The sequence below is a fragment of the Cheilinus undulatus genome, linkage group 2 (genome assembly GCF_018320785.1).
Source record: "Cheilinus undulatus linkage group 2, ASM1832078v1, whole genome shotgun sequence".
Taxonomy (NCBI): domain Eukaryota; kingdom Metazoa; phylum Chordata; class Actinopteri; order Labriformes; family Labridae; genus Cheilinus; species Cheilinus undulatus.
The window spans coordinates 14,602,155-14,674,243 of NC_054866.1; the positions used below are offsets into that span (position 1 = coordinate 14,602,155).

A 72,089-nucleotide genomic window follows, 5' to 3' on the forward strand; every position below is an offset into this window, starting at 1 on the left:
CATTTCAGGCCTTTTGTTCTCCTCCTACCCTGTTAGTTCATGGTGTCTTCGTCTCTGCTGGGTGAGTTTTATGGCTTTGTGAACCCTCATGAGCATCTTGTCTTTTTCTGAGTGTATGTGCCTGGTGTCACTAAGTGCACCCCCGGGTATTGTGGGATGTTTTAATTAAAACGTTGGAGGCTAATGTGGGTTAGAACTCTCTCTGTAAGTATTATACTCTCTGTATTCAGCTCTGTCTGCAGTTCTCACTCTCTGTGTTGTTTTTGCAGGTTTTGTTGTAATAGTCACCACTGGGGTGGGGGTGGGGGGGAGGTGTGAGTGGCCCTTTATCTTAGTTTTAAAATAATAAGTAGGCCATAGGGTGACGAGGGCACCACCATCTCTTGAATATTCATACACCCCCCTGCCTTGACGCTGTCCGACAGATGTTTTGATGTCTTTTTATAGCGCCGGGTTCTCCCGCCACTATCACAGTGAGCGGGACAGAATCTGGAGCACTTCTCTCTGATAAGTGTCCAATGTCAGCGCTCGCCTGAAGCAACAAACCAAAAACGCGCTCGCACACCCACAAAAAGAGACGTGTTTCATTCGAAAGACATCTGTCCGACTCAAGGACAGCCGGCTGCTCTTCTGTTTTTGGAAATATTAATCACTTCCGAACAGAGAGGCAAGCAAAAACACTTCTTAGAGCCACATTGAGTTTTCTGGGACAGCTAACCTCAAAAGATGCTGCTTAGGAAACGCTTGAGGCTGTAAGGATGGGGAGGAGATTAAATAAAAGAAAAGGGGAGGGTGCAGATGGAGCGAAGGGGAAAATGACACGAGGGATCGAAAAAGACAGACAGGAGAGAGATATGCATCTCCTGTTCGTCAGGCCGTTTCATAATCGAGGGCTAATTGCCTGTTGGCCAAGGTAGCGCTCAGACGTCCTCCTGGTTATGTAATGAGCCCCCACTGTGGGAAAAAGAAGGGGGAGAGGGGGGTGGAGACAAAGAGCAGTTGGAGGAGAGGAGGGGGGACAGGAAATGACACGACAGAGACAGCAGGATGGAGAGGGGAGACATTCATCAGGCTGTCTGTATGTGTGTCGGTGGGAAATTTTCCCTTTTCTATCACAAGGACAAAATGTTCCCTCTAGATGAGGGGATCAAACATGATGCCACATCCACAAAGATTCAGGGTTAGTCTTACATTTACGATGAAGTTGAAAATGAATAGAAACAAAAGTTGTATTCCTTAAAAGCAGAGGTGGGCACAGTCATTTAGAAATGTAAATCTGTTACCAGAGAGGCTAGCTTCAGTAGGTCTTTGCACACTGAGTCTACTCCGGTTTGTTTTAGGGTTTGTGATCTGATAAAAATGCCACACACCTTGCACACATAGACTGATATATTCATTTTCCTATTCATTGCTAAAATTCTCAGTACAAGGTGAAATCCTCTTGTGAAAGAAAAAAGCAGTTTAAATGTTTATGTGGCTCTCACTACCTAAAAAAGAAAATCACTGGGTCCATCCATTCTGACCTTATGGGTATTTGCATAAGCTTGTGCAACACGGCGCTGTGACAAGTTGAAGAGAGTGCATCTTTTCAACTCAGCCCCCTTGTTACGTGGCTGTGAGTCCAAAATTGCCCTTATTTTCTCTCATGTTGGATGGTTGATATCCAAAGTATTCATGGGCAAAGCATGGTGTTTAAAGTGAGGTTTCAGTACTACAGAGAGAGAGAGAGAGAGGGAGCCGCAGCTGCAGCTCTGAAAAATACATCAATATGATTTACTTGGATTGATGCAGAAAGAAACAAAAAATAGAACCTGTTCTGAAAAAAAAGACGTATGAAAGTTTCAGCATCAGAGTGCAAATTTAAGATTGTAAGATTGTAGTCTTTTTTTAATGTGCTACAGTTCACACGAAAGAAACAGACTCAGATTGCTAAGGCCTTTAATCCATGGATGAAGGGTCAACTTTCACATTAATGTTAACGCCCTATGATTTGGCCATTATATTCCAAGAACTGATGAGCAACAAACCATAGAAAACATGCTGTAAATCCCATCCCTAGTCCAAATCTATGCATCTGTTAGACCATGGATTACCAATTTACACTCATTATGCCTAACCAATTGAAGCTCTGCTGTTTTCTGATCATAATACTTTAACATTTCATATAAATCTAGTAAAAGATTACACACATAATGACTCACAGCTTGCTCCAAATCTACAGATATTACATTTTTTATAAGGTACAAGTATGTAATCTAAATGAGCTCAGGAGCTACAGAACTTCATGTAGGTGAAGCAGCCTTTCACAATAAAACCCCTGAAGGCAGGCTTGTTTTCTTCAGTACAGGAGGCTCTATGCTCATGTTGAGAAAACTAGTGAAGAAGAAACGCAAGTAAACTGTTTTCAATCTGTTAAATGCATTTTTTTTTTTTTTAAATCAAAGATAATTAATGTTGGACAGATACGGATTAACAAGCCAAGTGCCCAGCTCTGCTCATATCTAAACTAAAAAATGTGAAAGTGAAAGAGATAAAACAGTCAAGTGAATGAAGAGCACATCACACCAAGGTGCCCGTTTCTTTCTCACAGGACAGGGACACTCAGAGACAGAGGATGCCCTGGATTGGACAGATAAAAAGGGGAGGGCGTTGAACAACGGCTCACTCATAACCGCACCAGGACAAAAGCGCAACCTCGTCTCGCCGGCATCGCCCAGCTTTTAATGTCAACCCAAAGGACGATGACGCAAACTGCCCGGCGTAACCTCCAGATTCTACTTGCAGCAGGAAAAAAAAAACGTGCAACAGGATGCTTTTTTGTTCCTTTGTTGGTGCATTTCACTTTACTTTTGATCATCTAAAAAGGGAAGGAGAGAAAGGAAGCCAAGATATGGCCTGAGTGACAGCACGGATGATGTGATGATGATGGCAGTGCATCGTGAGAGGTCAAAGATGACAAATGAAAGGCACAGCTTCAATGGTTCCCCCTGAGTTGTCTCCGTCTTTCCTGCCTGGGGCTGCTCATGTAGTTTTCATGTAGTTTCGACCCCATTTATCATCTCCTCTCTTCTTTTTGAATAATTTCTTTATGTTTGTACTGAATGCTTTTATCCCCTTCAGTTAAATTGGCAGCACCAGTAAACCTCCAACGAAAACTCAGCTACACCAGACACTGCATTAAAGGGAATCGCTGCGTTGGAGGGGTTTTGTAATGACTTTACAGTGCAAGCTTGAAAGGCTCGCTGACATCTTTACAATACAGCCACTCATACGTTTGCACAAAACTCACGGATTCACACATTGAGGCTTTTTTGACCGTTAAAATAACATTAAAAGAAGGATCTGGGGGCTGAATCTGTGCTTTAATTATTTGTAAAAAATAACCGCACACACCAGGCTTACTCTCTCTCACAAAAACGCACACAGTCACACTGAAGATGAGAGACAGAGGTGTGATGAGAGTGGTCGTGATGCACTGATGCTCTTGTCCAATGGAGTTTCCTGAGTTGTATGAATGACGATCCCTCTGGGAGAGCCTCAACGCAGCTCCTCACATCGACATGATGATGGGGGAGTTTCTGCATGTGCCACATTTAAACATGCCAAATATTTTAAAAAGTAAAAGTATACACTAAAAGGCAAAGATTCAGTATGAGAAGAAAGAAAGAAGAGCATCAAAATGAAGTAAAATAAGAGCTCTCCATGAGGATTATGACATATGGCAATAACAAACCGTATCACAGTATCCTCTTTTGAAAAACAAAATAAAAATTGTTCACATTTGTATTATTTTTTCCCAGTAAACTATATCACACAGTGATAACGAAGAAAAGGAGAAATCTACAGCCACGTTAGCTTCGTGCAAAAAACCACATACACTGGCACGCCGCATAGGCAAAGAGATCAAAGCAAGACAACGCATACAAAAATATAGAAAATCTTCGATGCAACTCTTCTCATCACAGAAAAATCTGTCTTTTCCACTTGCACCACAACCTTACTAAATCGCCAAAGGGTCACTTCAGGAACATTCTGTCAGTGTTTGTTGTTGTCGCTGCTGCTGCTGCTGCTGTTGTGTATTTTTTTTTTAGAAATGACCAAGGTTCACGTCTTCCACGCAGGAATCCACAGAACCTCTGAAAAAATCCAGTACCTATGGTAGATCATTATGGCAGATATCCATCATAATGATGTTTGAATAATGTGAACAACAACATGTCTGAGTGATAGAAAACTAGTACAATAAAAGCATATCATTTCTGTCATATAATCTGTAACAAGTCTTCTTTTACTTTGTTATTTTAAAATACATACTATGTCCTGTCACTTTGAAAACATTCCAGCATTTGCTCATAACTTGTAGTGACAGGGTTAAATAGTTTGGCATACTCAGCAAGCCATGCCCAAAAGGATGCTATTTGTCTCTTGCAAAGGACAGAGGAGAGAGGGAGAGAAAAGGGGGGAGTTTAGGGCAGGTCCCAGGATGCAGTGTCAACCCTCCCTTCCACAGGAGACACTAGGGGTGTGGGCAAAGAGGATGGGGGGGGTTATACAGAACAGCTGAGATTACAAACCGTGCTCAAGACCGGGTCAGCCCATTGATTTCAGCACTTGCAAAACATGCAAAGATAAGTCAGAGTTTAGGACTCTGGAGTCATTCTGTCTGCCTGTTGGTGGCGTCCATTTTTGCAGTCACTTCCCATGTCGGGACAGAGCCGAAAACTGTGAGCGTCATACCCACGAGGAAGTCCCTGGACTGCTGTAGCAAGTCCCACTCCTGCTGTCACACCGATAAAAAAGATTGTTTTGACGCCTCAAAAGAAAATACAGGGACAAAGCAGTTAGGGAGGAGTTGAAATGCTGCAAGTAAGGCATAGATGGATGCTTCAGTCCAAACACCACATGCGCGAATGTTCAAACTTTTCAGACACGATGAAGAGAAGACGAAACCCCTCCAAGGAGGGATCAAACACTGAGGTGAAATGAGACGAGTCATTGGTTGTTTGGCTCTGCTGCCCTCTCCTCTTCATCTTCATCCTCCTCATCCAGAGACACCACCCCAGAAGAGGCCACGTCAGACACCCTCCTGCGTGGGTCGTAGTCGGGTGGGTACTCCTCTCTGTTGCCCTCTGCCTCCACCTGGCACACCGTGCTCTCATAGTCCTTGCAGGGGGTGTCATCGTCCTCGCCAGGTGACAGGTACGTCTCAGAGTACGACATGGAGTAGCAAGGAGAGTCCTGACCCCTGCAGGGCCTGATGCCCCGCCCTCTCCCATTCGGGCCGTGGAAGGCACAGTCCCCCCCGCCAGGCACGCTCTGCCCCGCCCTCTGAAGTCGGGCCAGCAGAAGCTCCTCCCCTCCCTGCAGTGCTGACAGGATCTTGGCAGCAAGCTCTGCTGCATTGCTGTGGGAGTGGGTGCCACGGTGGCCACCCAGGTCCCGCAGCAGGGGGTGGTGCTCGTCCAGGCTGCAGAGACTTGAGCACAGGGTGTCCGGGGAGCCCGCTGTGGGGGAGGGCTCGCCACTGCCACCTCCCTCTCCTCCTCCGCCGTCGCAGCATGGTCCACGCAGGCCCAGGTGCTGGCAGAGCTGGCTGTGGATCAAGTCCTTCAAGTAGGGAGGATATGATGGCACATCTACAGGAAAAATAAAGAAAATATTGACTGTTACAATAAGAAATAACTAGAAAGACTAACTAGAAATCTTATAATGCAGCATCTAAGAAGAGAACAGGAAAGTGCAACAAAGAACACAAAGATTTAAAAAGATATTTGGAAAATATACACTCCCTGACCACTTTATTAGGTATACCGCTTTAACTTACTAATGCATCTAATCAGTCAGACACCTGTCAGCAACTAATGCATTTATGCATGTAGACATGCTAAAGACAGTCTGCTCATGTTCTAACTGAGCAACAGAATGGGGGAGGAAGGTGACTTAAGTGATTTTGAACATGCCAGGGTTTTCGTCATCCTTTCAACGCCTAGAACAGTGCCACTATACTCTGGCCTGAGACAGAAGGTCAAATTGAAAACATCAGTTTGATACTCCACTGCGAAAACTTAACTACAGATATAATATCAACCAAAGTCCCACTGTGTGATTGATACTCCCTGAAGTGCGCACAATCAGAAATGATTATCTATAATGAAAAGAAAACAGTGATCCCAGTGTTTTTGCTAAGTAACCATTGATATCAGTAGCCAGCATGCTAGATTGATGGGGGGGGGGGGGGATGACATGAGGAGCAGGAGGTTTATCTGGCATGCCAGATAGATTCATATATCCACTGAATGGATACATTTCAAAATTCATCTGGGAAAGCTCCCATAGAAAGCGTTTGGGAAGGGCAGGACTTTACAAAACAATTACAGAAGGTGACTGGCCAAACGTTCTGTCTGACACATTCAAAATGGTCCAATCAGAGCAACAAGACGAAATGAACTAGTCGGGCATGTGTCATTAAGGTTGAAACCGGAGCTGAGGTTGGTGCTGCCATATATGAACACAGGAGTGTCTTGGTGAAACTCAGAGCCAGAGAGGGTTTCTTGACAAAGCCGGCCGGGGGATGTGCGAAAACATCTTCTCTGCCAAGACATGCTTTCAATTTGTTTTAATTAAGAAAGTCATCCAGTTCTAAATAAACTGCCACTATACTATAGCTACATCCATGCTAATAGCTATAAAGCAGCAGTAATTGTAGCAAACCCTAGCTGTGACAATGGCAAACTCAAGCAGAAACAAACCAGGAGAAGCTCAAACACACCTTTTCAAAAATGAAGAGCACTCAGTTGTTTTTTTTTTTGTTTTTTTTTTTTGTTTTTTTTACACAGAAATGTGGTCCAGTTCTGATAAAACTGCAGTTTTACTTAGCTACATCCAAGCTAATTGCCACACTGTAGGCAGCCACTGCTAAGCCGTGGCTTTCCGTACAACTAAACCCCATACATAGCTACCGCCTCACTCTCCTCAAATGTTGCTAATTGGTCCAAATTGTTTTCTTTTTCCTCACAAACATTGTGGGTTGTAGATTTTTAACATGGATTTGGCCGATGACAGACTGAAAAATTAATCTGTTTTACAAGGTTAGCAGGAAGTGGGGGGCCGCAATTAGGAATGAATGGGAAAGTTAGTATTTTAAAGCTCTGTGGAAGTGTGCATTGAAATTATCATCAGAAAATCTCTGCATACATTGAATACGATTCCTGCTCTTTACAAAAAGTAACACTTTCTACAGATTAACAGATTTACCTGTCCTGGTGGCAATCAATACCCTAAATTACTCAGTGCTGCAGACCTTATACAGTCTACTGTCGTCTAGCCAGTTGAAATGAGCCAAGAGTCTAGAGGAGTCTTGAACTGAGCTAAGAGGCCAAGCTGAGGCCTTTTAACATATAAAAAAATCTTGATTTTGTCACAAACATTCATATAGCGGGTGGTATACTATCAACCAAATAAACCATGTGGGGTAAGCGACAGAGTGATGATGTGCTGTTCACAAATGAGCCTGTGCTACAAAACAGCTCTTCAATGTGTAGATAGCTCCCATCTGATTTTATCTAATATGAACACAGCAGAGAAATAAGATGTCACATCTGACAGAGAAAATAAAGTACTGGGAAGTCTGAAGTCTTTAATGGTGGGATGAGAAAATGAAACTCTGTTATGACAAGTATCTGGTTGTTTTTCATTGGCTCTGGTGTCCATACATAGAACTGACAAGTAACCTGACACGCCAGATGGATTTGTTTCACATATCCATCTGGAAAACCATTCATACACAGTGTTTGGGAAAGGGCAGAGCCTTTGAAAAAAAAAACTTGGAGGGTGATTGGATGATCTTTCTGTCTGTCACATTTTTACGGGCCAATCAGAGCAACAAAACACATGATGTCGTAGGTGTGTGCCACTACCAAGGAGCAAACTTCATAGAGCTCTGTATAACGTGAACCATGGAGTCTATAGACATGTCAGTACATGATTTTTGTCGGGTGAATCCATCTGTTTTGCAAGGTTAGCTGACAGGTCAAATTGAGGTTACAGATAATCCTCCATTTAGGTTGTAGCATTTTCTAAAGTTGAGAGAGGATTGTCTTTATCCTGGGTGGGTTTGGTTTTGGCATAAATATTGGAAACACCCACAGCATCCTAGAGCAGATATTACTGGCACAATTTCATGATTTTGGAATTTAACTTTATATACTTAGAGATTTTTTTTCATGACTGAAATTTGACAAGGTCATTAATAACACAGTCTTGCCATAAAACAAACCTAAAATACTTGGTTTATGCTTTACTGGGACTTTAAAGAATCATGGGTTTCATTCCTACAGCCTATGACACTTGTATCTCTGCCATATCATTTCTGATATTTTATAAGTGGGAGTATACAACTTAAACTAAGGAGATGGACAATTTATCAGAGGGAGCTGAGTTCTATCACGCCCCTCATGGTGCTAGGCCTGCAGTGAGCAAAAGAAAGCTTGAAGAAATAGAAATATATTATTTTGCAAAGCTGTATACACATGCACCATGTTACATTTCTCCATGAGGTGCCTTTAAGAAGGAAAATGTATCATTTTATACAAAAATCTGGATTTTTGCATGACAAAAAGGAGGGGAAATGCAAGTAAGTAAAGATTTAGGTAAGAAATCATAAAAGCATGCTAATAAAGTACTTAAAATGCCTGTATCACCTACTGGCTAGTACATGCAATGCTCCATTCACTAGAGGCCTGCATGCCTGACAGTCAGAGGCCATAGATGAATGTATAAAGATGGAGAAGAGACACTGAGCTGAATGTTATTAGCTGCAGGACGGGTTATTGGTGGTTCAGTGTAATCAAGATGAAAGCTCTGGCGTACACACAGACACAGCCTTGGTCAAATACAGTGTGTGTATTTATAACTCGCTCACACACAGACACCGTCTCTGCAGCAAAGGAAATGATATTAAACTTGCAGGAGGGATATCAAATTGCACCGAGGAACAAAAAAAATGTTGGGAGGGAAGAAAACTAGGGCACTGGGACAATGACTGAGAGGGACGACGTGAAACAGAGAAAGAGTGGAGGAGAGGGATGATTGGGTGATAGGAGGGACGGACCAGAACAATATGAAAGGAATAAATATGTAGGTGAAGAGGTACAATGTGTGTGTACCTGTGCTCTGTGTGGCGGGCTCGTTGGCAGGCAGAAAATCCTCATCATATGAGTCATCGTTGGATTCGTCACCGTCAACAGAGGACCAGGCCCTCAGCTTAGCCTCTGCTATGGCAAACTGCTCCGCGACTCCTGTACACACATAATCACATATTCTCATAAGTTCCACATGCACAAATATATATGGTTGGCATAGCAACAAGAAGGCAGCAGGCCATTGTATCTCCATGTCATGTAACGGTTTTTGATTGGCAGGTCAGAGTGAGCAACAAAGTGCACAGCAGTCCCATACATCTGGTGTTCCTCAGCGGTCATCTGGCTGCTGGTGCATTTTGTCTGGCTGTCATTGAGTGGTGGAGTGTTATTTAGGTTGCATGCCTGCCACTGCAATGAGGAGAAACACACAAAAGATTCTTAAGAAAGCAATGATGAAACCTTTACGTCACTGGAAGTGAAAGGAGAGGAGTGTTTGTGTCATCAGAGCAGACCATATTCCCAAGGTGACCGTGTTCCTGTGATGTCACACTCAGGATGGGAAGCTCAAATGTAGTTGTCATGTAGTAGTGTTACATTCCAGGTCATTTGTCACATGAAAGTAGAGATTCAAATAAAGGGAGCGATGCATACAAGCTAGTTAAGGCAGACCTCTTGAGCAGCACTGATTGATGATACATCACGCCTGAAATGTATCATTGTCCAATCACCTGACTGGTATACTTGCAGTTTGGCAGTCTAAGCTGCAAGATTTCCGGTTTCTCCTTCTGCTTTATCATTGCCAACTTTGCCTCAGAGGGTGAATTGAGGAATGTTCTGGCTGCTACATTCATTATGGGCCAATCAGAGTGACAAAACATATGATATAGTAGGCGTGTGCTGCCCCATTGAATAATCACTAAAAATGAGCATGACAGACAGCCATTGTCAGTGGAACCAGATCAAACTCTAAGCGAAGCTGCAGGAGAAGAGCAAAAAATCGTCTCCACCCAGAAAAGCTTTCAATCTGGTTCTTTGCTCCTCCTAAAACAAAATGTGGTCCAGTTCTGATCAAAACTGTTATTACTGCTACATCTGAGCTACTCACTTCTCTGGAGGCTTGAGGCACAACTAAACAGCTGTAGCTACTGCCTTATTCTCCTTAAATGATGCTGACAGGTTGAAGTCATTCTCTGACTGGGAAAAACTTTCCAGAGAGAAGCTTTTCAAGATAGATCTGCAGGCAGGGAATCTGACTAGTCCATTGGTTTTGAAAGGTTAAAATAACAGGCGTCATACCTTTTTAGCAGAACAGGTGGTGTAATCTTTCTCTGGATTTTAGAATCTGTTGTTTTTGTGGTCACATTGCTATCAAGAAGTGATCAAACAAAATCAGTGAATAGTACTGAGACGGGACTGGCTGCAGACAGTAGATCTCAGACACACCACTTGCAGACCTGGGGTACTGCATACAAACGAACTTAAAGCATTTGTAGCACTTACACATGTTGTTTCCTCTTTTCTAGATCTTGCTTATCTTGTTCTTACTCTCACATGTACATCACTGTGGACAAAAGCCTCCGCTAAATGACACTGTAACATCGAGATGCCACCATGTCAGGATGGAAGTGACGTAATTTGCCAGAACGACGTATTTCTCATTGTCGAGGTAGTTACGTGAACTTGGCTTGTGCAGCTATGTAGCTAAAGCTAATGTTGCTATGCTAGTGGCACGTTAATGTAGCTACATTAGCTTTGGATTTAGCAACATTATCTTTACAAATGTTGCTAAAGTTAACATAGCTTTGACAGCTTTCACTTTGTAAGCTAGCATAGCTAGCTTTAGCAAACATAACTTAAGCTAACATTGCCTCATTAGCCTTCGCTACATTAGCTGCGTTAGAGTGTTTTCATGGGGGACAAGCTTTTTTCGGTAGACTGTTTAATTGGCTGTATTGATGGTTTTGTAATTAGGTTTTGCTTTTAGCTACTAACTTTTGGTGTCCAAACCCCCACCCTAACCCTAAACAGAAATTTAATCATGTTTTGTTTGGAAAGTTTTTGCTTGTTTTTCCATCCTGACAGTGGTGGTGTCTGACAGCAAGGCTCTGAGAGAGGCAGTGTACAGCCAGACTGTCTTGACAGAACCTCAATTTGGCAACGTGGAGAGTAACAGTAGGACATGATGACATGACTTGTGTTTTCACCTATTTTTGACGTCACAGCAATTCGGATGCTGTTGGAATATGGTGTATTTGTAAGCCATGTTTTTTCCGTTTTTCAACAACAACAAAAAAATATTTAAACTTCCCTGTCTTTGCAATCCAAATCATGTGTTTCATTTCCAGTTTTAAACATTGATTCCAAACTCACATGGATGTGTATGTAAATGGAAAATACATGTTAGCCCACCAGTGTCTGTGTGCACAGCAGAGGTGACTCAGCATGTGCCAGAACTTGTAAGAGCCACAAGGTCTGAGAGACCAATCACCTCCAATCATCATCAGGAGCTGTCCAATCACAGAATAAGACTCCCTTTTCTCCCCTTCCCTTTATCTCTCTGTCCAGCCTCGTCCTCGTCTTCCTCCCCATCTGTCTGTTTTGTATTCCTCCGCGTTCATCCACTCCCTCCTCCATGTCACGCCTTTTTTCCAACTGTCTCTCCCAATGAAACGCTCTATCGACTCACCTGACTCTACCCATCCCCACCAATTCCTTTTCTTCCACCGTGCAATCTTTCAACCACGTCCCTCGCTTCTTTTTGATTTCTATCGGTCTCCCAGCCTGTGTCTCTCTCGTTCTCCCTTTTTCTGGTCGATGCTCAGTATTCATGCATTGTCTCCCACAGAGAGTGAGATCGATGCTCTCATTCATCTCTGACTGTAGCTGGGCCTTAGACTCTCCTCACAAACACTGACACACCCTCGAACACATGCACAAGCACAGGAAACTCTTCAATGCTCTTTTGGAAATCTTTATTTTTTTTTTTCTTGGTAACCATTCTCCCAAGGAAGAAAGAGAGTTTTCAGATGCATATATACATTTGTATTTCTGGTATATCAGACAAAAGAAGGGAAGACAGTGTTACTTCATAAAAATGTGTAAAAATCTAGAACTATAGCCTGTTTTTTAGACACCTCTCTGAGTACACATCCGTCAGCCATTGAAAGTTTGATGGTGGTTTAAGACGAAGGGCTGAAGTGGTTAGTGTGATTGGAAGAAATGTATTTATTAAATGGTGTAGGTAAATGTTTTGCAATAAACCTTGAAGTACAGAGCTAGTAAAATGCTGGGTCAAACTGATGCATAAATCAATGACCTTAACCACTGAAATCTAATGAGTTTGCCCTGAAGTACGTGTAGCCGTGTGCCAAATATTGTGCTCACAAAATTAGAGGTCACAGAGCTCTAACCTCCAAAATCTAATCACACTATCCTCCAGTCAGAGTGGAAATTTTTGTAAGGCCTAAAGGCAATGCGTTGTAGTATTCTTATTTATATTCAGCATTCACAATAATTGCCTGGACGAATGGTAAGCCAACAACCTGAAAAAATGCCTCCTGTCTTGGCCATAGCTAAACTCCATTCCCAGTGCTATAAGACATTAGTTTCCAACCTGGGGTCCAGGCAGCCCTGGGGGGGCACCAAATATCGGGGGGGGGGGGGCACGGGACCCTCTTTGCTCTGAGGTTGTCAATGTTAGATGTACACATACTTGAAAAAATAATCATAATCAAAAACAAAAAAGTATTAGGGCACATAAAAGATTTTCAAAAATGAAGAGAATCTGTTAACCTTGTAACAAAAACGCTGACTATTTTAGGGTAAAAAAAAATCTTTATTTTTGAGATTTTAAGTTGCTTATTTACAAAAAACAAACATAGTCTTTCTGATTTAAAGAAGTCCTAAATTTTGACGATAAAAACTAAAAGTATTAAGTTTTAAAAATCCTACATTCACAACAGTGTTAAGCCAAAAATGTACAAGAAACCAAACTGAAAATAACGGTTGGAATTTTGACTTTTCAGCTTTATAATCTCAAAAATACTACATTGGTTAACTTACATTTAAGACTTGTAAATTCAAAATTAAAAAAAAAGGAAAGTCTCCTAAATTAACAACTTTGTAAACCTGATAATTTTGATGGTTTTCTTAAAAATTAACAGTCCCTCTTTATTATTTGTATTTTTTAAAGAGTGGCCTTTACAAAGAGCTTTTGTCAAGAACAAGTGCCTGTAGACATATTATGCTGGTGTTTTCTCACAGGAAATGTGCAAGCATTTGCACTTTTTGGGATTTCTTTTTTAGCTTCTTCCTCTGTGTAAGATACTCAGTAAGGTTAACACAAAGCTAAAAACAAACAGATCTTTGTTCTACTTTCCCTGTATTATTTGTACTGTCTAGGAGTATCTTCCTTCCTGTTTGGACAACAACTTGTTTAAATTTTGAATAAATGAAAATATTTCAAGCAAATGGGACAAGGTGAAACTTTAAGTGCCACTTTTGACTTGTCCAATGAGATGTCTGCAAGCCTTTAAAAATGTAATGAGACAATCAAAGGAGCAGCGAGAAACGCTATCCAGCTACTGCCATGCTATGGTAGATTACTATTATTGCACCCGAAACAAGGAAATACCATGCAATTATGATTATAAAAATGAAGTGCAATTATTTCAGATCTTAAGCTCATCTCAACAAACAAATCAACCCTGAAAAACCTTCTTAATATCATTAGTTTAAAGAACAGAGAGTTTTAAATTGTCTCTTTCCTCTCTCTATCTTTCTATAGCAAAAAAAGACACAGTTTTCAAAATGCCAGTTCCTAGATTAAGATTATCTAACAGGTTTGTTTGCTACTGGTGTCGTGTAAACTTGGTGTGCTCTAATCACATACACCTCCGCTACACTACAGTGTACTAGAAACTGGACGACAGCCACTCACATCCACACACTTCACACATCCACACGTGTGCTTCAACAATTTTTCTCTCTTACGCTCTGTTCCACCTAAATTCACACACACAGTGCAATAAGCCTCTCTGCGTCGGTCAAGCCTGACAGCCAGTTTCACGCGCTACAGAGAGACACTGCAGGATTAACTTCAAAGAAAGTGAGCGTGTGTGCCGCTAGAAGTCATTCTGCCAATAGGACGAGCAAACCTACATTCCCATTCTCCTCCTCACATACACATGGGGCTGTGTTCCTTTGTAGAAGGTACCAAACACTGACTTCACACATTAGCATGTGCTGCCTTTGTGTACTAACATGCTCAGTGACATTCACGCTGAGTGTCCAGTCACCTGCTGTAGCTCCATCACTACGAGAGCTTCAAGGAGAGAGGAGTCAGCACAACTTGCCGCTCCCTGATGGTACGGCTACACAATGATGATGTAACAGATAAGACATCTAGAAACAAGACCTCAACCAAGACCCAGATTCAAGTACAATACCAAGTCCAAAAAAGTTGGGACACTGTGTAAAATGTACATTAACAGAATGCAATGATTTTCAAATCTCAGAAACCCATAGTTTGTTCACAATAGAACATAAAAAACGTATCAGATGTTGAAACTGAGACCTTTTACCACTTCATGGAAAATACAATCTCATTTTGAATTTTAAGGCAGCAACACATCTCAAAAAGTAGGGACAGGTCCATGTTTACTGTCATGTAGCACCCCCTCTACTTTTAACAACAGCCTGGAAACGTCTGCAAAGTGAGGAGACCAGTTGCTGGATTTTGGGGGGAAGAATGTTGTTCCGTTCTTCTCTGGTATAGAATTATAGCTTCTCAACACTCCTGGGTCTTCTTTGCTGGATTTTTCATTTTATGATGTTCTAAATGTTTTCTATTGATGAAAGGTCTGGACTGCAGGTGGGCAAGTTCAGCACCTGGACTCTTCTACTGTGAAGCCATGCTGTTGTGAAGGAAGCGGTATGTGGGTAAGTATTCTTTGAAGCTGAAATATGCGAGGCCTTCCTTGAAAGAGATGATGTCTGGATGAGAGCATATATAGTCCTAAAACCTCTGTCTAAGAATTGATCGTGCCTTTCCAGATGTGTAAGCTGCCAATGCCATAGGCACTAACACAACCCCACACCATCAGAGATGCACGCTGTTGGACAATGTGCTTATAACAAGCTGGATGGTCCCTCTCCTCATTTGTCTGCATGACACTGCACCCATAGTTTCCAAAATAACTTAAATTTGGATCAGTTTGACCACACAACAATTTTCCATTTTGCCTCAGTCCATTTTTAATGAGCTTTTGCCCCAAGTAGTTGGTGGCATTTCTGGATTTTATTCACATATGGCCTCTTTTTTTGCATGATGCAGCTTAAACTTGCATTTGTGGATGTCATAGCAAACTGTGTTGTCAGACAATGATTTCTTGAAGTGTTACTGGGCCCATGCAGTAATTTACAGTACAGAATCATGTTTGTTTTTAATGCAGTTCCACCTAAAGGCCTGAAGGCCACCAGGATCTAATACTGACCTTTGGCCTTGTTAGGAACTGACAGAAATTTCTCCAGATTCTCTGAATCATTTGCTGATATTATTTACAGTAGATGGTGGGTGATTCGAAGTCTTTGCAATTTTGTGTTTTTCTGAAATTGTTTCACATGTTTGAGTTTTTTTTTTTTCAGATTGTTAACTTACTTTTGACAGAATCTCTAAGATGCTCTTTTTATACCCAGTCATGCTTCTGACCTGTTGCCAATTAACCATATTAGTTATAAAAAGGCTCCTCCAGCTGTTTTTCATTAGAAGCACTTACTTTAGCAGGCTTTTGTTACCTTATCCCTACTTTTCTGAGATGTGTTGCAGCCATCAAATTCAAAATGAGCTAATATTTTCATGAAATTGTAAAATGTCTCAGTTTCAACATCTGATATGTTGTTTATGTTCTTTTGTAATTAAAAAATGGGTTTATGAGATTTGAAAACCATTGCATTCAGTTTTTTTTATATAGATTTTAGACAGTTCCCCAACTTCTTTGGAACAGAGTTTGTAGATTTGATCCCATTTTTTTCCAAGGCACACAGTCACAAACCACTTTTGGGTCTCCACCTACCTCTTGAGGCATACTTAAAAACATCTGATATAAACTAATGTCACCCTGTTGATGTCATGGCTGCTTCTTCTTGGTGGATTTGCACACCAACTTCACATATAACCTAACGATAGTAATGTGAAAGGAGACCAACAGGGAAGAGGGATGAGTAAGCAATCATGACAAATATAAATACTATTTTAATCATAATGAAGACCACCTCTTCACTTGTGTTCACATTGTTTAAATGAACCAGACTTTGTGGTCAAGTGTACTTGGAACCAGGCCGAGGTCCCTTATGTGAAACCACCCTAATTAAACCAATGTACTCTATGCAATGGATGGCCAGGTTCAAACAGTACAAAAAGGTCATCTGGAGATGCTTCAGCTTCTTAAAGAGTATGAGGTAATTAACTTTAATAACTGGACAACCGGTTTGAGGAATTTTAACAAATTAGTTGGTGTGAATTGTCGTTAGTTTAGTCGATAGTTTCCAATCAAACATTCTGACCAGTGATTTTTAAAAGTGATCCTCTACTGTGATGCATCACAAAGATAGAGGCATGAGAAGAGAACAGAAATCATGTAAATAGTAAGAAATAAAAGAGGAAAGATAAAACAGGGAGGTGAACAGAGGAGGCACAGAGGAAAATCGCTCAGTCACGGTGGCACTAGCCAGGAGCAAAACCTTACTGTGCAAATTAACCTTGAGAGTCTGCATTGCAGGGAGCAAGCGAGGAATGGAGGGAGAGGAGGCGAGAGGGACGGGGTGAGAAAGACAGAGAAAAGAGGAGATAAAGAGGCAGAGGGCAGAGAGGAAATCTAACAGAAGGAATAGTGTGAGTAGGAGGTGGAAGGAGTGAGAGATTGGAAAGTAAAAGTTAGAGAAGACAGATGAGCTGGACTGTTAAAAGAACAAACCATTAGTATCTGCAGAGTCAAACACTATTTACTACTCGGAATTAAGACGTCTGACTGCAGTCCCTTGAGCTTAAACTCCATCTAAATGAGTGAAATGCTTACCGTGACTCTACCCACATTAGGTCCTGTGAACTCATGTTGCTTCATTGACTACTTCTTCTGTCTTGTTAAAGAATATCTCTCTTAACATGTTGTTTTAGGTGTTTCAAGTCAACTTTTCTTGACTTAGCTACTATAATGAAGCAGGAGAAACACTACAACATATGCAGTTATCATCAGAAAATGTGATACTCGCATTGCAACTTTTTTGAGACATTCTTGAGACTTTTAGGAAATATATGAGAAACTCAGAGACTGACTCCACCTCTCTCAGAAAATTGATGTGGCTTGATGGATGTGTCCAAGGGGGAGGGTCAACCAAACCTGGGGGTGGGGCTATCTCCCCACATGACATCATGAGGGAAAAAACTGAGACAGTTTGTTTCAGCACACATTTTCTGAAAGGAGGAGAAAGAGAGGGGTAAAGAATTGATTTTTCTGATTCTTGGGGTGATTGTGGACAAGCTAGGGGCACATATTTTTGCTAGAAAAGCCTGAAAACATGTATTTTGTATGATATGTGACCTTTATAATACATCTAATGTGATCATGAAAATAGCTTGTGCACTTTCAATCATTCTCCTTTGTGATTTAACGGATAAATCACATAATTTAACTTAACCATTGAAGCATTTCATTCAAACATGTATGCCTTCCTGCAGTGTTTTGTTTTTGCTATTCTTTCCTAATTATCACAATTTCTTTTTTGTTCCATGTTGCATTGATGTTACTGTTGCTGTTTCATGTTAATATGAAGGAATTGCTTAATTTGCAATGTTTATTCCACATTTCATTTGATTTTTAGCATCAAGGGATCCACGATAACTTAGAGAGATTTAAATCCAAGGCATGTTTATGCCTGTTTGTTGTTTAAATGTTTATTTTACAATCTTAATATATGCCACTTCCTTTGACTGACAGTTGCCTCATTTAAGCTTTTTTTGGTTTGATCATTGCGTTGTCTCTGTGTGCAATAGAAAGATAAATAAATCAAAGTTTTATACCTGGCTACTTACCATTCCTTTTCACTTTAAGCTATGAGCCTTCTGTATTTTAAGAGGGAATGTGTAATGCGATGTCTACAGAGCAGATTTAATGAGTAAGAAAAAGTATGGATCAAGTCCTTTCACTGAATAAACACTTAATGTTGATTCTGTGGCAGTAGGGGCAGTAGTATGGTGGCCAGGAGGTCTCACACGAATGCATATCCAAAATGCTTTGCATTAACAGAAAACAATATTTATCCATCTTAAACACTGGTAACAGCTGACATGCCCTCATCTCTCATGAGACATGTGACATTTATTGTTGATGCTATGATTGCTACTGTCCACAGACAGGTGAATAAAGTTAAAAAAAAAAAGATAAATATGCATGTATTTAGTGGTATGTGTTTATCTTTTTATTTGTTTGTTTGTTTGATTAAGCTGGTGATCTTTTTTTATTTATTTATTTATTTTTTGCATGCAATGAGTCGGACTTCTGTTGTGGGGATTTTTGTTCTGATTTTTTTTTTGTGTTTGTGTTTTTTGTTAATACAAAGGCATGCATTCGTGTGAGACCTCCCTACCACTGAGCAGCAGATATCCAGAGGGGCAATTGTTGCCCAGGGTCATGGTGTCATGTCAATCAGGCCTTGGGCAGAATGATTCAACTTTGTAAATCTTTAGCTAGGGACAAACCTTAGTACACAATGGGAAATTCAACCCTGGCACTGCTTCTGCTCGAAGGAAAAGAGCTTGTCTGAGGCAAAGTCCTACAGAACAGTTTCTTTCATATTTGATTGACAGCAATCAATAATACTATTCCACTTTTCACATACATTTACTGTTGTAATGTTTTGTATTCTCTAGTCTCTATTTACCATATTTTCTGGTAGATTTTTCCTTTGAGATCCCTGGAATAAAAGTCATAGTGGAGAACTTACCAGCAGCAAAGCGTGCCTCCTGTTCCCCCTCAGTGAGATCAGAGTAAGAGTTGAAGTCTGACTCCAGAGCTGCCGGGCTGTCGATTGGCTTACACCAGCCTTTCCACTCTATGAGATGGGCCACTCTGCCCTGAGCCATGGCTGTAGGCTTTGTCACATGGTCCTTCACTACCTGGGAAATACCTACAAGGACAAAGACATGAGTTTTGATACAAAATAACCAGGCAACTGATCAAATATCTGCCAGATTTTATAAACTGTGATTCATTTGTTACACTCACCATGAAGGGAGGATCGTGCTAATGCAGCAATCTCTTGAATGGTGAGAGCTCTTCTTGATTTTGGTAACATTTCAATAGTGTCATCAACATTCACCTGAAGGACAAGAAAAAAAAACATTAAGACTCAGGGAAATTATTAGAGCAGCTCAGCTCAGCATGAATGTGAACCAACCTCTCAAAACATCCTGTCATGACTCATAGAAAAACCTAATATTGTCTTTTCATGAGTGGGAACTCCTGTGTTCACAGTTCAACAGCTACTTCAGAGCTTTTCAAGGCCTTTGACAGCAAAGGTTTGTTTCTTTTTCTTTACAAACCCCTCAACACTTTCAGTGACTCAGAAGCTGTATGCCAGCAAACGCACACATGGTTTTATGAACATGCACACAAATGGACCTGTGCTGAACAATAAATATTTCAGCAGCTGCTTATAAATAAAGCTACCTTTATGTTTAAATAATGGTACAGCATGTTAAAGGATTAGTTTGACATTTTTCTGCTACCAACTGAATGAAAATAAACCACTGTTTCAGCACTGATTAACCTCTTTCTCAATTTCGTTTGACATGTTACAAAAACAATGTTGAAAAAACATGTTGTGTACAAGTGGAAACCTCCTGTTGTTTAGAAATGACACCAATACAGAAGTAAAAACTGCAGTATGTCATATGCCCACTTGATTCTAGATCCAAAAGTAAAGGAATCTCCATTAGGTGTCATGTTTTAGCTTTTGAAATAAGCATGTGTAAAACTGCCTGGTGTAAAACTGATTGGGTTTCTAGCTGTGTCCTTTTAAAAGCGTATTTTTTAGGATTTTACTGTAAGGACTGCTGAAAAACAATAGTCCGATGAGGAACTGTTGATTGACATACTGCAAAGTGTCAAGGCTCAACTGGAACCCAGCTGTCAAAAACTATATTTGTATTAGGGCTGGACTGTATGGGCAAAAATCCTATCAATTTTTTTATGAATAGTGATATTGGATCTATACCTCACTTTTTACTTCTGTAAAGAAATGTACAAATGGTTGCCAGAATACCAGAAATACAATATTTGACACAATTCTAGTTAAATTTCAACCATACTGACACCCGTTTAATACCATGGCAGCAAAAATAGAGGCCTGGTCATCACAATGTCATGCTGTGCAATAACATAACAGGCTGCAGCTATTTTTGTATGAAGTATTGCTTAAAAGGTTACCAAAAACACCTGCAGAAAGGCAACGGTGTCACTATTGCACTTTGTATAGGCACCGTTACTTTCAAAGAAGAAAAAAAATATTATCTTTGTAAAGATGATATTTTGAAAGCAGAACTGTGAAATGTTTGCTTTTGTGTTATGCTACTTAATATTTGCATGTTTTAAGTTGAGAAATACACTCTTCAAAACTATAATTCATTTCTGCATTTTCCTTAGTAACAAAGTATGTAGACTAATTTCATTTATTTACTTGACTTAACTTAACCAGGGAAAAAACCTCATTGAGATTAAAAATCTAATTTACAAGAGAGATCAGAAAGTCATCAGTCAAAATATCTACAATCTGGCACATCATCCTCCAATACCTTCAATCTACCTATGTCATCACAATCACAATATTGTCCAGTATAATTGCAATCCCACATTATTACCAAATCATGCAGCATACTTTGTTAGTACTTTAAATTGTGAATTCAGACAAATTTTTGAAACACTAAAATGAGAAGGAATTTTGGTACAAATTGTCTCTCTGTTGTGCCACTTTTCTAAGTAAAAAAAGAAAACATATACAGTGCTTAACAAATTTATTAGACCACCTGTTACAAAAATGAGAAAACATAAATATTTTAGAAATCTTTCAAAAACTTGTTTAAAACTAAAGACTAAAACTAAAAACGTCTTACCAGGAATGAGGAATTTCAAACTGAATTCACCTTTTTATGCCCAAATTTGAGCCGGCTCACTGGGCTTCTCTGAGAAGTCAGAAATTAATCAAGCATAACATTCAACCACTAAAACTCATTTTTTCTGTTCAGGAATGCACGTAAATAACTATAATTTTACATATAAATCAAGAAATAATAATGTGCTTTACTATTTCTTCAGTGTTTTTGTAAATCAGTAAATTTGAAAATCCATGGATAACAATAATAATTATATTTTAGCATTAAAAATATCATTTGGGTTTAAGAGCTTCTACATATTGGTGTATTAACCATTGCAGAAACATAAAAATGATTTTGGTAATTACCAGTGCTGTTAATTTAGGGCAGCTGTGGCATAAACCTTACTTTTGGTGGTGGTCTAATAAATTTGTTAAGCACTGTGTGTGTGTGTGTGTGTGTGTGTGTGTATATATATATATATATATATATATATATATATATATATATATATATATACAGATAAGACTAATACTTAAACAACAAACACTCCAGTGTAAATAGATATAGATATGTTTATTGCAATCAGCTAGGATAAATTAAAGCTATACATTCTTGTATCTGAGCACACACACTGCAGGCCATCCCTGCATAAGTCACTGCCACAGTTGGGCCATCCCTGTCAAAATTCTGGTTACACTTCTGTGTTTTTCTCAGCGGCAACCTCCGGTCCTGAAAAATGAAGCCAATGCTGAAGTGCAAAAAATTGAAATACAGTGAGTGTCCACTTGAGGCTGGCTGCAGGAACACCATCTGAACACTTATTAAAAAGTGGGGTTTTTTTGTTTGTTTGTTTGTTTTTACATTAAAAATTAACTGAGTTACAGCCTGGTTCAAAAAACAAAATGTGTCTCATTAGCTAATGTCTTCATGTGCTCTCAATGGATGGGGGGTGAATTTTTTTGTACCACAATCGTTCAGATTATATTTAGGAAAAACCTCACTGTGCACTGATTGGCATGTCTCATTTGATTGACAGGCAGACGATATCTCCACAAGGAATGAGGCTGGCCATGGATTGGCTTCAAAAGCAGTTTGAGTCCGCCTATTGTAAGCAGACGGCTGACGTCACACAGGCTTTGTCCAATTCTTTCTACAGCCTGTGGTTTTTCTCTGCACAAATGTCCACTCTGACTCAGGGATAAACTGAACACATACATGGTGAAGGTCTAAAGCCACCCTCTTCTTGACTAACCACTATATTTTCACTGTTTGGCAATCATATACCTGAGCAGGCGGTAATTCTAGCTAGCTCTGGAAAGGCTTTTTTCAAACTGAGTAGTGGAAAGAGAAGTCGAAAAAGCAACAAGTCAGTGATACCGATGGCCGATTTTCCCCAGATGTTATGTAAGGCGTTAGTTAAATTAGCCTGCTTGCTAATTATCTAACTAATGGCTTGTTTTAGTAACTGAGCTGACTCTTCTCAGGATACCACTCGGAACATTTCACTGTATCTGTTACTGTAGGCTCCAAGCCGTGGGGTGAAAGGAGGTCTTTCACTCTGGATTGATTGCTGTGTATCTTTACAAAAAGCCAACACTTGAGTGGATCCCCCAGTGGTGCCAGACATGGCTGTGACGAGATTAATGACACAACTGCAATAACGCAAGTAATCATAAAGGAAAGCTTCTTGAAGTTGAATCAATAAAGCTCTGTGACCAAACAGGTAGTTGGGTAATATCAGCGAGTTAACAGAACCAGACTGTAGACAAAAGATGATCCCCTCCTCCACGTCTGTCCCCCGTAAAATCTGTCTGCTCGGTAAAGTCAAACCTCAGAGGGAGTATCAGGTGTTGACAAGTCCCTTTGTCTGCTGGATCTTTTTATAGCTTTACCTGTACTCACGAGGGCAACACTCACGTCAACAGTAAAGGCCACATGCTGTGCTGACGCTGCTGTATTGTTACTCTATATGGGTCAACACACCTGACTTAATGAGCCATATGATGATAGATTTAGACAGACAAGTAGAGCTAAATAGGTACAGCATGTGTCCAGACCTGGGGTGAGGTGCTCTGAAGCTCAAGTTTCTCTTTCTACAGCCTATAACCAGGTTGCCTTTTACTTCTTATGTCTTCCAATGCTGACCATCATGCATCTGTTTTGGATGAGAATGGCATTATGGGTACATGTAAGTTGTGTTTCCATACGCTGCTCTTCTTGGGGTCATAAATGATTTATTGATGTTGGGTGAAGCTAAAGACTGCTAAGTTCTGGTCTTGTTGATTGAGAAGCTTGTACCGTGGGTGCATCTCTGTAACCACTGTAGCTGAGTTCTCATTTTTATTTCAAAGAACATTACAAAAACCTTGTCCTTGATACCCTACTGTGTGGTGTCCCTCAGGGCTCTGATCTAAGTCCTCTGTCATTTGCATTTAATCTACTACCCATCGAACATCTTAAAAGGACTGCCATTGTATCTATGCTGTCTGTTTTAGCAGACTTTACTAACTTTATATAAGTTTGGATAGCTTAACACTGATAAATCAGAGGTTCTCTGCTCCTGAACATGTTGTTCTTTGTTATTACATCCTGCTATGAAACTTCCCCTGTGTAACATAGGCCAGGTGTATACTGCCATGCCCTCTTTACTGGGATTTCAAGCCAACCCAAACCCCATTTCAGAGTCCTACAGCCTAATCGAGCTTTGTCTTTGGGTCTTTTGGTTGTTTGACTACACAAACTTGCAAAGTGAAAGACGAGCCATAAGAAGATCCTTAAGGGCAACGGCAGGGAAGCCGGTTTGTCATGTCTGGTTGTAATTGTAAATGATTTGGTCCCATGGTCCGAGCTGACTTTCTTCCATGACTTGTTAACAGTCCGACCTTATGTTTCCAAATGGATCTGGCACTGAACCTGGATTAGTATTTGAACAGTTTGGCTTGATCCTCATTCTGCCATCTCAGAAACTAAACTCAGGACTGTTGTGTCCACAGATTAGCTATATTATTATCCATGAATTTGTTTCAACTGGGTTAGATTACTATAGTTCTACCCTGTCTTAGCAAAATATCACTGAACTATCAGCAGGTGGTCCAAAATTTTGCTGCTAGGTTGCTGACAAACTGACTTAAAAGGTCTTATGTGAAACTCCTCCTAACATCTTAGTATTAGCAACCTATCAATTGCAGAACCTAGTTAAAAACTCTCTGTCATTGTGAATAGAGCACTCAACTTCAGATCTGCAACATCATTATTCAACCTATGCTGATTTTCAGATTTGGTAGACTTACCACGAGCTACCCAAGTGCAAAACAATGCTTCTGTTAAAAACACAAGTTTATATGTTATCAACCTCATTAAAGCAAATCATAGTTGATTGTCGACAAGGACTACATTACCCACAATCCTACAGCATCTTAGTAACATATATGATTAGCTGAACCAACATTTACTTGAAAAGCTTCCACATTCTAAATATATTTTGTTCATGATATCAGGTAAAAGAACAACAAAACCACAAACTACTTGACACCACGGTAAGGTTTCTAGTTTGGTGAGCTCACTGTGACCCACAAACTTTGGCCACTGGTTTTCTTACTTCTGAAGTTAGAAAAGTGGGAGACAACTGTTGAATATTTTGTGACAAAAATTGGTGCCACAAACGTCTTTTGCAACCATTTTGTTGTGTTCACACTAGACGCAAGTAAAATTTTGGCAGGAATTAATTCTATGTAAAGTAAATATAAAGACACAGGTAGACATGAGTTAGCCTTGTCTGAATGTGCAGTACAAATCCCGAAAATTGAATAAGTATTAGGGGGAATTTTTCCCACATTCAATGTTTGCTTTATTCACTTGTTAACAAGAGTTGGAAACCTGAAAATTTTCACTCCCAATCTTTGTATGTGAGAGCTGTGGACTCTATAAACACTGTCAAAAGCTGTCAGACACCTATGTTTCAGTATGACTTTGTCTAATCTATTGTAATGCAGTAACCTGGACCATATCTTTTTTGCTCTCCCTGTTTTTAACCCTAATTCTGTTCATGTTTAGCACTGTGAAATGTCTTCTCTCAAAATATGCTACAATAATGTATTTTAATGGAAAAAAAACTCTACTCAAAAGAGCACCACTCTATTCAGAATTTATTTAGTAGTTAGAAGTTCCTATTTTCATTCCCTTCAATTATCAAACCTGCGGTGACACTTTGACCCTGTCCCATCAATGCCATGTAGTAGCAAAGAAATATCAACCTGAGCAACTGAACTAACAACGAAATCATCTTTCAGAAGTGCCCTCCAAGAGCACAGAGGAGGGGTCCTGAGCTGATGATGGCATCAGCGGCTGCCGCCAGGCGTGATAATCCTCTTGTGCTGCAGAGCAGCTCACAGATCACAGGGAGGATGATGTGACATCTGCCCTCGAGGGGGGATAGAGAGATATATTGTACTGGTCTTTAAATTAAAAATCCCGTCAGGCATTTTTTGTTGTCCACTCACAGCTGAACATGTTCAATTTGTCTCTAGACCAGAAGAAATCCTGCCATATGGTGTGGGAGGAGGTTTTTATAAGTCTTTAGGGATAAGTATCTCTAACACTTAAGTCGCCTGTTTTAACATTGACCCTAAAGTTGGAGTTTATTGCTGGCTTTCTCAGCATGGTTTTAGAAACAGTTCCTCTGGTGTTGCACAGTATAGCTACAGAAATGTTGTACTTGTTCAGTAGTTTTTATTAAACAGTGCAGTACCAGAATTACTGCTGTTTGGTACCACTTGGTCAAATATGGCCAATAGAGTATTAAGCAGGCTAGGAGAATTAAAAAATATTATCTTGATCTCCACAAGGTAGCAGTTATTTAGTTTTACGCAGCCCGAGCCTCAGACACAAGAGAAAGCATGTCCGCTACCAACAGCACAAACCATTCACAATGATACCTCCGCATAAGGGTGGGGAGTGAGTCTTTGCCCCAAGTGAAGGAGTTTAAGTGTTTTGGGGTCTTGTACACGAGCAGCATCGGCAGTACTGCAGGAAGGAGCGTTGTAGTGAAGAGGGAGCTGAGCCAAGAGGCAAAGCTCAGAACATGGGACCGCTTGATCTACCTCCCAACCCCCACCGAGAGAATGAAATTGTGGATACAAGTGACCGAAATGAGTTCCCTCCAGAGAGTGGCTGGGCTCAGCCTTAGAGATATAGGGAGTTTAGACATCTGGAGGGAGCTTGGAACAAAACCGCTGCTCCTTTGCATGGAAAGGAACCAGTTGATGTGGTTCGGGCATCTCATCAGGATGCCTTCCTGTGGAGGTATTCCAGGCACACCCAGCTGGGAGGAGACCTCGGGGAAGACGCTGAATGCACTGGAGGGATTACGTAAACTTTAATATGTCTGAAACCACCACGACCACAGCAGGAGGGTGTGTCCGATGCACCTTTTTACATCTATAATAAAATAAAAATTTGAAAGGAAATATTTGTGACCATTCAGCTGGCTGTAATGATGTGCTGTTTGCAGTTGAGTTGGGTTTACAAGCCAGCTCTTTTATGTGAACAATGGGAGCCATGTTTTTTTTTTTAATAATAAATCATTTCAGTACAAACAAATGCACAAAGAATTGCTAAATTTGGCTGATTAATGAAAGCCTACCATGTGGAGAGCTGTTGGGGAGCTGAAAGAACTGACTCTCACTGAACTAAGTCAAATGATCCGCTTTACTAAAAAGACTTTGATTTCCCATTACTCTTTTTGTTTTCTCCAGCTACTGAAACAAAGATATCCACAATGCATTCTGCTAAGCAAGTATATTGTATATCTGGCCTTAGGTAAAGGACAGAAAGAGTCAGAAAGAGGCTGGATTTGAAACCCAGCCTCTGTACATGAGGTGTATGGGTATAACTATGAGACTAACGCCCCCCTGAATTCAGTGCAAAGGCATTAAACAGTTTAATATTTTTGTAGATTCAAATGAAATAGTTTGAGCGGGCTAAAAATACAGGCATCAAACATCATCTTACCACATAGATCCACCAGCTCTCTGCTCTGCTCCCCTCCCCCCTCTCCTTCTACTCTCCCACTGCCCTACTGAACATCAGAGTGAACACAGAGGAAGACATGAGCAGCACTCAGAACAGACCAAGCGCTTCATTACACCACTGAGCAGTCCTCCTAAAGCACTACGACATGCAGCACAAATGTCAGCACTACTTAAATACACAAATAGTGTAAATGTAATCTTAGGCTGCATATAGCACTAATCATCAAATTCTATATATGCTGCAGTTAGAGGTATCTACTGCAGCACAGGCACATAAATGCACATGTAATTTAAGCCATCAATCCTCATAGTCTGGTGAGCACAGACATTGGACAGGCTTCTGGCTTTTAAAGCCCTGGTAAACTGTCTGCCAGTGTTGTACTGATCCAGCCTTGAGACGACAGAGAGAGAGAGGAGTAGAGATTTTTCGACATAACGCGCATGTTCAGAGCTGAGAGCAGGCAGAGCGTAGGCTTGGTGTTTCCCTAACTGCGTCATCAGGAGATCTGCATGTTCAAAAATGTTACAAATCAGTTTATTTGTCTGTTTTTTCTATGGGGAGTTTCAGGTTTGATTCAAAATCATGATTCAGATCTCAGCTCATGTGAGCAGTTTGGCTGGCTATAAAACAGACTAAAAATAATATTGATGATACAACAAATCAGACAATCAGGACAATGTGAGTAAATATTTTCAGTGTTGGGCAAGTTACTGGGAAAATATAAGCTACTGGTTACACTCTGGTGAAACATTAGGCTTCACTACACTATGTCTACACTTACAAGACATGTAACAAGCTAAAATACAACAACATGGCAAAAGTAGCTCACTATATCTCAGCAATTCCCATTTACAAGATTTATTATCTTTTATCATCATTATTAGTTCAAACTTTATAATCCTATATCAAACCAAAATGTTTTTTTTTCAGTGTCTGATGTTTATTTGGACAGCCCTGTATGTGACTAATGAGCTTTGTTTGTGAATTAAGAGTCAACCTAAATTTATTTGGTTGACTAAAACCCAAGTCCTTACAAATCCATTCAAAGATCAGGATTGCGAACCTGACATGCCAAAGAGACTTTTTCATACATCCACTGAGACATTCTCAAAATTCATCTAAGAAACCTGCCATTCAGAGCATTTGAGAAGGACAGGCCTTTTCACAAAATTCACAGGAAGTGATTTGACATTTCTGCCTGTCACAGGCCAATCAGAGAGGCAAGTCAAAATGAGGTAGTAGGCATATGCAGCTGGGGTAAGTAACATGAGCTGGGTGGGCAGGCGCTGCTAGTTTACCAATGGTGGAGTTTGTTGGTGGATAAAACTCATATAGAAACCATTCAGGAGTTGGTTTTCTGTTCGCTTCTTTTCTGATATTAGTCTGCAAAGAGGAATGAAGGCTGGTGGAGCTAGCTGCTTACTTTAGCCACACTCTACTCCCAACAACATAAACCCACTGACACAATGACACAGTGATGAATTTGACTGTTTTTGAGAATGTCTCCTCTTCAGAATAGCTGGTTAAATACAATTTAAATAGTTGAATAGGGAAATAGCTGCCTGTGAACATCCTTAATATTGATGGCAACACATCGATGCAAATATCATTGCTTCTTATTTGGGTTGCTTACTATTCAGTAGTCCTTCTAACAAAAACAGGAAGTCAATTTAAAATTCATGAGAAATTATGCTGGTTTCTGTGTAACAGACTGGCGTGACATCTGCCTCCCTTGAGGAAAATAACCTGCACACCTTTTCTTCCTTTGACACATCCACATTTCTGCCTGCATGTGCATACGTATTCCTCTCTCTCAAGTTTCCACAATGGGAACATTTCTATGGCAACTGGTCGACATGGAACAGTCCCTCCAGGTATGCCTGAGCGCCTGATTCACCGATGATGTCACACTCATACAGAAACCAACTCCACAATAGCCAACTTAATGACTCCTGCCCGTGTCTTCTTTCTTTCTTTTTTGTAAATGCTGCAGGTCACAGGCGTCAGAGAGGAGTTATTTGCATCATCTAAGCCAAATTAAATCCCTGTGTTGGCATCAAATATGAAGCAGAGAATGCACTTTACCCATTTCTGGTTATAAATGGTCACTTCAATGTGTTCTGACTAAAAATGAATTAATTCCTGGTCTGCAGTCTGACCAAATAAGTCAGTCCCTGAAGTGAAAAGCATAAGAGAGTCGTTCTCTCTCAGAGTGATGTGATACCATCAGCAAATCCTGCCAACCAGTCTCTTGCAGAGCCCAGCATTCAATAACCAGCAGAGCGAGAGTCTGCGTTTCATAATCGATCACTTAGGCTGCGCTAATCGTCGCCTGGCTGGCTCACTGTGACACATCAGATTCACACCCAGATGGTACACGCTGATGAACAAAAGAGGCAAGGTGGATTCATCACCCTGATTAAACATCATCATCATCGTCTGTGAGCCAATTAGAAGAATCCCTGCAACTTCAGGTGCAACAGGCAGGCGATGCTTTGATTTAAGGTGCAAATATTCATTGCTCATTGACAGCAAGGTTAACCATTAAAGCGCTTCCATCGCAGCAGAACCCTATTTTTTAGGGGATTTTTGTTTTTTGGGGATCTGGCCACAGCAAAAGCTTCACATGCTGCACTGCAGATCTGTTTGAGAAAGGACAAAGAGATTTTAAAGCAGTTTCACAATACCACTGGATAATTTTCTAATGCAATACACACTTTTTACAACATGTAAACAAGAAATAATGTTATTGTCTTGAAATACAAAAGCCTCCCCTATTGTATCTGTGATTATTAAACGTTAATTATGGATAGAGGCTGAAAGCTGTGTCAGTTCTGATCTGATGATAACTCACATGCTATCAAACATGATTTTTAACATGTCATGATGTCTGATCTCTCTCTTGATGTTCAGAATCCATTGTCTGGTGGATTGTTGATGTATTTGATGTTAGACACATTTGCACCATGAATGAAGTTCTCCATCTAGTTACTGACTTCCCAAATGTGTCGTGGACAGTGTTAATTTGGCAGCTATTTTTAATCTTAGTCTTAGTCTTGTATTGTAGTATGTATTTTAGCTTTTGTCACATTTTAGTCATTTCTACCCTTTTTAGTTTTAGTCTGGTTTTAGTCGACGAAAACTCAAAACATTTTAGTCTAGTTTTAGTCCATAAAAAGTCCTCACATTTTAGTCTTTATTTTGAGTCCAAGCATTTATTGCCTTCCCTAAATCTGGTACCAAATCATGGTAGTGTGTTCTCTGCACCATGCCAAAGCTGGAGTTCCTGCTTTCTACAGCTGAGAGGCAGAATATATGCAGCTGCATTGTTTTTTTGACAGATTTTCCACTAGTAGAGAAATATCAAGGACTGTGAAGGTCCAACGAAAACCACATTACATTTTAGTCTAGTTTTAATCATCTTGATGAAAACTAAACTTACTTTTTGTCAGTTTTAGTCATCACAGATCTGTTTTGGTTAGTCTTACTCTAGTTTTTGTCATGGAAAAAAAGGCTGTCGCAAATAGTTTCAGTCACAGTTTTAGTCAACAAAATTAACACTGGGTGTGGAGTGACCTGCTGGTAAGAGTAATGTGCTGATTCTTATGAAAAGATGAAGCCCAACTGTGTTTTTTTATCTCTCTGCTCCATCCTTACCAGGAAACACCTGACACTGCCACAGGTGTCCAAAATGAAATGCCAATCTTTAGTAATTATGGAAAGTGCACTGCAGTATTAAAAACAACTGCAACAATTTCAAATTTACACCCAAAGTGAAAGGAAATCTTTAATCTTTCTGAAAAAGTTACACCGAGAGAGTAAATTTCTAACACTACAAAGACATGTTAACTACTATTAAGGTACGATCCATCCAATAAGAGTCAAATCAGCACTCTCGTGTGGACCTTTATATACCATGTAAAAGTGGCCGTTTTAACTTTGACAGTGTTAATTATGCAGGTTTTGTTGTGTAAGATCACACTAGCGTGATGTCATCATGTGCTATTTATGTCACATGATAGCATGAAAGTAAAGCCGTAATCACTGTGTGGTGAGCGTGATTTTAAAGTTCTCTTTCAGATTTTTTTTTTTTTTTAATGCAAGTAGGTCAAGTTAAAGAGGAAAAATCTTCATTTGAATTTGATTTAAAAAACACATTTTAGATATAGAGTGCAGTGTTCCACATTGCACAGGACTGGCAGTGTATTTCTTCATAACTCTGACATTTTTTCGAGGAGAAAAGCCTCCATATATTTACACTGTTTGTTAATCACTCATTCTGTTAAAATGAAGTCCATGTACTTGAATTCTCCTTGTTATTGTGTTCTTAAAATATTGTACAGTGGGACAATTGAAACGGAAAAAAATGCTTTTGTATATGTTGTATTTTTCTGCATTTAGCTTGATTTTTGTTTACTCGTACTCTTTGTACGTTTAATTTGCACTGCTTGGGAATTGCTCGTAGTCTTGGAGTGCAAAAAATCCTATTTGTTCCCTGCAAATTATCTGCAAAAGTACAAAAATATTTTAAACTTAGGCCTTAAGTGGACAAAAAAATGCCAACAGATACATTTGTATTCTGTGCAAAAATGTTCATTTTTAACTTTATATATACAGTGCTTAACAAATTTATTAGACCACCTGTCATATTTGTCTCAGAGACCATCCAGAATCATGAAGCGCTTTAATGCGGACTCTTTCATTTTCAGTCAGCTCTCCACGTTTTACCATTTTGAACAGGAATGAGGAATTTCAAACCCAAATTTGAGCCGGCTCACTGGGCTTCTCTGAGAAGTCAGAAGTTAATCAAGCATAACATTCAACCACTAAAACTCATTTTTCTGTTCAGGAATGCAAGTAAATAATTATAATTTGACATATTAATCAAGAAATATTAATGTGCTTTACTATTTTTTTTTTCAGTTTGTTTGTAAATCAGTAAATTTGAAAATCCATGGATAACAATAATAATCATATTTTAGCATTAAAAATATCATTTGGGTTTAAGAGCTTCTACATATTGGTGTATTAACCATTGCAGAAACATAAAAAATGATTTTGTTAATTACCAATGCTGTTAATTTAGGGCAGCTGTGGCATAAACCTTACTTTGGTTAGGGTTAGGGTGGTCTAATAAATTTGTTAAGCACTGTATATATGTGTAATTTGCCACTTTAATGTGTTAATTTGAAGCAAATTCTAAATTCCTAACTCTTTTTCGTGTTTTGTTTTGTTTTTGAGGGTTCCACATCTAATATATACATTTTTAAATACTGTCAGAAGAAAAGGATTGGCAAAATGTCAATTACAGCCTGTGGACTTGTAAAGGTTAAGGTTGCCAGGTAGCTCAAAATACAGGACGTCCTGCGTTGTTTGAGCAGGATACCCTTTGTTCCATATATTGGTGTTACTTCTCTGAAAACAACATTTACCTGTTCTAGATCAGATTATCTGACACAGCAGTAGCCTACCAATCAGGTCCAACAGGTGACACCTGTCATCCACTTATAGCCCCCTTGTACACACTCAGCTACACATTCAAATTTAAAGCCACAAATCCCAGTGAAATGAGTTTCATTTATGGATTGTTTGGTTCTGTTTGTGCACAAATGTGCATAAAGAAACGGATTAGCCCAAGGATTTTGCAGCTATAACAAGGAACAGGCAGCAAAGGAAAGAGAGTTCAGCCGGTCAGTGGAGAAAGTTTGGGCTCTTATTGCTATCAGGAGTTGCCAAAGGTCACTGAGGTGAGCTGGCACTGCAAGCTGCTACAAAGAGGTGAAATATTAACATGCTAGCAGAAGGTAAAAGTAATTTAAGTGTATTTTTGGCATCAGAGTTACCAGAAAGTGGCAAAATAAAGCATCATTTATGTAAACAGTACCACACAAGATGTAGGTTCATCAGAGCAGATCAAACAGAACTTCCAGTAGGATGAAATGTGTCTTCATCATTAATAAGTCAGAAGTCATGATGAATTAAACACCTTAGAGAATGCATTAATTAAAACATGAAGTCAAGTGTGAGATATGACTAATACATGCGCATAACTGATGGCTCATCATAAATTCATGCCTGAATTCACGTTTTTTTTCATGCATTAATTTACGATCATTTTTACACCCTTAAGTAATGCACTGCCATAATTTCAATAGGATAATGTTATCTTTTATGTTACATTACTAATCTGCTACAATACATTGGATGACTTTTTGACCCCTGCGGAGACTCCTGCTGGCAAGAATAAATGCAGATTTAAGGAAAAACAGCACTGGCTTCTCATTTCTAATACATTGTCACTGTTTTTATCTCATTCATAGTTCCATATAGGTTAAATGGTAGAAAAATCTTTGTGCTCTGTTTGATATCAAACAGATAAGCGGCTTACAGGTCAAACAGTGCAGTCTGTGATTTTTAAGTAACCCAGTCAGGCATTCACTTAGTCTCACTAACACTCCATTTAAAATCCTGAATTAAAAATTAACTGTTTTAATTACGCTGAATGATTTCCAAGTAATTAGACACCGACTGGTTGACACAGAATGGAAAGACAAAGTGGGGAAAGAAGTCAGAGTAGAAACACATATTAAAGATTTGAATAGCTTGATTAATAAGGTGATTATTAAACCTAGAAGGCTGAGAAAATGATTTTCTGCTTCATGTGGTGAATCACTGAGAGACTGTCATCTTTGATTAGGCCCGTCTGGTCACTGCCTGACTCCTCTTTGCAGTCCTGTTAACATTATGAGCTGCGATCATTTGAACTGATACACAGAGAAACACAGCTCGTGTGAAGGATGCACTGAATACAAAAATATTTTAAATACCTTATTTATCATCAGCATTCATCATAAACAGTTTTTACAGTGGGCTCATTTGTATTACAGAGCAGCACACAGGTGCTGGGCCCACTAAAGAGCAAGTCAAATTTATTTGTGGTGAGTTTTTCATTTGGCAGGCATTGCTTTGTTGTGCTTAAAAATTTAAGTTAAGATATCAGGAAAGACTGCTATTGCAATATTTTTCCCCATGAAATAAACCTTTTGATTAGAAAAATATAGGAAGTCAACCTAAAAGAATGCATTATTTTTTATATGTAGATATTAGGGCTCCATAATATTAGAACGCTGTGCAATTGATTATTTTGTTCAGTATTTCATAAGCAAAAAGGGTCATAAATAAACAAATATTAAAGAGTGCATGTGAGCAAGGACTAGGTAGACTAACAGACTAGTAGAAGATCACATTTCAATAGTTTTTGAATTATTACAACAGACAGTATATATATTTTAACCTTCTCTCTATAAGGATGGAGTAAATGGTCGTCTAAACACCAGAACTATAAACTTTGATATTCATCTTAGAAAAATATAAGATATTGAAATCTGTCTAATATCACAGCAACAAAAACAGAAGTCCTAGATGTCCCATTATTGGGCAGTTTTTCATTTTAATTATCAGACACAGCAGACAATCTCCCACACACCGACTAAACTGAAAAAAAAAAATACACCTGCAAAATTTTTTTATGCTACAGGTTGCCAGTATTTTCTATTCTCCTCAATACAGAGTGCTTCAAAATGATAAAGTCTCCATTATTTCAATGATCTGTGATTTCACAAAGCACAGAAACTTAATGAGCTCCTGATGATTACAACCTAAGAGAAAGAACGCTGTCTGAATCACACAGATCCATAGGCAACAGGAGAGAAGGTTCCCTTCTTCCCTCTCTTTTCCACCTAAATGGCGATCCCTTCACCACAGCAGAGGAAAAAGACATTAGTAGGCTAATGCACAGTGGATGCCCCCAACATAAAACCTTATCAGTCTTTCATTATTCAGTAATGTTCTTTACAAACACTTGGTATTTTTGCCACAGGAACTACTCTTTAGGAAAAAAGGCCATTTTGTAAGAGTTTGTCTTTCTTAATTAGCTCAGCTGAGTTTTAAGCATCATTTTCTTTAGTTGAGTTACCATTATCCATTTATAAAACCAAAGCAGCAATGAATGTTGTGGTATTCAAGGAAAAAAAAATATGACAATTGACCCTTTGTTGGCTCTCTGATTGGTCCGCTGACCCAGCTGTCAGAGAGTCCCCGCTAACTCAACTGATGCTGCTACTTCTGGTTAGACAAACTTTTGCCCAGGCCAAGTCTTTAGGGTGTGTTGTGGTGAAATTGTGATCTTAATTTAATTACTTTAACATGGTTGAAAAGTTTGCTTGTAGTGTAGATAGCCGCCCATAAACAATCACAAAGAAAACTTACAAATGCTTTAAACATCTTTAATGATCAAAGTATATGATGTTCTGGCAATGTAAAGGAGCTCTACCAGAATGTATTATACTTCCCATTTCTCTCTCTTTTTCCACAATAATTTGTTGATTTGCTGTAGGAGGACAGCTAACATTAGCTGCCATCATTAGCATCAAAAACCCATAATGTTTTAAATAAAGGTTTTAGAGCTTTCACGGTATGGTCAAAACGATAAAAGATTCAATAAATTATATATAAATAAAAAAGTAAAATCATGTAAAGGTGTTGAGGCCACTCAGGGTGTATGTGACCAAAAGCGCCCCATTAAAACCTATAAAATCCACAAGCTTTGAGTCATCAAAGTTGGGGACAAAAAAATATACATTTCATGATATTTAGCTTTCACTGGGGAGTCATTGCTCCAAATTTACAGTTTGCCCTGTTCATCATCAAATGTCAGCCATCGTCCCATATTTGGCATGAGGGGAAATTCCATGCTTTTTTCTTGGTTTCCTGTACAGCGCTATTGTTCATCAAAAAAGACAACAGTCAAAATCAAATTTGTTCTTTTTCTTGATTGAAAATTGCAAAAAAAAAATGGAAAAATGTTTGATGCATATTACTTTTATTGCTCTTTATGTATGGCATTATTTTTGGTCACAAACACTCTGAGTGTAACAACTTAAAATCATGTAGCATATGAAAGAATGTTTCTTCTTTCACGTTTTTAAAATAACAAAAGTCAGAGGTTTTGCACTTAAACTTGCATTGGAAGGCTTAATTTCCCTTAGAATTATCAATATTTAATATTTATGATCAGGTCTGATCTTGATTAAAGGTTAATGCATGGGGGGGTTTAGGTTTTTTTTTTTTTCTTGCAAGTCATGTATAGTGTCCATTTTTGGTCACAAACAACCTGAGTGTAAAAATGTATTATTTTGTTTTTTTGTTTTTACTGAAATTATGCAATTTTAAAAGAGCATAAAAATCAAAGTTGTTGCTTACAACTAATGCCCCCACTTGATTATTGCCTTCCAGGAAACACAATAGACATGAAGTATAACAGAACTGTGTTTTTCTCATTGCAGTTATTTAAGTTTTTTGCACTTAGATTGGCATTGAAAGGGTTAAACAAAAATGTAAATATTCAATATGCATTAATTGGTCTGATCTTGATAAAAGTAATAATAATAATAATAATAATAATAATAATAATAATGATGTAAAAAAAATGTGGGGAAAAAATGTAGATTTTTTTTAATCGCTATTCATTTATGGAGTCCATTTTTGGTCACAATCATCCTGAGTATAATAATTTATTAAAATCTTGAAATTAAAAAATGCTGTTGTTCATAGCAGTTGCTTATCAAAATCACTGAGTGTTGTGAAAATTCAGTGAAATACAATTTGCAATTAGTACAAGAGGAAAAAAAAAACATATTTTGTGTTTTCCACACAGGTTATTTTGTGCTTAAAATGGCACTGAAATAGTCAACTAAAATTTGAAAAATATATCTCAATATGTATGTTCAGGTCTGATCTTGATTAAAAATTTAATATTAAAAAGTGGAAAAAAATACGAATGTATATCATTTCTCTAGGTATTTATGTATGGTGTCCATTTTCAGCCACAAATAACCGGGGTGTAACAATAAACTCAAACTAAAAAATAATAGTGGATTTCATTACTTTATTTCATTACTGTACTTTTTTATTAAAAGCATCATGGTTCTTGCACTTTAACCTGTATTTAAAGGGTTAAATTTCCCTAAATTAATTTAGATTTAATGTATAACACCTAGTCTGATCTTGATAAAACAAAATTAAGGCAAAAGAATTTGGAAAAAAAAAAATGAATGTAAAGTATTTTAATTTCTACTTATGTAGCCTATGCTGCCACTTTTGGCCACAAACACCTTGAGTGTAACATTTTCTTTAACATTATCTAAGGGCTATAAAAGATTGAAATAAATCAAATATAAATAAGCGTTGGCCAAATCCTGTAGTTTTTTTCATTTTTTGTTTTTTTAAATGGGAAGGAGCCTGGCAAAAAGGGATTCTATCTAGCCTTGAAACAGTAAGAAGGGTGAGGCTAGACAAAGGATCAACTCATGAGGTTTTAGTGCGGCCACATTAGCAAGGTTAAACCAAACCAAGCTACAGTGATAAAACTTGAAAAAAGAAAAACTAAAAAAAATATAAGTTAATGGCACCTCGCTGAAGTCCAGAGCGCCCAAAGGTGCTGTCAGAATCAGTCTGCGTGCCAAGCAGGTCCGCGTGTTCCCCAAAAGCGGGAGGTCAGACAGGGAGCCCGCCGGGCTCCAGTCCACGCGCAACGAACCGTCAACCGCCACTGTCAGGAGGAAGAGAGCCACGTGAAGATTACAGCAAATCAACAAAAACTCCAAAAGTAGCTCCCAAACATATTCTGGCTCCAACTTAAGGGAATATATTATGACAACAACGCTTCAACTTTAATGAAGCAACAAAACGTCATTGTTCATAATAATATCTGATAACTGGAGCAAGAATGGCCAACTAACTACCAGAGTTTAAGGATTTAATCAATCCTTATGCAGTTGCCATGCTGATCCATGCCTCAGTGGGGTCTCCTGGGCATCCACACAGGGGTGATGACCAGAAAAGGGAATATAGTGCAGCCATAATCTCACTGCAGTTCACCAAAAAGAAAACCAATCAAGCTACATAAAATTTAAAACTACATTCCCCATAAAATAAACATGACTGGCAGCCATATTCAGACTGTATTGTTAACAAAAGAGCAAAGGCTTCGTACAAAAAAAGAACATTTTTAAGAAATTTGTGAAGAAGAAAGAATCAAAGATTCATCTAATTTAAAAAATCGAGGACCCAAAGGCACTTCAGAGGGGTTTCTTTGAAGGTTGGATTTTTAATACCTTAACAGCTTCGTCTAGATGGAGGTTAAGTACCACAGAGTGCCACAGAACTTAAAAAGGCATCTACAAAAGATGCAGTTCTGGAGTACCCTTCTTTTTTAACAATTCTCAGCTTTCACAGAGCATCTTATAACTCTTTAGAGACTACTTGGAGTGAGATAGCAGTAACAGAGGGGTTGTGGGTGCCTATTTCCATGCACTTAAAGCCATGCCATGTCATGCAGTTAAGGCTGAAGCCCTGACAGCAGCCCAAGCCTGTTTGATGCTCTATAAAACTGACTCTGTGTTAGTGGAGGGAATGAAGGAGTGTAGCAAAGGTAAAATTACACTATAAGAGTCCTGACTGGACTGGATGCATGATAACCTCTCTGTTGTCTTAAGCACATTTTCTGACGTGAGAAGGGCACGTCATCGACACAAGCAAGCAGGGGTGCACCGCAGGACCAGAAAGCAGCGCTGCAAGAAGCACAAATGTCACCAAGGAACCCTCCTGGCTGCAAACAAGACTGCCAGCAGCAAAAAGGTCTGTGATACGGTGGCCCTGAAGGTCAACTTCAAACATTTCATTCAAACAAAATTATTCTGCAATGCACAAAATATCTTAAATAAAAGGCAAAAAAAATCTTTTAAAATGTAAAAACATGAAGTAAAATGCAAATAAAAACAAAAAGACAGTTCAACAGAGTTAACTATATATATATATATATATATATCTTTGCAACTTTTTCAGTGTTTACATGTTTCACAATTTATTTTGTACGACAGGAATTTTTGTTCTGTTCATGAAATGTTTTTTGAGTTGTATGAAATGCAATGTGCAATTACATGTTTTGTTTCATGATTTTTTTTTTTTTTTTTTCAATGAACGTGTTTCATGAAGTGATTCTGGAACAATTTTGACTTTCATGAAACATTTTAGGTTTCCTGAAAAATGTTCATGTTTCATGAAATGTTTTTGGATTTCATGAAATAGTTTCGATGGTTTATGTGTGCAATACATTTCTAGTGTGTTCAAAGTAAAAAATGTTATAGAATGTTCTGTTTTTTTTTTTATTACATGGTTTTAGGTTTCATTAAACAATTTTTGTGTTTCATGAGATTTTGTGTGTTTCATTAAATATTTTTCTTTTATATGAAACCTTTTTTATTTCATTAAAAATGTTTCTGTTTCATGAAATGTTTTCTGTGTCTTGTGAAATACTTTTGTGTGCACTGAAAAAGTTTTTGTTTTTGTTGTTTTTCAAGCTTTTTTGTGTTTCATAAAAATGGTATGTTTTTTAATGAAATGTTGCTGTTCTTCAATCATTTTTTTTGTTCATGACACTTTTTTTCATTAAATATCCATGTGGTAAGTTAAAAAACTGTTTACTAAAAAATTTTTGTGTCTAATAAAGAGTTTTTTTAGTTTAGTTTAGTTTTTTTCATTAAATGTTTTTTTTCTGTTTCATTTTTTTTGTGTGTGTTTCATGAAATTATTTTATGCCTTTAGATGAAATGGCTTTGGTTTTCAGAGATTTTCGTGTGCAATTAATTTTTTTTCTGTTTCATGGAAAAGTTTTTCTGGTAAATGTTTTCATGTTTCATGAAATCTATTTGGTTTCATTAAATATTTTCTGTTTCATGAAGTGTTTGTGTTTCGTAAATTATTACGTTCCATTTTTCCATTTGCATTTTTGTGTCTCAAAATAAAAAAAAAACATCTTAAAAATGGAAGAAACCTTTTTTTTCAATATACAAAAAAATGAATTACATTTTTAAAGGTTTTTTTTTCATCTTTTTTTGCTTGTCATAACATTGCCTTCTGTTTTAGAAAACACTTTTCATAAAATGTTTCTGTTTCAATCAACATCTCTTCACTTCATGAACATTTATGTGTTAAAATAAATACCTTTCTGTTCCATGGCATGTTTTTGTGCCCAGTGAGACATTTTTTTTATTTTCTTGAAGTTTTTTGTGTTTCATAAAAAAAATTTTGAGCTAGTGTTTTTTTTTTTTGTCTTAATTTCCTAAAATGATTTGTATCTCTTGAAATATTTTACTAGTTGACCTTCAGGGCCACTGTACTTTATAGTTGACTACATGTATTTAAGCTTTTAAATGGCTGCCCTCATTGTGACCTGACAGGCTCAATGTGGACCAGAGGTGCTTTTAAATCTGCTCCAGCTTCAGTGTGCAGTAAAACATATCAACACCTGGACATCTCCCATCATCCCTCCCGTCACATACTTCAGCTTCACTCAGACCAGCTGCAGGCACAAACACACAAACACACACCCAGCGCGTCCTCACCACTCTTCAAAATCAGATTTGCAAAATGAGATTAAGAGGTGGGCCTCTAAATGTCAGTGCCTGGCTCCTCTTTCCGGCCCTGAGCTGCTGGGGAGGCGGGTCTAGTTACTGTCTGTGAAAAGGAGGAGCCGCTCGATTAGTCGCCAGCGCCCATCTCAAATATTGAGTCCAATATCAGGATCAATCACTCATCTACGGGTCAAAGAGCCGCCGTTTTGCAAACAGAGCTCAGGTTGCCACACCAGCACAATTTAATATGTGCCGTTTAATTGGGTGTGATGAGATCAGATACCCGGGGTGTATCATATCATTGAATCTAGGCCGCCTCGGTCCATGCTTGTATTGTTAAAAGGAGTGAAGGATGAGCAGGCGTTTTGTATGGCATCAAACTCATGAGCAGGATGTAAATGTAAAGGATGATTCTGGTCTGAGGATGTGACTGTATTTACAAACTCAAAAACATGATTTGATTAAGGAAACATGTTTAAACAGCACACTGTTATTCAAATTCTTATTACATAACACTGTCTAGGTTTCTGTTCATCTGCAGCTGTATTTTGATGTTTGATGCAGGTAGTAGTGTTAATTATTCCAAATGCCATCCTTTGTCATCATTTGCTCAGCTTTGGTGCATTATGTTTATAATATGTTGTAATTGGTTCCCACTGGGACTGGTATTTTGGGTCCTCAGCTGTATCTGCTTGGGCACCTGCAGACTTGAACCCTGTGCCTCAATTTTTGTTGATTTTTGAAGAGTAGCATAGAGAGAGAAGAGAAGAAGACTTGTATGCTTCTGTTGCTATTAGAACTAGAAAAGCACTCAGAAAGCGCAGACCTCCGCCATTAGCCCTAGATCCCAGTAGTGAAGAATCCTTTAAAAACATTCCTGGATCCAGACGTGATCCAGATCACTCCCAAAATCTAATTCGCTGATTACTCCCTCCCCGGTGGAGTGGAGACACAGTGAGGCAAAGCATTGGCTTTGTTACGTGTGGACTGTCATGGCAGAAGCACCCATGGTCTCACTGGACGAACGGAAGTCATGGCAGAGGGTGAATTTTCCTCTATTCCTCCCAGCGTTGTGAGTATTCTCACTACAATTTGCTGCCTTTCTCTCTGTTATGCTCTGACTCGTTTCCTCGATCGGGCGTGCGTCTTTCAAACTCTATAAACTCCAAAACTCTGAATAGAAACACACCCAAAAAAATGCTGCTGGGATTGAAGTTACTCATGTCCACCATCTCCTGGTGTAAAGTGGTAACAGCGCAGACCTCTGCCATTAGCCCTATCTCCCAATAGTGAAGAATCCTTTAAAAAAATTTCTGGATCCAGACAGTGATCCGGATCAGTCTCAAAATCTAATCAGTTCTTCCTCATGCCATTTCTGACATTCCCCGAAAATTTCATGAAAATCAGTCCATGACTTCTTGAGTTATGTTGCTAAAAAAAACTAACAAACTAACAAACCCACCTGATCACATAACCTCCTTGGCGGAGGTAATAAAAGCCATACTGTTGCAAAAGTGAAAGTTCATGCGTGACTCATCAAATTATGCAAGTACACAACCTCTTCATGCATCTTCATGCCGGCTATGTTTGGGGATGTAAACATGATATCTTGGTTTTCAGAAACCAGATAGGCTAACTGGAGAAACCTGTGGTTTGTGAACATAGCAAGGTTCCTGACCTCTCTTTGTCAGAATAGAAATTGATGGCTGAGAGAGACTGGAATAAAGACCCAACTGCATAAGCCTGGCCACTGTCATGGTTTTAGACTGATGTTTTGTTGCAAATGATACTGATTATCACTTGCTCAAGAAACCAATAACCGATATTTGAAATCGATATGTTTTTACAGCAAATATGACTTTTAAGTGAAAGTTCATAATTTGAACTGTCATTAATACAAAAGCAATAAAGTTGAGTTTTTATCACTGAAGAGTGTTCACCTTTAACAGCTAATGTATGTATCAAACCATTATAAAAGCCAATGGGTCGCTGCTGTGTGCCAGAAAAAAAAAATGTCCAACAGTCTATGAAGTCTCTATGTTTTTGTTTTTTTTTTTCTGTAGTTTAAGTATGTAATAGCAGAAAGGACACAAAAAAGTCCTTGACAGTTTTTTCTGAATTACCGAGAAATTTTCATTGTGAAATTACCTGTAATCTTTGAGGGATTTACCCTGTACACATATTTAGGACATTTTCAGTAATTTCCCCTCAATTTTGGGGGGTTTTCTGTTGGAATCCCAGAAACTTTTGATGATATTATCTGGGACTGTTCCAGTAAATATAAAGAAAATTCACAAGGAACCTTGAACTTTTGGAATTCTCAACAGTATTTATTAGGATTAGAAACATTAGGACTGTCTGAGGTCCAAACACCAATATGTTTCATTGAATAAAACTAGAGTTTGGGTCGAGATTGCTCATTAAGGAGTTGGTAGGGGTCCTGAGGCAAGACCATTTGAGAACAACTGATATCAGTGCCACCAATTTGAGTAAAAGCAACAAAACCACAGTGTAAAAATTCTCTTAGTCTTCCACCCAAAATGTTCTAGAAGTAAATTTAATTATTTCAAACAAAATATTCTTAATGTAGCATAAGTGCAACAGTATTTTATAAAAATATAAGGCCAAACTTAATTATAACTACTGATGCAATAAATGTTTCATTCACTTAAATGTAAGACTGTTCAGCTTATTAATAGCTTAATCATGATAGCACATTAATGTTTGAATAGACCTTTATTTAATAATTTAACCAGTGAGATAACTGTTAACCATATCCTAGATCTCTGTTAACAGAGATCTAGGATATGGCATTAGTCTAAGGCCCATTACAGTGATTTCCCTCATTTCTACATCAGGACATTTCAGCACCATTACTGTTGCCAGTAGAGATGTTCCAATTCCATTTATTCCTTCCCATTTCTGATTTTGATACCATGGCATTGGGTATCGGCTAATACCGAGTGCAGATCTGATATCGGTGTAAACATTCCGGACCAACTGGGCTGCAGAAGACTAGCAAATTATTGTAGCCCTATATTTAACTCAGAGCTTGGCTCAACATAGAATCATAATGTGCAGCCTCACTGTGACCCTTAAAGTTGTTTTCCTGCTGATGCTTGTGAGTTTTACTGCTAAATATTTTTTTTAAAATTACACAGGGAGCCGCATCACAGGCTCCCTCTTTCTTTCTCTAGTCAGGCAACATGACGTGATGACATGAACAGCATGCCACAGGTTGACAGATCCTCACTAAGGGAAAACAATATGATAGAATTCAAGCTAGCAGTAATAAATTATAAAAACTGATTAAAAATTGATTAAAAAAAAAGGCATTCAATATCATATTGACTGGTGTGGATTCAATCTTTAAAGTCCTGAAAAGTCTGCCATAAGGGAGTCAAAGGCATGAATAGCATCAATGGGAAGGCACAACCTTTAAGAGAAGAAACAAGTAAGGAGCTACGATTTATGGTTTAAATGTTATTTAACTTATAATAAAAAGGGTCACCTCTTGTTGTGTTTGACAATGCCAATCGTGAAGGTTTTTAAACAAACACGTAGAGAGAATCACTGTTACGCAGCCTCCGCAGCTTTGCTGCTGCCGTAGGTCCTTTGATTCTTCTTCACTGCTCTAAAAATGGTAGCTCATGCATGCAGTGTTATCTGGAAGCGAAGAAGAATTAATTTCTGGTTTGTTATTCTGACATTTTAACTTGCTAAAATGTTAGAATTATTAGAGGTATTTCCAATACTGGTATCAGAACCGGAACAACTCTAGTAACCAGGAAGCTCTAACATGTTTAATGTAAGTACTAACAGCACAGTCTAACAATGTATAGTCATCTAGTTAAAGGATGAACCAGCTAATGATGCTTTGTAACACATCCAACAAACTGTAAGACTTGACATTTAATGTTATTGTCTGCTAATGTTACAATACATAACATGAAAAAATGCAATTTCAAACTGGTGAGTACTGTTACATCCGCAGTCAGGAGACTAAGTCCATGCTACACTGGCACCAGTTTAACTTTAATAAACAACATCAGCTGTGGCTCAATACATCATTTCAAACCACATCCATGTACACAGAGGGCTTATATTGGGCATGTTTGCTACATGGTGCAGCTCTCATTTGAAATAAAGGCAACGTAGTACACATGCTCTACATTTTGACAGACATTCTGTAGAAAAAATACCCCTTTTTTTTCTATTTTTGCATTTAGACTTTTGTCAGCAGAGGTGATGTATTTATTAAAAAGAAATGTCTGCCTTCTTTTTATAAGTCTGTAGAAACAAGATACTACATTTCCTATGAAAGTATACTGTAGCAGTTTGATATGAAATACACTCAGATACTAACGTGGGAGGCTAGGGAGCAGGCAAATGACTCGTTCAATTGTTGTAATAAAAATTGTACAAAACATGCTACTTTTTTGCCATGCAATAATGGTCCTTCTCCAAAAACCTATTCTGAACATTTAAATGGTGAGAAACAGACAAAACAAGCCTCTCCCTCATCTGTACAGAAACGCTCCTCCCTGATTTGGACACTAGTAAACATCATGTGTATTTTTCCAGATCTGTTGACACCCATCATCTAGCCACCACCTCCGCATCCCCGGTCACACGAGGTAAACAAGGTGCTAGAAAGAAAATGGACATCTACAGCATGTCTTCATACATGTCTACATAATCCATGACTTGGTTACGCTGGCTTAATGATTATATAAACATAATGAAACAGCTGGACACTTGAGTCATAAAGCCTCGATCAGGTTACTGCATATTCTGCAAAACATAAAAGATGGAAGGAAATTAAAACACAACTGTGATCATAAACCACCTGTCATGTTAGAAAAGGATGTGACTGATCTCCTGTTCCATATAAAAATCATCCAGCAACAGGTTCCAACCAGAATAGACTTAAAAAAAAAACTGAAATAAACAGACATTTTATGAAGGTTTAATATGACACTTACAAGAAATGGTTTGCATTCACTTCTGCAATGCTCACATCCAGATCTGGATTTGCAGCAGCGACACTAAGGATGCAGCCACACTGAATCTGCCCAACTCACATCATAAAGGACTGCTTCGCTCTGTCAGATGTGTCTTGATGTGTACAGTGGTGGGAAAGACTCATTCCCTGCACTCCTTCTCTATCAGCTTCTGCAGAAACTCAGTTGTTGGAATGGATGGTGATACGATAGCCCAGGGTATTTAAAAATAGCCAGAGTGTTGCTTTAATTGCTGTGATGAAGTGTAACGAGTGCATGTTTATAGTAAATGCCTAAGAGTGTGTGTTTGCTTCCAGCAGCAGCATCACTTCTGTGAAGATGCTACAAATGTTACTGACATTTCAACAAACTTTGTCAGATAAAATGCCTTCTGCTGAACTTGAATATAGTAGGATGGATAGAGCAAAAGTATCATTTCTGTCTATGCGTCATGACAACACTTCCTGTTCTCTGGCTCAGTGTGCAACATTCTCCTGTGTGACTGGCTGAGTTTTTAAAGCTTAAGTGAACCCCCAGCTCAGAGCTAACTCCGCCCACCTCCGTAATTCAAAAAATGCACAGAAAGTGAGCAGTTTGATACTGAGAGGAGGGAGGGGAAAAGGACGGGGCTTTCCAGATGAGGCAGGAGTGACAGTGATGTCCCCTTGTTAGAGAGAGACACAGACAGAGTCCCACAGCGCTACTGCCTCATAACGATCTTCTAAAGTGGAGGAGATTTCGCCTTTAGAGTCCCCTGACGCAGGCTATAGGGTGGTGGCGGACCGTGGTGGTTCTGAGCACTACCTTTTCGGGTTGTTTGCTCCAGCAGCGGCGTTACTCTAGCCGAAGCAGTGCAGGAGAGTAAAGTCAGTTAGAGGCGGTAATGCTCTACCGTTTATATAGAGTTTGTGACGTAGAAACCTACGGATGGTCGGTTTCTACGTCCCATAAGCCCCACCTTTTCAGAAAAGATTTTTCAAGGCAGATGTCCGTTTGAGCTAATTAAAAGCCGTAAAATCCAGATTTTTATCAGTTTGGTGCAAATTTCAGCCATAACACCAACACTGATGTGTTTTATTATAGTTCAGTAAATTACCTTAGTGTACAGATGAAAAAAATGTTAAAGTGTTTACTACCTCTTTAAGTAGGGGTGGGTGATATGGAAAAAAAATTATATCACGATTTTTTTATGGCCAGATGACGATCTCGATTTTATCATGATTTTTTTCATTAAATTTCTAAGAATAATTTGCAAGTTAGTGACCAGAAAAAACAACCTTTTCTCTGTTTCTTCTGCACCATCCTGTTGGCCCTGTGTATATATATGTATGTATGTATATGTAGAGATCTTATCCCACAATATATTAAAGTTCCAAACATTTATTTTCCTGCATTCTGATCTATTCTGTCTTCTGGAACCAATTTCTAAATTTTCTGCACCACTTCAGAATTGTTATGTGTGTCTTCGTCTGTGTTTAAAAATCCACTTTACTGTTTATTAAGCACTTTGATTTGCATTTTAAAGTATATAGTCTTTAAAAGGAATTCCTGCAGCTGAAGCTTTAAACAAGTAGCCTGTTCATACAGTATGCAATTTAGCATCACATTTACTTCAGCCTTGTTTACGGACTGCCAAATAAAGAAAATATAATTATGACACACATTTGATGAATTTTTGAGACATTTGGTTATGCAGTTAAGTAGTGACTGTATGTTATTTTAAACGCAATGTAGATTTTTATTTAAAAAAGGTTGTGTATACATTGATTTACTGCTCTGAATAAGGCTGTGATGAGCAGTGACATAAACATGTCACACTGGCACCTGTCTGCTACTTACAATGATGGAGAGAAGAGGAAAGGCAGGATTACATGCTGCAGCAGTATGAATGTAGGCCAAAGAAATGCATGTAAATCAATGAGTTTACTGTTTAAAACATTTTCTAATAATGATCCATGTCTGGACCTCGCGGACATCACCGTCTCCCTCCGTAAAAAGACGCTGATATTATAACGTTTCACCGGTGACTGCGTTATCCTGACATTTACTTGCCAGGTGGAAGGGCTTGTAAATAACTCAGAAAATAATAATTGAAAGCAAAACAATGTCGGCTGTAACAGTTACAACAGTAGGCTACCTGCCTCAGTCATGCTTTACTCCGCTGAACCGCAGTATGGGGACGGCAGACCAGAGGACGCTGTCTTTAGAGCTCATCAAAAAAACATTTATAAGCTTTGTGCAGATTGTGCAAATATATTTTTTTGCACACTGATGGTTCAGAAAACCAAGACGAAGCTTCGTATAAGAGTTAGAAATCGTCATGAGAACTAAATCTTAAGTTTCACTTTCACTCGCAGCAAAGAGCGAGAAGTAGTAGAGCCGATCCTACGATAAAACAGATTAAGCAGATCGCCAATACATTCTATTTCTTCTCGATCTGAGATCATCTTATTGCGCACCCCTATCTTTAAAGCATTTAGGGCGTAAATCATAAGGCCCTATGTGGTGTGGGGCAGAGTCAAGCCCATTGCATGTCGACAGCCACATGTATGTTACTTGGTAGCCAAGGTCAAACTCAATGGCATCTTTCTTGTCTGGGCCTTTCTATCCTAGGCATATGCCAGGCAGCAGTTTTCAGGTTCTTGGGACATTGTGGCTACCCACCTTGTCAGTACCCTAGGTGGGTACTTATCAGCCCGCGGCTCATCAAAATGACAGTACACGGGACCATGGACCCCCACTGTAGTAATAGTCAGGTGTCCACATTTGTAAACCTTTGTAAACATTACTTTGATTTCAGCATACATCTCACCAAATAACCATGTTTTTTATTTTACATTTAACACATTTTATGCATGTATTTTTGTAAAAATTGCTTAAATATACAATTTGAAATCCTTTAAAATATTTTTTGTTTTTTGGAAGGCATCTGGCGACCCCTCTCAGTGTCTCCCTTCCCCCACGTTGAGAACTACTGCCCTAAGCCACGCTTGTTAAATCTATCCCTTACTCAATCGTAAAGGTGTATTCTTTCAAGAGATTGTTTTCCCATGCTCTTTGAACAGGCAGGCTTACATCTACGTCTTACTTCAGCTTCAACTTCTCGCCAGAACATTCCTAAAAGTTCTGCCCAGTACTGCATATGTTGGAAATTTTTGCCCACTTACCACCTGCTGGCTCAGCCTATGAGCCTCTGTCCCAGCATGCTTTGCACACAGATACGGGGATAACACAATAAACGGGAGTGAATTTTCAGCCGACAGAGACGGATTCAGTTAGGCTGCAAAAAAACAAGACTGCAACTGATATGTAATTATATAGAGGCATGTAATGGAAATTGTATGAAGATGAATGAAACAGAGCACTCATGATATCATGGGCTGTCTTTTCCAGTTGGAGGAGAGTGAAACTTGTGTCCGCTCTCATATGAAGCCCTGCGGTCATCCTCCATCTGTGGCTAATTTGTTAATTTCTTCGTTGCCTTTTTATCTTAATTAATCTGCTGTCCTGACTGCTATCTTTCTAAAAATGTGTCCTCTTTCCATCAAAGCAAATGAGAACTGTAGACCTAATTTTATTTATTTATCTATTCTTTATAGGTCTCTCTCTCTCTTACACAAACTGTCTTCTCTCTGTAGTTTCCGTTGTCGTGGAAACTGCAGATAGGGAGACCTCAGCCATGCCCCCATGTCTTCCAGTGACTTATGAGCGAATCAACACATTTAGGTCGACACCAGCAGCATTATGATGTGTGATGTCACATACAGGCTGAACGTGGGAGTCAAACAGGTGGCTGCTACAGAGCTATCGTATATCACTGCCTTGATAAATGTGCAGAAACCTGCCTGCACGCACGGTTGCTTTATGTGTGGTTTATGGCACTGGGGCATGTCCTTACGCACTCCGCGACAAGGAGACGGGGACGAGGCGCCATAATCATCAAGTGACTGAAGCGACATATTACATAACCAATTAGGAGGTGCAGAGGGGAAGTGTGAGCATGGATATGAAGGATAAATCACAGTTTGAAAGCCTGCATGTGACATTAAAATCAAAATATGTCTGCGTATAAGACGGCTGATGGATGCGTGGAAAGATGGATGAATGTGGGGCAGATTTGATGGATGGAGGCTCCAGAGAAGTCCCAGTCAGATAAATAACAAGGTGGAGGACTACCTAGGGGAGACACGAGTCGGAGGTCGGGGTAGCACACATAGAGGACGGGGCCCACGGCGACGTCTTGGCCGCCAAAGAAGCGTGAGGGAGACACGTACAGCGAAGGTGTAAACAACCGTGAGAGCAGAGAGATGCAGAGGCAACAGGGAGCTTGTCTCTTGGCAACAAGCGGAAGGATCTACTGCTGCATATGTGCGCCTTGAAGCGCTCATGACACCACTGCGAACAAGTCTTTGTCTTTAAACAGCAACAATACAACACTCGAAATTCTTAGGAATAAACAGCGACTTCTAAACCTTGATGTTTCGTTCACATGCGTCAAGGCGCGAGCCAAACGGTGTCCTACCTTGCAACTAAACTGGGTCAGCGCGGTCAGAACCATCGTGCCTGGTTGTGTCCTCTCCTCACAAACACGTAGAAGAAGCGTCTAACAGCGCATCCCTCAACGGTGTCAAGAGCACCTCTGTCTCCTGCCTCTGACTGGCGTGCTCACCAAAAAGCTTCTTGCAACTCTCGAAGCATCGCGATGTTTAGGCTGCAGACACCAGCCCCTAAAGCTATCCACCAACCCTTTAAAAAATGCGCCTCCTGCACCCTGACATTACATTTAACCTTCGAATAAACAGGAATGACATGAATTCCAGTCATCTAGAACGCTTTCTGTAAAAAAGCTCCTTATGTTTAAAAGCATATGACTCAGCGCTATCACGTCTCCTCGCGCGGGCACAGCATGCTGTGCGCTAGGGCTGGGCGGTAAAGACCAAAACTAATTCCTCAAAAAACAGTTTAAGAGCGGGGAAAAACACAGTTTATCTTGATTTCATGATTTAATGTTTCCTGGTATATTCACATGTTTGATAAAAGGCAACAAAAATAGAAGTCCTACTGAGTCATATATTGAAGGTTCTTTTCGTAATTGTCTGGAACTGCAGATAAGCCCCTGTCTCAGCTGTTCAAAATCACTGGAAACACATCCACCTGTTAAGTATTTAAGTTGTTCTACACTCGTTAGTACCATATATTTCAGACAAGGAAGTCTCCATTATTTTGAAAATCTCTGGTATCAAACTAATGGTCTGAGCACTGACTAAATTGCCCAATTATGTTGGCAACCTTTGGAAGAGTTGGTGTCAATAGCAAAGAGTAAGGATTGTTGAAGTCACACAGTGTGGAGGAGGTTTTTTTAACCCTATGAATAGACAATTGCAATGACTGAATTGCTCAGAAAAGTTGGCAACATTTGGAAAAGTGGATGCAACTGGCAAGAAAAGAACATTACTCTTTGCAATTTCCACCCCCTTTGGCAACGTTTCCATCTTCAAAATAATAAAGACTCCATTATTTTGAAAATCAGTGGTATCAAACTTAATGGTCTTAAGTTGCATTTCAGCAAAATGAGAGCACTGACTAAATTGCCCTATTATATTGGCAACATTTGGAAAAGTAACTTGTAACGGCAAGGAATGAGGGGTTCCTTCGCTTCACATCAGTGGTAAGGCTGGTCTTCCCACTTTCCCAAATGTTGCCAAAGTATTTGTGCAATTGGAACAGTGCGCAAAAGTTTGCTTGCAACTTTCTGACACCTATAAATATTAAATTGCACTGACTGAATTGCTCAAAAATGTTCAAAACATCTGGAAAAGTGGGGGGTAACAGCCAGGAACAAGTGTTGTTTATAAACACAGTGTGCATGGATTTGCCTGCAACTTTTTTAAGCCAATGAATAGTTAATTGCACTAAATAAATTGTTCAAAGATGATGCCATCACTTAGAAAAGTTGATGCAAACCTTGCTCTTTGCCATTTTTACCCACTTTTCCAAATATTTCCATTGAATCTGTGCAATTAAGGAAGTGGACAGGAGTTTACCTACAAGTTTTCGAATACCTATAAATAACTAAATTGCTCAAAGATGTTGCCAGCATTAAGTAAAAGCAGATTCAACGACCAATAAATCCTTGATCTTTCCTATTTCTACCCTCTTTCCCAAATGTTACCAGTGTATCTGTGCAATTTAGAGAATGGGCAGGAGTTTGCCTGCAATGTTTTTAAATCTATAGTAAGTAAATTGCATTGACTAAATTGCTCAAAAATGTTGGCAACATCTGGAGAAGTGGATGGCACTGGCAAAAAACTTGTGCACTTTGCCATTTCCACACACTTTTCCCAATGTTCCAAATATCTCTGCCATTTAGAGAGTGTGCAGCAGTTTACCGGCAACTTTTGATGTTTAGAAATAATAAATTGCACACTATGGATGTTTAGGACTTCTTCCTTTGTGTGTATCAAACATGTATCAGAGTCATTTGATCTTAGCTGAAATAAAAAGATCTTTCTCCATTCACATTACAAATAGATGATCTTGTAGTCAGTAAGCATACTGCTGTTAGTGGTTCTTACAGTCAGTAATGTTTGAATTAAGCAATAGACAATGTATCAGCATCTGAAAAACTCGATATATTGCCCAGCCCTACTCTTAACCTTCAAATAGACCGAAATCCTCTGATTTCCAGTCATCTTTTAGTAAAAAGCTCTTTTTAAATGAAAGCATATGACGCAGCAGTGCTATCATATGTGTCCTCGCTTGGGCACAGCATGCTGTGCACTATACTAGCTCCCAAAATCACTCCAAGCCTCTGCACCCGCGAAAGGCTGCAGCAAAAACACAAATGCGAAAATGTCAGGCTTCCCTCGGCGTGCGTTTCTTTTTTGCATGATAGCAGATTAAAACAAATCTTACCAACTGGCGTTTTGGAGCTGATACAGCCCATTTTCGCAGCTGCATGTAGAGCCCTTCAGGAAAGCAATCTAGCAAAATTTCTTGCCTCTAATTTCCTCGTGTAAGACCGTACCTCACTGATCGAAAGCCTCTGTCACTCTCCTCATCTACGGAGGCTCCGCTGGGTTCCGGTGTGAAGCGGCAGCGCGCTGCTTGGCTCAGACCGCCGGAGTGACGCCGAGGGCGGGGGGGAGTCCAGCCATCACTTCTGCTCCGCGTTTTCTGCTTCGTTTTTTGTTTGAACGTGCCTTAAATCCATGCAAATGAACATATAAATGTTTGTAATGTTGATCTGGTGTTTACTTGTCTTTGTAGCTTGAGTCTTGGTTCTTTTCTTGGATGCGTCTCGGCTCTAAGTCACCAGTTGAAGGGGTCGAGTCCTGCGGTTCAGCACCTCAGCGGACGGACAGCGCTCTGTCAGGCGGCGGCAGCATGGGTTTCTTTGGCCACCTGAGAGATGCACAAGCCGGGCTTTCCACTCTTCGCTCTGCACGCGCTTGATCCCGGGTTCCTGCGCGCCCGGTGTGCGCCCTGTGTGCGCTCTTGCGGTGGCCCAGGCAAGCTATAAATGATTGGAGGTTGATACTGATACAAAAATCCCACGCTTAGCGACTTATATACAACCACAACCAGTTTCCGCCTCCTTGTGCCGTTTCCTCTGCTGGGTAGGAGCGGAATGAGATGTGATTGGCTGGTGTCACCTTACATGGTACACGGGGAGAAGGGAGGAGTCAGCAGTGCGCACATGAAGAACAAGTTGTCAAGAAAGGGTTGCATTTCAGCTCATCAGCTGACATGATGAGAAATGAGGAACATGCTGCATATTTCAACAGGTCTGAAAAGGAAAATGGCAGAGTTGATGACAGCCTGGGGCAGGTGATAAAATAACATGTCACAAATAATAAAACAGTCTGGGAAAGAAAAGGTTGAGTCGAGCTTTGGATGAGAATTTACCGAGTTTTCTAAACATATCAATATATTATCAACTGAGCTACAGGGTCATACAGATTTATGTTGATGCTGATTAAAACACAAATACACACTCAGTAAAAAGATTTTTTAACAATGATGAACACTTACCACAATATGCTTATGGATCACAAGATCATCTATACAAAATGATAAATTACCCATAATTTTATTTTATTTTTGGCCATTTATACTATTATCAAAAATTAACTGATGGCATCCATTAAAAAATAGCAACAAAAATACAAGAGCTAAACACACAATATTAGGTAAACTCTTGTTCTTAGTTATCAAAAAAATACAGGCAAACTGTTGCACACTATCTAAATTGCATAAAGCCGTTGTAAACAATTTTAAAAAATCGTGGAAATGGTGAAGAGAAAGGGCTCTTTGCCAGCTCCATCCATTTTTCCAGATGTGCCACGTTAATTGGGCAGTTTCTTTTTTTAAGATATGACTAAAAATCATTCTTTTCTGTACTTTTTAACACCACTGTTTATCAAATCATTTTGAGTGTTGGGAGGAACACGTTACAAAGAAATCCATCAGATTACTTTTTTAAGTGCTATATTAGTTACTTTTTGCATAAAAGTAATCAGTTATGAAAAAATACCCTATTTTCCTTTTCTTTTTTGTCCCCAAACAAAGAAAATGAAAAGTACACAAGGCATGTGCACTGTTTCTGTTTCTCTCCTACCAACTTCCTTTGCTAGCTTATTGAGCAGGTAATTTGGCTGGGAGGAAGGTATTATAGGCTACAAAGTAATTGTCTCCTATGAACTGAAAAAAAATCCAACTTCATTAATGTTGAGTGAACAAAATATGTTCCATTTGATAACACTGTTGATAACAACACCCTATAATGTGTTTATTAAACTGTGTAAGGTATTTACCAAGTGAATAAGAAGATTTAAGGTGAGCCAGCATTTTCTGGGGGCTCAACTTGGATAGTTGAGCCAACTTAAAAGTTGAGATAAATATTCTTTGTAGAAAAATTTTCTGCCAACTCAACATTTTTAGCTATGAGCATTTTATGTAACCTGACACGCCAGATGGATGTGTTTCCCACATCCATCTAGGAAAGCTTCAATAGGAAACGTTTGGGAAAAGGCAGAGGCTTTGAAAAAAAACTCGGAGGGTGATTGGATGAACGTTCTGTCTGTCACATCTCTACGGGCCAATCAGAGCAACAAAACACGGGAAGTAACCCTATTGAGCTGAGCGTGGCAGCTACTGTGGAATAACGCAAAACATGGCGACTACAGACATGTAAGTACTCGACTTTGTCGTTTTTGAAAAGAAAACAACTCACTGAGTCTTTGTTCTTCTTTTAAGGAAGAAATGTCATCAAGTTCTGATAAAACTGGCGCTTTAGCAGAATCCACGCTAATCTCTTCCTCCATAACTGCACCAGCTCTTGCTGCTGCTTTTTTACGTCACGACTCTGCCCGCCTGAAAGTCCTGCCCCTCGTCGCTGATTGGTCCTGCCACTTTCTAACCGGGTCCAAACGGTGGAGTTCACACATTTAAATACTGAAGGCTATGGACAGTTTTAATGACCTACAAGTGGAAGAAGTGGTTAAAGTTTATCTGCAATATTTTTAATGTCCTGTTTTGGGCTTCTGTTTCAATTTAGTTTGATTTTTACTAGAAACACATCAAAGTGTAGGCTATATTTCTGGTACTGTGACAACCATTTCTCGTTTCTTTACTCAAAAACTTGGATTAATATTGCGTATCACCATGCATCTCAAACATAAGGAGATAGGGTTTTTTCATGCTGTCCAGCCCTACGTCAGACCCATAAACGCCCGTGGCCTTTGAGTAAGGCGTCGCGCAGCGAAGCATTAATAAAGCATCCAATTATGGCAGCAGAAGCACGTGTGACCAAAGTGACGTTTTCCACACGTTTCAGGACATCAGAACCCAGTTTAACACGCTCGTGCTGTGCAGTGGCATCGCTGCGGGCTCATTACGACCTCAAAGTCTACGCACCCAGATAGACAGTGTTTCTAAATATTGCATTTAACATGCTACTTTAATGCATGTTTTATTAAAGTGATCTATCACTGTGCATATGCAGAGGGCAGGAAGTTATAAAAAAAACGTCTACTGTGAGGCCTATCTGTGGCCTATTTGTAAGCGACCCACTCTTGTCTCCATCAGGTCGTTGCTAAAGCATCTTCATTCTCCCCCTCCCTCTCTTAACGCCCACCCGGGCTCTAAACATAGACCCGCAGAGCTGCTGACCCACGCAGCAGCTCCTCCATTGCACTTTTCATCTGTTTCCGTAGGACAGAACCGGGGTCCCGGGAGATGCGCATTTCCCATTCATTCCTAAAACAGTATCCTCAAAGTGGGCGCTCACTGGGTGATTGGACACGTTTTGTGAGACGTATCCCCACATTTGCCCACACAATACTCATGATATCTTGTTAGTTTTGATCCGTTTAAATGAAATGTAACTGAAAAACTGCCTGTCCCAGGCATCTATGTAAGCAAATCTTGCATAAACTTGAATGTTTTCGAACTCGTGGTGTTTCCCCACATCATCCACGGATATGCAGTTATGCGCACTAGTTTGGCGGTTGTTGCTGCTGTTTTTGGTCACATTTGCTCATTGCGTAAAGAGAATTATACAGAGACTTTCCTCCTTCAACCAGTAAGAGGTGTGAAATTGCGCACCCCGAAGAAACTCATTTGACAAAAGTGCAAAATGATTCAAAGAAGAGAATCTGCATAGAAGCTCCCTGTGCGTAATTGCGCGCAATTAGAACAGAGTGGAAACCGCAGGTGCCGCAGGTGATTCTTCTCTGCCAAGGCATACTTAGTGCCGATTAATTGATCTGAACTTTTTTTTTACAGTAGACACTCTACTTGTGAATGGGAGCCATAAAGTCACACAGCTTGAAGACAAAGTAAAGGAAATGTGCAGCATTGCTCATCGCACATTCAACACGTGGGAGGACGCGTATTCGTCAGAGGGTTATTTCTGCTCCTGTAATGTGCCACAGTCTGTGATTTAACAGTTAGACACACAGCACACTGTAATCTTCTGTACTTCCTCTCCTCCTGCAGTGAGCACTCAGCTCCTATTTCATAACACACCAAAGTTGCGGCAAAGCCACCGCTTATGCAGGCCGATCAGCCCTCTCCTCTGTGGCACATGGGGCTTTGTCTGGTGCTCCAGCGCCACCGAGAGGAAAACTGTAGAACAGGCTGCAGTGGGAACTGCTGGTCTGCGGAGAGAGCCTGTTGCCTTTGTGTAACTGCAGAGCTGAGAAACACGAGGAGATGGTAATATCACTGCTGCAGGGCATGGTGTTGAGCTGCTTATGTAAAACCTTCATGTCCCCTGCTCTTATATATGATAGAAAATGGTGCATACAATTTAAAAAATGTTCAGTTTACTAAAGAAGCATATTCCATGTGTAAATTCTACATCTGACGTGTTGAGAAATATTTTGACTCTGATGTGCTCTCATAAATGCTTTGCATTTCAATATCATAATAGTTGCTTTTAAAATGAGGCAAAGGAGTTTCATACACCTAGGGGTCTCTGAGGAAAACGAAAAGAAGAGTGTTAAATGTGAAGTATTCATCAAGAATTCTTTCAGTAAATGAGATGAGTATTTAGAATGAAAATAAGGTGGCTAGAGTGAATGAAATGCCATCAAAATAAGTCTGGCTGTCCAAAAAAATCCTTGGAAGGGCAAAATGACCCTCTCCTGAATTCAAGACCCTCAAAAAGCTCTACCAAGCTTTTCATTTCAGCCACATTAAAGCAAGGTAGACCTTTATGGAAATGCCATCTACCTGAAATAGCAGATTGCTGTGTGGTAAAATGGCACAAAAATGAACATAAAAGCTGGTGGCAGAGAAATTTATACCTGTGATAAACATGTTGTTTATTTCCATAAGTTACACCTTGCTTCAGGACATACATGCACAAACTCTCAATTATATATAATACTCTAGTATCATAGTAAATACTGCTTGTTCACATTTTTGAGTGTCCTGTAGTCATGTGTATCTTTGCCCTTGTTTATTGAAAAGAAATGCTTCTGTAAAAAAGATGCACTTCATATTTTCTCTAGCGTTTATGGTACCGATTGAAATGGCCCTTAGTTGTATTTCAAAGGGGACTAGTATTGCTTGTGTAAACAGAGCACGCCTCCCATCATGAAGCAGACCCTGAAAACAGGAGAGGCCAGTGTTCAATACAAAATTAATCAAAAATCTGACGCATCCTGTAGGCAGACATCGTTAACTGATTCAGGGTCAAACAGACATCCAGACTGCTCTGCAGCGGCAACAGAAAAAAAAGTAGAACTATCAACTCACAGATAAAAGCCTTCATAGAAATAAAGCAAAGCTGCAGATACAGCTGTCAGTGATAAAGGATGACACTTTATCTATGGCTGAGACAGGGGATGAAAATGTAAAACAGGAGACTTTTCACCACTATCATTTACAAAATCTCTCTCTTTCTCTCTTGTCAGGCTGGCAGTTCGAGCAGCTCTGTAACACAATCAACCAACAGTGAACTCCTGGTAGAAAACTACATCAGTGTAAGCATAGGTTTGCTCCAGACCAAAAAGCAAATGTGAAGGAAGGAAACAGCAAGCAATGTTTGATACTTTAATTTTTAAAGGTCACATATTTTACCCCTATAAGACACGTTTATATATTGGTCTCAGAGGTCCCCAAACAATGCCTGTGAAGTTTGTTTCTGAAAAAAAAACTATCTTCTAAAAAACTCCTCTGTTTCAGCCCTGCTCAGAACGAGCTTATTCTGTATCTGTGGCTTTAAATGGTACTGAGCTGTCTGACTCCGCCCCTGACCACGCCCCTCTCAGGAAATGGATGTGACTTAATGGATGTTGCTCTCCTGATCCTCCTCTCAGCTGGCAGAGAGGATGTGTTGGCAGAGTTCCCCCTCATGCATGTGGGCAGAGAGTTTAGATGCTGCCTAATGCATAGTTATCCCTGCTGTTTTTTTCTCCTGTCTCTATAAAGAACACATGGTGCACATTCTTTTCCAGTATGCATTCCCAAGCTATGAGGTTGACTCACTGTTTTGTTTTTTTTTAAAAGAGACCCACTTTGACACAAATTTTCAAAAGTGTAGTTTAAGTATATGTAGTTTGGACCAATAAAGACACTTTTAAAGTGTTAAATTTATCTGTATTTGAGTTTAAATAACACGGTCAGTTTTGTTGTGTATTTTACTAGCAATGCACGCGGTTAAACGATTACATTAATTTAACAAATTAGCCAGTGAAAGATTTACGAGTTGGTTAAACTAATTACCTATCATGTTTTATAAGCACAGGCTTGAAATCTAGTCTATAATGTAGTCTAGCCTAACTTCCAATTTCCAAGTACAGCGACCACGCCACGATCTGCTTGCAAATCATTCTGCAGAACAAATCACTTCCTCTCTAGTCTATCAGAGCGTTTCCACAGGCGGCACTGTAGTCCGACAGCGGCGTGTCCCTGTAGCACCACTCCACTCTGCTTCGTTCAAAATACGCTGGAGGCCTATTTTCAGTACCGGTCACTGCCAAACCGCGTCAATACCCATCAACCAGAAAGATCCAAACAGGAAGTCACAAGCGTAGAATATCTGGTTCTTTCAAAATACAACACAATGCACTTACTCTCGATCGTAAATCATCACTATATCAACATAACTTCTCATCCTGGAGCTAGAGTAAAGGGTCACTGGGAGGTCAGTGGGTCACAGAGCTACAACGGCGCCATCGACGAGGAAACGTTCATTTTTGAGGACAAAGAATTTCACATAAAACCACAGATCCTTTAAACAAAAATTAACCTTTTAACTTCCTGATGTACTCACCTAACAGGAGAAGCAAAATATTATGGACTTATATCAGAATGGATGATAAATTCACCCCAAAAAGTAAAATAGTCTGCTGCTGACATACTATTCCTGCGTGAACTCGCAGTTCTCCCATGATCTCTGCCTGCTGATCAGGTTTCAGGAGGTTATAGACTTGTGGCTTTACCTGAACAACCTGATTGGAGATAAATATTGTCTTGTTTTTATTGCTAATAAGGAAAGATCATATTTCACTGTAGAACTCCTCAGTAGCCACTAAATACTTTAAGTAAACTCTAAATTTTATACTTGTCACTTTAACTTGAGTAGATTTATAGAACAGTACTTTTACCTCAAGTAAATTTTAACCAGTAACAGTACTTTTACTTGAGTACAATAGTCATGTGCTTTTTCCCTCTCTGCCTTCTGATTGAAAAATTACTGTTCAAGTGAACAGTCGAACCACTTAAAGGGGCAGATTCATAAAGAATATATTTGGTGGCGCAAATAGCAGCATAATTAGCGCATCTGCCCAAATTAGTGCATCTGCTAGTAGCCCTGTTTTTGCAACATATGCATAGAGGATTTTGCTGTAATCATATAGTGGCACTAACATGCCTACATACTGAGCGCACTTTGGGAGTGTATTGTCACATCAGGGGCTTTGGATCAGCAACACTGTAATGACTGAGTGAGAGAAAAGAAAGACAATACCATTTTTACACAGAGAACTCTGAGAATATGCAGACATGCAGCATAATGCACATGTTGGCAAATTAGATAACAATGCAAGACTTAGACTGAATAAAAAAAAAAGAAAATGAAGTGAACCCACACTGGAGCTACTGCTGTTGTTAAAGAAAGATACAGCGGGTTCATCTAATGTTAAACTGCACCACTTTTACTGCCTGTGGTAATCAGAGCTGGCCTTTTGTGAATTAGCTGCTATTAGCACGGATGCTTTTGTTGCATGCAAATGGGACAGGTGCACCCAGGATTCTGTTTGCTTGGCTGATTGCAGTTTGCCACCAGATTTCTCCTTTACGTGTTCTCTGTTAACCTGCCATTTGCACAAGTTCACCATGTGCAAAAAGCAGCACAATTCTTATGGATCATCCCCTGAAACTTTTCAAACTCTGATGGCAAAGGATGCAAATTAGATTTTAGGAGTTAAGTTCCTCGTTCAAGGACACTTTGACATGAGGACTGCAGGAGCTGACTGAGAGATGACACTCTACCGAGCTGTCATAAGCCACTCTTTTTAAATATCATGCAATATTATCATTTCACGAATTTGACTGAGACAGTGTAAACACAGTCAGTCATGATTACCTAAAACAGAGTCAACCCTCTGTGCCTCAATCAAAGGAGAGCATGGACCAAGTGCTGGACCAGGTTCAGAAGAATGATCTTGTAATGAAAAAGGTCAAGCAAAGTTAAGGCAAGCAATGACACTGAAGGTTCTGTCCTCTACATCTGTTCCAGAGTTTCAGGCTATCAGTGCTTACACTGCAGACAAGATGCAGATCTTAATCAAGATCCTGCAGACTCATGAGGTATGGAAGAATGGCAGTGAAGACGTGCCGTGCTGAGCAGAAAATCGGCAGAAACAGCAGAGTGACACTTGTTTCACACATGGTTTGACCAGAGCGACTCCAGTGTCAGGAGATGTTCAGTCCCCTCAGGCTTAATATGGATAATTAATCTGGAGCAGGAGATAATGTGAATGAAGTCAGAGAGAAGGTTAAGGCACACTGTGACAGATTTCTTCGGTTACTTATATTAAGGAGGACTTATACTGCTGCTGCTCATAAAAGACATCCATCATTTTCAAAATCTCCCTTGTGGTTCTTAACTGTTGGTCCTGAGCAGTTTTTACTGAGCTTTACCTTAAAAAAAAGTTTATAAAAAATCTATTACGTACAGAAGCCTGTAGTTGACATAAATCCCTATATATTAATCATTTTTTCTGTGATAACAGGTGCATGTTGGTTGTTTCCTTGAAATCTCAATTTATTTGTCTTGCTATCTTAGGCTGGCCACACTCCAGACAATTTTAGAATATAGGAGACCATAAACAAAAGGAAAGTTTCAAATATTTTGTTGGTCTAATAATCCTCAGATTGCACAGAGATCTAACAGGGTCCCTGGTGATCAAATGTGACTTTACATGAGAACAAATATGTGTTTATGTTTATGTTTATGAGAAAGTACTAGCACCAACTACCAGGTCTGCTCGCTCTCATTGGTTGTTGTGGGTATTCTTAGGACATGCCCCCCCAATCCTTTGCAGTCCCAGGATGCTTCATAAGAAGTTCACAGCTCACAGCACAAACCAGGAATGGCACTTTTAACAGCTTTTCACCCTTATCATACGGTGGCCGGTAAGGGCAAATGGTCTCTAAATGCCTCTAAATGAAACAAAACGGCTTCAATAAGAGAAACGCTTCAACTTTAGAGATGCAATCAAAAGTCCAAACAAACTTCAAAAGGGGAAACGTTATGCAACTCACAAAACGCTTTCCAAGAATCAGAACCAACTTCATGAACGACAAACGCGCTTCTAATATAGAAACGCCAAAAAGCACCTGGCCTCCAGGGGGCACTCTAGCAGGAAGAGCGAAAGAGGGAGACAGACAGATGGAAGAGAGAACTAGTCAAGGATGTATTTGTGATTGTGTTTTGAAAGTTATTATGCAGTAATAATACTCTTTACCTGTATGTAGTTACATCAGGGTGTGAATTGAGTGGGATGGGGGAGATACCTCCCCTTCTGGTTCTGATTCAGCCCCTCTGATGACACATTTTCATCTCATGGTTTTATCTGACTTATCTGTTCAGACTTAGTTTCTCCCCTCCACATGTAGCTCACTCTCTGTCCATCATAGATCATCAGCTTCTCAGCTGAGGAAAGTTTACACAGAAAAATGCCCTGACGTATGGGAATCTACCTGTGGCTCCATGAGAATTTACGTCAGAGATTCATCCACGTCAGGAGTAGCTAATTAAGCCAAGGTCGGCTGTTGTGTCCTCACCATACGCACCACAGCCTAGTATCAAAACAAAATCACAAGTCCGCCCTCGGCTCGTTCTCTCTTCCATCTACCTGCCTCTCCCTTTTGCTCCTCCTGCTCGAGCGCCCCCTGGAGGCCAGGTGCTTTTTGACATTTTTGGTTTTGAAGTGTGTTTTGGATTAGTGTCAAATCGTTTCTGTATTAGAAGCGCGTTTGCCGTTTGTCATTGGTTTTGATTCTTCAAGCGTTTTGTCAGTTGCAACGCGTTTCCCCTTTTGAAGTTTGTTTGGACTTTTGATTGCATCTCTAAAGTTGAAGCGTTTCTCTTACTGAAGTCATTTTGTTTCATTTAGAGCGCCCTTACCGGCCACCGTATTATTATGAGAAATGTATCAATGAAAGCAAAAAACAACTTTGTTGTTGAGTAAATACACCGCATGGAGTACCATTTCAGATGAATGGAATCCTGAACTCAGAACAAGAAGTAAACCATGGAGATGAGCAGAGCTAAGTTTAGTTGTGCTTCCAGCAATTATAGATGACATTTCTTTATCAAAACAAGAGCAAAGAGCCACAGAGAAGGTGTTGATGCATTTCTCCTGACCGTCCTCAGCATGAGTTTTATCCACCATCAAGCTCCACCATTCATAAACTACAGCAGTGCCTGTCTGATGAGCTCAGGTTACTACCGGAGCTGCACTTGCATGACAATGCCATTTTGGCTTGTCACTCTGATTGGCTTGCAATGAATATAACAGACAGAACTTCATCCAATCACCTTCCAAGAATTTTTGAAAAATCCTGTCCTTCCCAAACACTTTGTATAGGAGGTTTTCCAAATGAATGTAAAATATATCAAAGCAATGGATATATGAAACAGATGCCAAACATGTGGTGTGTCAGCCCTATGAATAGAAAAAGTCATGCAAGTTACAAAATAATGTTAACATATTACTGAAATTAAATGTAAGTAGCCTTTTCCCTGATATGTTCTGTAACATTTAATTGAAAACATTAAATGGTTGACTTGAGGAGATACTGCATGCCTTAATGTAGGATTCAAACCATATTATGAAATGCTGCCCTCTTCTTTGTATAACTTAATGTCCTGCACTTCCACCAGCTTCTCCTCTCATACTGTTGAGCTTCACTCCATCATATGATCTATAAATGAATTGTGACTGTCCTGTGTAAAATATGAGAGCCGTCTGAATCCCAAATGATGGCCTCCGGCTCATCTTAATGAGTACAAGAAGAGTCAAAATCAGGTTTAATAAAGTCCAAACCCCAACAGATGTCCAAAATAATTACCACAATCTGTCACGCGGAGATAAAAATAGTTGATCTTTAAATATTTTGCATTATTAATGGAGTGCTGTAGTAATGTCATCAAACCCAGACGCCTCAAAACCTCAATTAGCGCTGCAGATACAGAGCAGAGGATCAAAGGATGAAGAGTATTCATGGCACTCATCTCCTTTCACACATCGGAAAATCGGCCCTTTTTATAACCTGGACTCTCATTGGTTGACAATTATATCAGCAGCCTACACTATGCTTTTTTTTTCTTTTTACAGTAAATGACAGCATATAAAGGCATAAGGCCAGTATGGGGAAAGTGTGGCACTTTCTGAAAACGTTTCAGTTAAATTTTGATTCCAATGCCCCTCACATGATACCACTCTAAATAGGATAAGAGCTTTAATGTGCAGGGAAAAGGAGGGGTGGATGGCTCTTCCTCAAACCCACCTCGACCCAAACCATTCTTTTTTCCAGGCGCTTTTAGCAGAGTGGGACACCTTTCATTGATGAATTAGGAAGAGAAAACCATCATTACTGTAAAGTCCATTTAAATTATAGAGTGTAACATTTTATATTTAGAGACACTTTCAGACTAAACTGCTAGGTCTAGTGCGTCAGATTGATTGAATAAAAAACTGATCTTGAATCCTGTGCATAATCCCAGTTAATCTCTTTTTTATTGCATTTTGAAATTCCAGTATATTGCACTTAAAACTGTCTTTGTTTCATTTTGGACTTTTATACTGTCTTAAACTATTTCTGTACTATTTACTATAAAGGATATTGGAGCTGGGAATGACATCACACCCAAGTTGACCACCATCCAGTTACACTGGCTGTGTCTGAAATCCCTCCCTATTCATTAAAGAGTGCACTAGTGAATGTGCCATTGTTTGTAGTATAATTCTGACTGAGCATTGTTATATCCATGGTGCACTCACTGTGCCCCAAAATGCATTGTGAACATGAATAATATTGACAAGTTTTTAGTCAGGTTTTTGTCAGTTGCACTTAACAGAACCAGACTTAGAGTTTTTAATGACCTCTTAATGCATAATGATGCAGGAGAATGCTCTGTGTTGGTTCTATTGGATCTCAGTGCAGTTTTTGACACTGTGGACCACAATATTTTAGCTGAAGGGCTCAAGCAGTGGGTAAGTGTCTCTGGATCAGCTATAGGCCGTTTCTCCTCTCACCTGTCAAACGGGACTTTCTGTCAACCACACCTCTTCTAATTCTTCCCTGGTTCGTGGAGTCCCCCCAGGTTCAGTCACGGGCCCACATTGTATTCCCTGTACCTGCTTTCACCAAGCCATATTCTTGATAGCTTTAAACATCCTACCACTGTTATGCAGACGACATCCAATTTACATCATTTACAACAAAACGTTACTCTACACTTTCAGTTCCACTTTGTTGTTTCAGCACCACTAAAGACTGGATGGCAGATAATTGTCTGTATCTTAAAGACCCTGTAAAGGGAAATCCAAATTTTTTGTCTTAACACCTTAGATATGTTGGAATATGGTTGCTGTAGACATGTGAAAACACTGCGGGGCTCGACAGTGCGAGCGTTTCACTCGCGTTTGCGCCTAAAATTAGGTGTGTGCGAACTGTAAAAAATGTTTAAGGGCACATGTGCGCATAAAAAATCAGTGGAAGGAAAGATCTATGGAGGAGAGATGCCTCGCTTGGTGTCTTTGTAGCCATAGCAACACGTCGTCATCCATGCTTATTTATTCGTCTCATGTTAAGAGCGACACGTTGGACATCTCACCATCTCGCTGGCTGCTCATAATGCCCCAATGCAAGAGCAGAAACCCCAAGACAGTGTAATTCTGTGTTTTTTCATTGTTTATGTGGAAAAAAGATTGGCGGAAGGAGCTGGATTTCCTCGTTTCGTCTTCTTCTACACCGGCTTTTCTTCTTAGTCGCCGTTTATTTGTGATGACAGTGCCCCTAACGGGCAGAGGTTGTAGGTGTTCAGACGGTTTGGTCTGTTTGGCCAACAGCAGTGTGAATGCAAACCAAACCAAAACAGACCGAGTCCCCGGGACTATACAAAACACGCAAAAATGAAACCTATTAGTCACTTAGACCGACTCCGACTGAAGTTGCCAAATTTTAAGTACATTTAAAGTACCAAAATTAGTAACATTAAAGATAAAATTAAATTGTAATACTTTTTCAAAACTTGATGATTTTACCTTTCTGTACATTTTATATACAATTCATTAAATAATTTTGCTTGTAAATGTCTATTTGCATCACGTTTTTTACAGAAAACACATTGTTTGGTCAATTTTCAGTGTGCCCCTAAATTTCTTTATCTGCTCCTAACTTTTTCAACTTAGGAGCACATGTGCGTCAAGCCCTGCACTGAGATCTACATGTGACTGAATTTTGGATTTAGACTATTAGAAAGTTTTTCACCTCTTTCCTGGCTTGGTTTCATGTGGGCAGGGCCACTATGTGGGCTCATGATGTCATGAGCGCACAGTAGGTAATGACCCCACCCTTCTAAAACTACTATATAAAATCACAGAGCAGTTCATCTCAGTACAGTCTGTTGGAGGATGAATGATGCCTTTATTGAAAGTTGTCAGTTAAATGCTGTTTTTTGTTCATTGCAAATTACATCTGCCAAATCTATCAGCCACAGTGGTCTATGGATTGTTTAAAGTATCATAACAGAGATTTGAGCCAGAAAACAGACTTTGTCTCTTCTCTGGCACAGAGCCAGGCCGCTGCACTCTGATCATCAGGTCTACATTCAGATTGTAACATTTTTTAAATTTGAGAGGACTGTATTTCTCCTGAGTGGGTGTGGCTTCAGCTCATTCAACAGACACACCCACACCATCCTGGATCAGATTTTACTGCCTCATTTTCATGATTTTGAAGCTTAATTTTATAAACTTAGAGTTGTTTTATTTGACTGAAATTTGGTTTCAGGGTTCATAACACAGTACTCTTAACCTCACAAAACAGATGGATAAGCCCATTTCCTTAATTTTCACTGGCAAATCCATCTTGAAAAGCTCCCATCTGAACTGTTTGGGCCCGATTAGAAAGTGACAGGTCCAATCAACGACAAGGGGCAGTACTTTCAGGCGGGCAGAGTCAGGACATAAACAAGCAGCAACAAGAGGCTGGTGCAGTTACAGAGGAAGAGCTTAGTGTGGATGCTGCTAAAATGCAAGTTTTATCAGAACTTGATGACAGTTCTTCGTTAAAAGAAGAACAAAGAACAGCAGTGAGTTTTTTTTTCTTTTCAGAAACAAGTTGTGTACTTATATGTCTATTGTTGCCATGTTTCGCGTTATTCCTTGGTAGCTTCGCACACGCAGTTGATAGCTGCTACATCATGTGCTTTGTTGGCCCGTAGAGATGTGACAGACAGAACAATCACCCAATCATACTCCGAGTTTTTTTCAAGGCCTCTGCTTTTTCTCAAACGTTTGCTATTGAAGCTTTCCCAGATGGATGTGTGAAACACATCCATCTGGCATGTCAGGGTACAGTACTCTGTCATCCAACAAGTTTTCAAAAAGGCATGTTTATGGTGACCTAAAAAAAGTTTGCTTTTGTGTGGATAGGGCCCGAGTCCAGTCATCAGCTTGTTTTTATGATGAAGAGCAGCTGGGTCACCAACCAAATATCACTCAACATGCCAATATAATTAAGCAGAGTAAACAGGTAAAATGTTTGGTCTCACCTCTCCCATTTTAATGTCTGTAATAACAGCAACATACAGCGACTGTGCATGGTGTGTCTTGAGCCCTGCTGCAGTGTTTTATCTTAAAACAGCTTGAAATAATTTAAAAGTGTGTTTAATATATTTTTAAATTTTTTTTAATCTGTGACGAGTCAAAGAACCAGGCTGTGGCTTTAAATGGGGTCAGAAAGAAGGCAGTGCCGCGTTTGAGTGCACTCTTCTTCTTTGGATTTACATGCTGATCATAAAAGAAACATGCTTCCACCTTCTGGTCAAACTTTTACGAAACCCAATCTCATTTGTTATATGTGTTTAATTTAAATTCACTTTAAACCTGTCACTCTTCAATCCTCTGATCAGAGCTGTTGGCTGTTCCACACTCCAGCCTTAAAACCAAAGCAGACCGTGCATTTAAGGTCATGGCTCTAACTTTTTGGAAATCTCTTCCATTGGGTGTAAAATCAGTGAAAACAAAGTATTTAATATTTTAAAGCATTTTTAACTAAAAGTATAAGCTGTTACAATAAAATGCTAAGGATTTACAACGAAATTATATTTTCTCCTAATGATGTTTGCAGACATGAGAACATTATCTGGATACACAAACGAATGAGATGCAGCATGAAAATATGTTTAATTATTTAGCTGAATATTCAGAGCATTTTACCTTTACCCATAATTACCCTACTAAATCAAACAAATTCAGTCTGGTATTTGAAAATATAACTGATGTTGAAAATGCAGTCGGGCAGACTCTTTAAAAGTGAAGCATGTTGGGAAATGTGTATTCAGTCGTAATGAGCATAATTTTTCGAATCATCAAAAATTACTGATGAATTATGCATCTTAAACTGACTCATATCTCTAATCATAAATATAAACATACATTAAAGGAAAAGTCACATATTTTGGAGAAGTTAAGGCTCCTGAGAATTGGATGCCATGATTGGCGTCTCTTTCAGTATTTTGTTTTGTTTTGGGTTTTTGTGACATGTGAAGCTACAGCCTGCAGAATAGGGGATTATTATCCTCATTATGCAGTATAGAATTTTTTGGTAAAAATTTCAGTACAGCACACACATTTATCATTAAATAATGCATATTGGCTTTTTAAATTCCCCTGATATGACTTGGTTATGAGGGCGGTAACAACAGAATAAAACCTAAAGGAAAGAAGGAGGAACTAAGTGTAAGGAAAGTCCGAACAACTCTGTCTACAAACTTAGGAAAAATTTACATCTGAAAACAAGCCTTTACCAGAAAACAGAGAAAAAGAAAAACCTTATCTAGCTTTCAATAAATCCAAAAACGTGAAAGAAAACTAGAACTACCTGCTAGCATGTACAGCCTGTTGCTTGCAAACTGTTTGCATGTTTTACTGTTACCATGATGTCTACAGGCCATGGCTAAATTGCAACAATAGGGACGGTAAATTTTCAAATGCTTGTTGAGGTAGGTTTGCAGGGACCCAAACTCATATAGTGAAGTTAAGGCTTGACAGTGAGTCAACTTTTAGATGTGAGAAAGATTTGTTCATTTATTTGTATTCAAACTTGAAATGTGATGAGTCAGATGACTTTCTGCACCTGGTGATAGGCCTTAACCTTCCAAAGTAGAGTCCGTTATCAGGCTGATCCATCTTGCAAGGCTCCAGTCTGAAACTGTTGTGCCCGGTCTGAAAACAGACCTGACCAATCAGCATCATTTTATGAAAACAAGGCAGCAACTACAGGCAGCTTTACTTTTACTGGATGCCGACAGCAATGGCCGCTGCCAGTGAAGCACTTAGCTTGGATGTAGCTATAGTGTAGCAGAGATTTTATCAGAACTTGACTGCATTTCTGTATCAAAGAAAGAGCAAAGATCAGCACTGAAAGCTTTTCATCATGGAAAAGATGTTTTTGCCCTTCTTCTGCTTCGGCATGAGTTTGAGATAGTTATCGATGGTGTTTAGTTGTACTTTAAGTCAGTAGATGTAATGGCTGCCACTAGTGTCACAGTTAGCGCAGATGTAGCTCAGATTTGTAAAATAACTGCCATTTGAGATCAACTAAAAATGAACATTAGTTCACTTTCTGCCACCAGTTTTAGCTCACTCTCATCAACCCAGTGATCAAACATGAAATTGGTTCCATTGAAAAGTTTATCTTGATAACAGGACAAACCCATTCTTGAATAAAAGCTTTATTGGTATGAAACAATTAATCAAAAGTCTGCCAAAGCAAATTCAACATTAATTTACATTCAGTAGGGTTCTATCATGTTAGAGGGATTCTCTTTCAGTGCTGTACTTAAAAAATAACTTTAAAATCTAAAAATATATTAAATCTGGATTTTTAACAATTCAATCTCTCTGCTTCACTGGAGGCAGTATCTCCTTAATCCATCCTCCTGAGGTGTCCTTGAGTAAGTCACTGAATCTCAGCCCTCTCCTCTTTGACCCTGACCTCCCTGATTCAGCGAGTGGAGTGAGATCAATAGTGTTCACAGAGGAAAAGAGATCTTACATCAGCAGGGTAAAGGTTAGTAGCACACTGAGGAGACCACTGAGCAAAGCAGCTGAGCCATGAACCACCGCCCTGGCTCTGTTTCTGTCATCGTCCAGGGTAGACTGAACAGCTGGTGCCTCTGTTTGAAACTGGCAGTGCCTCTGGTCTGCGCCCACGCAGGCGGCATAGCCCATGGCATGGGCGATGTAGTTCTGCTCGTTGACGCCCTGGAAAAGGTGGGCCATTGGTCCCCTGGCGAGCACAGCTACATCTTCACCACTGTGTGTGGTTGACTCTGTGGGGGCAGCGGACAGCTGGACGTAGTCTTTAGTTTCTGTAACAGAGAGGGAAATACTTCAGGGTTTGCTTTCACGTCATTTTAAAGAACAAGTATGCTGTCATAATTTTATAATGTTGCACTTTTAGATATTCATCCTATTTCACTTTATTAGCACACTGCTGTTTGCTGTGTTGTTAGCTGGCAGTGAGTATGAAATACAAATATGCACAGCCTACACATGAACACAAACAGCTGACCTGGCTCATCACTATCTATTTTAAACAGAATTTAAAACAGAGCATGGATGCTGGAAATGAAAGAAATCAACATACAGTTCTCTTTTTTCCCTAAACAGCTCATTACCTCCATTTCTCTTCAGCATCTGTCTCAAAAAATAAAAGAGAAAGATGGGGATGGTGGTTTCAAAGTGTTAAACCACTGCCTACTGGGTGAAGTAACATTTGATTACTTGTTTCAGATCAGAGTGACTTCATTTTTGTACCATGCTGAAGGGCGGAGTTGAATTTTTAATCATCTATAAAGGACAGGTAAAAGGAGAATTTTTTTTTTCTCGGTTAATTCATCAGTGACTAAAGGAAACTGTTGATCATATGGGTAATGTCTAAAGACAGGCACTAAAGGAAACGTTTTTTTGAATATGTGCTTTGTATTTCTACATGAGTTTGCATCTTTTGTCCTTAAAAACAATTAAATAAAAAAGGAATATCATAAGTGACACTGAGTGTGTCAGGAGTGTTAATTTTAATTAACACCAGTTTGAGGAGTCAGTGGAGGGAAATACTTACTCGTGTTGACATCACGGATGTCTGGCCGTGTTCCATTTTTGATTTTGTATCCTGGTCCATTGCCATACATCAGTGTGGTGTAGGGCAGAAAGTCTGTACCCCACAGAGGAGATTTACCTGGGAAAAATAGAAGAGGACCTTCAAACAATAGTTTTGATTCATCTTTTTTTGTTTTTCTGCTTCATTTTGTGCCTTGGAGTGCTGAAAACATGCTTGCACACACAAACACACAATCAAGAGGAAGGGTCTGTGGATCCCCAGGGTGCTGCAGGAGGTCCAGAGCTCTGTGTTTCTCCCCAGATGAGCCATTAGCCTGGCAGGTCCTCCCCCTGATGAAGAGTTCAGAGTTTCACAAGCACATAAATCACTGCTGCACCACTGGGAGGAAGGGAAGCAGGAGGAGGAGGGTAAAGTAAGTACAGGACAGGAAAGAGAGAGTAAAGAGGTGGGAAAGGAAGGATGTAAAACAACAGATCAATCAATACAGTTTCAGAGGCTCCTACAGATACATTTGTGAGCTGAATCTTTAAAAGCAAGAAATCTAGACACCAAAATTCAACAAAAAATCTCAGTATAAAACAAAAAGCAAGCTTCTGAAACAACAACAGTAGCTTTTTTCAGTAACAGGTGATAGTTCTGTATTTTGATGGGGTGTTGTTTTCAACAATAAATATACAGGAGATGTCTGATGTTATGTCCCCTTTTCAGGCAACCAGCAAAATAAAAACAAAGACAGAAGAGGTTACGCACGTAACAGACAGGCACTTAAGCTTCACATGATTTAGCTATCATTAAGAAAAATGTAATGCAGAGAAAATTACTTTACTTTCCATTAGTAAGCTTTTTTGTTTTAACATTGCATTGTCAAAAGTATGTGGCCATACCTGTTAAATATTGGCTTCAGGTGTTTCAATCAGAC

General features: G+C 39.4%; 2 protein-coding genes across 4 annotated transcripts in view; both read right to left on the minus strand.

The window, feature by feature from the left end:
- Positions 1 to 278: 278 nt before the first annotated feature.
- zgc:165508 (uncharacterized protein LOC100101652 homolog) lies at positions 279 to 53,319 on the minus strand. Of its 3 annotated transcripts, none has more exons than XM_041799372.1 (5): positions 52,821 to 53,319; positions 19,421 to 19,514; positions 19,140 to 19,322; positions 9,165 to 9,296; positions 279 to 5,636 (listed from the first exon to the last, which is right to left on the minus strand). In XM_041799372.1, exons 2-5 carry the CDS (start codon positions 19,488 to 19,490, stop codon positions 4,993 to 4,995), a joined length of 1,029 nt encoding a protein of 342 aa, XP_041655306.1. In that variant the 5' UTR covers positions 19,491 to 19,514; positions 52,821 to 53,319; the 3' UTR covers positions 279 to 4,992. The 3 variants fall into 3 exon arrangements, with proteins under 3 accessions (XP_041655306.1, XP_041655290.1, XP_041655298.1); XM_041799356.1 differs by lacking the exon at positions 52,821 to 53,319 and adding an exon at positions 52,709 to 52,820; XM_041799364.1 differs by lacking the exon at positions 52,821 to 53,319 and adding an exon at positions 50,316 to 50,437.
- Positions 53,320 to 70,098: 16,779 nt separating this feature from the next.
- The window catches only part of alp3 (alkaline phosphatase 3), a 19,542-nt gene continuing 17,551 nt past the window's right edge, over positions 70,099 to 72,089 (minus strand). Inside the window, exons 10-11 of the mRNA XM_041806584.1 lie at positions 71,171 to 71,287; positions 70,099 to 70,418 (exon numbers count right to left, since the gene is read on the minus strand). Coding sequence (XP_041662518.1) covers positions 70,099 to 70,418; positions 71,171 to 71,287 — 437 coding nt within the window. The remainder of the gene's footprint in view (positions 70,419 to 71,170; positions 71,288 to 72,089) is intronic.

Excerpts from the sequence above, each read along its gene's own strand:
- zgc:165508 (XM_041799356.1), bottom strand. The coding sequence starts at position 52,753 with ATGCAGCTGCGAAAATGGGCTGTATCAGCTCCAAAACGCCAGTTG. Across the intron at positions 19,515-52,708 it reads CAGCTCCAAAACGCCAGTTG|GTGAATGTTGATGACACTAT; the intron begins GTAAGATTTGTT and ends CTTGTCCTTCAG. Across the intron at positions 9,297-19,139 it reads GGAGGCACGCTTTGCTGCTG|GAGTCGCGGAGCAGTTTGCC; the intron begins GTAAGTTCTCCA and ends ATGTGTGTACAG.